The sequence below is a fragment of the Medicago truncatula genome, chromosome 4 (genome assembly GCF_003473485.1).
Source record: "Medicago truncatula cultivar Jemalong A17 chromosome 4, MtrunA17r5.0-ANR, whole genome shotgun sequence".
In the NCBI taxonomy this organism is placed as follows: Eukaryota; Viridiplantae; Streptophyta; class Magnoliopsida; order Fabales; family Fabaceae; genus Medicago; species Medicago truncatula.
This window is the reverse complement of record NC_053045.1, coordinates 9,478,890-9,550,978: the sequence shown is the minus strand read 5'-3', so window position 1 is coordinate 9,550,978 and position 72,089 is coordinate 9,478,890. Positions and strand designations below refer to the sequence as shown.

The following is a 72,089-nucleotide window of genomic DNA, read 5'->3' as shown; positions in this document are numbered from 1 at the left end:
AAAGATGTACGTGTTAAAAAAATATTCAAATAGCTCATTGTATCATTTGACCTTAATTGGTTCATGCTTTATTTTTGGAGTTTCACATTTATTTTTATTGTTATAATTGATATCTCATTTTTGGAGTTTCACATTTTTTTTTATTTTTATAATTGATATCTCATTTTATCGTTGTTGTTTTATATTTCATTAGTGAACCTTATTGTCAATTGGTCAAAATTTCTTTAAAATTACTGGAAATAATTGTTACTTTTGTTTCTAATAAAAAAGATTGAAGGGAATCATAACAAAAAAAGGGATGTCTAGTGCACAAAGCTCCTGCATACGCAGTGTTCGGAAAAGGGGTCCTACCATTCGGTGTATTGTATGCAGTCTTACCCTATTTTATGCACAAGAGATTATTTCTATGACTTGAACATGTGACCTTTCTAACACATAGAAACAACTTTACCGAATCAGAGGGTATCGTGATATTTCTTCGTATTTCATCTTTAGTCTGATGATGTTCAATCAGTGCTAACGAAGTTAACGTGTCGTGCCAACACAATTAGCAGTGTTAGATAACAAATACTAACATTTTTTAATATCTATCCATTTTCAATGTTTCTAAATATCATTAGAAATTGTTGGTACCGCATGCGACACGTCGCACATGGTAAAGATCTAGTTACAACTCGAGGAACTTATTGTTCACTACATCATTTTTCGATTAAAAGCGTGGCTGAAATCCCACGAACCGTTGCCTAAACGTTTACGCGTCGGTTTAGCAGACGTGGTTTATACGGCCGTTGCCTATTCCATTAACCACGGTTTTTGTGCTTTTGGCCACCAAAATGGAAACCGTCGCTTCTAATGTGTGCACATGCCACGGTTTCAACAAACCCTCCATCTTTTAATTTCTTCTATATAATTAAAAGTAAAGATTAAATTTGGTCTTTCATCATTTTCTCGTGACCCAATTTAGTGTTTAAAATCCAACTTAATATTTGACATTTCTATATGGAGACCAATTAATCTATATGTTTATTTTGACTCATGGTAACATAGATACTTATTTGTTTCCATATAATTAAAGACCAATTAATCATATAACTAATTTTAGTGTTTTTTCATATTTAATTATATGATATAAAAAGAGTTTTGTCTCTAAATATGCTCTACAATCTTGAACATTTATTATTCTTCTTTCAAATATGTTATTTATTAATACTATCAATTTGTCTTGGAATACAAATAGTTAACATTATATATACCTATAGAAAAAATATAATTTAGTAATAGTAACAAACATTTATAAAAATTAGTCAAATAAATTTTCTTAATACCCATAACTTTTTCTTAAAAGTTCATACTCGCTTCGTCCCAAGTTATATGACATTTTGAGCATTTCACACGTATTAAGAAATGTAATTAATATTGTGTAAGAAAGAGATATTAGGGGTGAACACGGGTACAGGTAGACTCGCGAAATCAGTCACCCACACCAAAACTTACCCGAACCCAAACAATCACGGGTCCAACCCAACCCAACCGGTGAAACCCATGAGATTTGGGTTGGACATAGGATTTAAGTTTATGTACCCATGTACCCGTGAGATTATTTCATACCATAGCTGTTTGACTATTACTTTTTCCACCCGACTGCCTCCTCGCGCGCCCTGCAAAATTTACTAAAATACCCCTGGTCCGGATTACATAATCCGGATCAGATTGTTCGTGATTTCCGGAACAGAAATCTGGACCAGATGTTATGTAATTTTCTGTGTCTTTCTTTGATGTTAAGGGCCTCTGTTGACCGTTATATGAACCCCACACAAGCTGCAATGCGTTGCAATTTTAGGATTCCTATGAACGGTCAACAATGACCATGACACCATTGACACCCCTAAAAAACTAAAAAACATTTGAATAAAATGTAAGAAAAGAGGTGAAATGAAGAATGAATGTATTTGTTGAAGATGAAAGCCTATTTATAGCCTAAAAAAGTCCTAAGTCATTAATACAGTCAATGAAAACGTGTTAGTGGTTGTTGTAACCGTCCAAACCCACATTAATGCCTCTGAATCTTTTCCGATTTTACATTCCAAAACGCCCTTAGCCCTACAAAAAGTGTCAACTTTTCTCTCGTTCACCATTATCGCATTAATCCGGAAAATATATTCCGGAAAACAGATGTGCATTCCGGATTTTATATTCCAGAATGCATCAGTCATGGCCGGTGGTCTGCACCACATGTTTTTGTCGATGGTCAAGTCAAAAAAACGTGGTAAAACGCGTTTTTTGACTGCATTTATGGCCTCCCAACCGTTTTTGACCCACCCCTCCCTATAATTAGCCTTCCAAACCCCACCATTTCTCACACCATCCTCTTCCACCCTCTCCTCCTCTTCGTCCTTCTACAACCATGGTTTTCGATCATTGGCCTTTCATAGATAAGGGCCTTGTTGAAAACTTTCAGGGTTTGTATGAACGATCAATGAGGATGGAACCGCGCTGCAACGAAGCGCGGTTCATTTGAGGGTCATGCGGATTGGTGTGGTTCTTAGCTTGGCCTACCTGGGCGTAAGTTTGAGCACCCCCCACCTCCCTTAGGGGCATTGTTCTCTTCTTCCCGCCCTCCTCTTCCCTCCTCCTCCGGTTTTCCTCCAATAGGCAAACTACTGGTATGTTCCATCACATACCAGTTGTTAGGCTCTTAGGAGATTAGAATTAGGCTCATAGGAGATTAGAAATAGATTTAGGATCTTATGTAATAAGCTTAAAAAGCTTGAAAATTATTGTAATGTATTTTTCATATATTAATAAAATGAGTTGTTTTTATGTTTGTGTCTTTTTATTTCTGTTTTTTATTTTATTTTACGAATTTTGAAGATTAAAATTGCAAAAGTTCTGGTAAAACATTATTCCGGATTTGAAAATCCGGAAACATATGCAAAATTCTAACGATGCAATCCGGAAAATGAAATCCGGACCAAGGGTAAAATTGAAAAAAATAGGGCGCGCAAGGAAAGGCATAGAGTGGGAAAAGTAATAGTCTAGCTATTTTTAATATCAGCCCAACTCAATTTCTCAATCTAAACCTAACCCAATATATGATGCTGGTAAATGATTTTTTTTTTATTTTTTTTTACGAGAAGAAACTTATTGCATTTCATTCATAATAATAGTAGAGATACAAGATGGAATCCTAATATGAATATGGAAACTAGCATGACGCAAAGCCACTGACCGACTTCGTTGGCTTGTCTCCGAATAAACCTAACATCAGAGGTTACTAAATCAGAAGCTAACAGACGTCTACAGTCATTGATTACTGCGCTAAAATTAGAAACGCCAATTTTACTGCCATAAAGACTATCTACCACAATTTTGGAATCAAGCTCAAAGTCCACAATACCTAGTTGCAGATTGCGAACCCAATACATGGCTGATAATAAACCTAAAGCCTCACCTAAATCCACATCAAAGAGCGGAGACATCCATTCAGTCTTGGCCAAAACATAACGACCTTCCTCATCTCGAATGCACACACCAATGTCAACCCGATTCTGAGCTTGAGAAAAGGACGCATCAACGTTACATTTAAATCTACCGGGACTTGGTTTAATCCACTTTAATTCGTTCGGGGTAGCGGGATGCTGAAGGATAGGATGACAAATAGATTGAGCATTCCTCCAACTAATAAGAAGAGATCATGCACGAGCACAGATAGCTTGAAATCTTGTTCTATTGTATTGTGAATTTGAATAAATTTGGTATTATTTTGAATGAAATATTTAATGTATGAAGCAAGAAAATGAAATTTGGTACTGTATTTTATATATTGATGTAAGCGATGGCTATATGTTTTAAATTTTTTCTTAACTTTTTTTTTCATAACTAAAATTGACTACCCATGGATCCAACTCAAACCAATCCATTCAAAACGGATTGGTTCAATTTGGTTTTTGTCTACGTAAATACGGGTTCCATGTTGAACCCAACCCATAGGGGGCGTTTGTTTTTGGGAAACACAAATTATTCCCAGGAATAACATACCCCGGGAATGAAAATATTAAAATTTGATTCTTGGGTATTTGTTAAAAAAAGTGTTTGACAAATAACTTGACATTCCTGGAAAAATTGGAAGTTACAATTTTTTTTTTTAAATCTATGCATAATATCATGGGAATGCACATTCCCATCTCTTTACATGAGAATATATTCATGGGAATAATGGAAGTTATGGAAAGTTACTCCATTCCCAGGAACCTTTATACCCAGGAATATTTTTTTCTCAACCTCATAACAAACATGAGTATAATCATTCCCTAACCATGTATTCCTGGGAATGTCATTCTTAACCTTGAAACAAACACCCCCATAGTATGTTCAACGGGTTGGATAAAGGGTTAGGTTAAAGTAGGTCCAACCCAACCCATGTTCATCCGTAAGAGATATTATGAGTTGTTTTACAAAATTATCCTTAATAAATTATATGAAAAAGATAAATGAAAGAATTGTAAAAAGGGAAAGTAATAAATATTTATGACTATAATAGAAAAAGTAACATTAATGTTCCATTGAATTTTTTTTTTTTGAAGGATGTTCCATTGATTTTGTAAAATAACATATAATGAAGGACAATTTTTTTTCCAATGCGACAAACTGAAGTAGGAGGGAATATAAAAAGACAGAAAAACAATAAATGTTTAATTATCGGTTTTAAAAATAAAAACGATGTGGGGTCAAAAACTCCATTTGCAATAGTGTGAACCCATGCTTGATAGGAGTCAATGGCAGGCCAACCAAGGAGGCAAATTCTTATACACATGTCTTATAGCATGTGATCATTGTCTCATTTAAGATTGGACAATGAAATTGTTTGTTATTTTCTGGTGGGGTAATTTTTTTTCTCACTTTGCTTCCTCAGATCAATGGTATCCAAATTTAAACCTGCACAATGTGCAACAAAACATTCTTCTTTTTTTTATTAACACTTATGTCAATAATACTTATTTTAATTGAAAACTAATTGTAAATTGGAATTTTTATTATTTCAATATTTTGGAAATTTTTCGGTTCGTCCTCTAAAATGCAGTTATTTATCGGAAGCACATTTATAATAGTGTATTTTAGTTGAAAACACACTTCTCGTAGTGAACTTTGGGAATTTTGAGCATAGAGGGATGTTATGGTCGTACATATTTTCATCGAGCAATGATATTTGTACATCCATTTCATTACAACTTTAGTGACAACCTTGTTTTTCTCTTTTTTTATTGGTCAAAAACAATGGAGAGAGAAAAATGAAGTTAGAAGATAAGACCATCATGTAAGTATGAGAGAGAAAGTTGTACAAAAGTTGTCACAAATTGATTGTACAAATATCATTTCTCATTTTCCTCTAGTGAATATGCAATTCTATCTTTGAAATTGTAGTTTTTGATCAACTTTGTCTTTGACTTTGTAAATCAAATTTTGTCATTTTTTTAAGGTGTCAATGTAGGGCAATAAATTAAATTTTGTTCTTGAAATTATAAGATGTCAATTAAAATGGTACTTAGGTTAAATTTTGTCTTTACACAATATCACGTGGCACATGAAATCAATTGTTGTGATTCACATATACTCCACATCACTGTCATGTTTTCAGAAATGAAAATTGAGTGTTATAATTTTGCTCGATTGTTATGATAAAATGATTACATACGAGTCCTATTTATAGAGCTGAATGGACTAACCAATTGGTAAAATCATACACATAGTTTTGCATAGCGGTATCCAAAAATACAAATTGGTAAAAGCAACAAAAGCAACTAGTTTTAAGAAAAGAAAAAAACATAGAGTAACCAGGGGAGAATTTAGCTCATCGTCATGTGTGGCTATAACAACACATGAATTTTTTTCTCTGCAATAGAATTTTCAGTTGCTAAGATATGAAAATCAGTCACTAATATATTTAGCAACATAAATAGTGATTGAAAATTCAGTCGTTAAAGTAAAAATCAGTCTTTAATATATTTAACGACGGAACAAATAACCAAAAATTCAGTCGCTAAAGTATAAAATATTAAGCTCTGTTTGGTAACACTTTTTCACCATGAGCTTATAGCTTATTTCACGAGCTTATAAGCTATTTTTCAGAAGCTATTCCAAGTAGTGTTTGAGCTTATAGCTTATAGCTTCTCACTTTTTATTTCAATTTTACCCTTATTATTTAATTTAAATTGTATTTTTATCCATTATAATTTTTATAATAAGCTACGTAATAAAGACTATTATCCCTTTATTCCAATTTTTGTATATATATCAGCTAGCCTTTTTTTTTTTTCTTTTTGAAAAAATATATACCTTCGTTTTTTTTTTTTTACGAAACAAAATACTATTATTCTATTAGTGTTACTTTTTTTTTTTTTGAGGTAAGTGTTATTTTCTTTATTATCTGTTATTAGTATTACTCTATTAGTGCTACTTTTTTTTTTTTGAGGTAAATATTATTTTCTTTATAAAGTGGAAACACTTAAATGATAATAAATATAAGATAAAATTTTAGTGAATAAAATTTAATTTAATTTATAATACATATGATATATTAAATTAATAAATTTAAAGTATTTTTAAAAAAAAAAATTAGTTTACAAAATTACAAATACTTAAATTAATGATATAATTTTTATTATGAATTAAGAATACCCTTTATGTCATTTTACATTTATCAGTTAGTTGAACCGTTATTCTTACCAAACACTTCAGTTAGCTTATCAGCTATAAGCTATCAGCTAGCTTATCAGCCAAAAATCAACTATCCGCTATTTTTACCAAACAGAACCTAAATTTCGATTATTATTTCAGTTGCTACTTATTTAGCCACACATAAAATATATTCCTAAACCCATCCTGAGAGTAACTCTACATATATAAAAAGCTTGATAAACATATAATAAACAAGAAACCAACATAGTATACTATAAAGGGATGCATCTACATAGGGATCTTAGCAACAAGGCAAAGAGGATTCTTCTTGTGTTGAGTGATCCCTGGCAGCATTGATGTATCAATATCTTCCTTTACCAACCCATCTGGTAATTTCCAATCAAATGAATAAAGAAGATTGGCAAGGATAAGTTTCAATGAGGCAACTGCCATGGGTAAGCCGGGGCAAATTCTACGGCCAGCTCCAAAGGGTATTAGTTCAAAATCTTGTCCAGTAAAATTTATAGAACTTTCTAAGAATCTTTCAGGATAAAATTCTTCTGCGTTTTCCCAAACATTATGGTCTCTCTGAATAGCCCAAGCATTCACATACAATATTGTCCTGGCTGGAATATTGTATCCATTTATAGTGCAATTTTCACGTGATTCTCTAGACAGGAGCAATGGGGCTGGTAGATGCAATCTTAACGTCTCTTTAATCACTGCATTCAAATAAGGTAAATTTTGAAGATCACCTTCATCTAAATAATCTTTTGCACCTCCCAAGTTTCTGATTTCTTCTTGTACTTTATCCAATACTCTTGGGTTTTTCATTAGGGCGGTCATAGCCCAAACTGATGCGGCTGATGTGGTATCTGTTGCGGCTACAATCGTATCCTACAAAGAGGTGCTTTACAAGTTAATACATTTAAAATATTGGATCAAATTTTATTTTTCATCTATGATATCAAAACTTGAACAATCAAAACATATAAATTACATTTTCAATTCGTTGAGATGACATGTAAGTTCTATCCTAACGATTGTTGTAATATTTGGGTAGCAGGTGACATTATGGTCGGTGACATTACAGACATTATAAAATGATTTTTAGAAAATTTAATTAATAAAATGATAAATGATTATATAATACTTTAAAAACACTTAATTTATTGTTTAAAAAACATTTTACGTTGTTCGTAATTTAAAAATTTAAAATGCCCCCCCACCCCAAACCCTCAATCCCAACATACCCGTATTATATACTACATTGGTCTCTAATTATAGGGCTCTTTTTAAAAAAGTAACGGGAGTTAAGAAAATTGATAGTGATAATTACTATTGTTTTTACAATTTCAACATTTTAAAGAGAGTTATTTTATGTTTTCAATATAGTTTTAATGTTGATTAAAGAAAAAGATATAAAAAAAAAGTGGTGTGTTGGTAAAAATTATTTATATATTTAGAAATATCAAATGGCCTTATAGATAAAGACATATTTTTTTGAAAAGAATCTTATATTTAAGAACAAAGGTAATAAATAACCTAAAAATAACATCCACTCCATTCAATCATTATTATAATAAAAAAAAAATATTGCTTAACTTAATTAAATCATTAACATATATGGTCTATGTTATAGACTACACACATCATCTTTAAAAATAAAAAGACTACACACATCAGTTTTTCAATAAATTAATTTTTATTTTATTTTATTTACAATAATAATTGAAGAACGTAAAAAGGAACTGATGTAGTAGGTAACTACTCCATCCGTTTTAAAATACATGTCCAATTAATTTTGCAATCTGTACTATTTACTTAACTTACTTTGACCATACTTTTTAACTAATGTATAAATACAAATATTAGCACGTAAGATATTGTTTGATTTGTCTCGACAAATATTTTTAAAATATTAAATTTTTATAATTTTTTACTTTAGATAATTAAAGATATTAACGATCAAAATTGTGCATTGGCATATGTGAAGTGATTGACTTAAACATGTATTTTAAAACGGAGGGAGTATGTTATTGTTCTCGTGAGTTTAATTCAATAATTAAAAATAATACGTAGTATATAAGATCTGAATTTCGAATCCCGGCAAAAAAAAACGGTAACTATGCTATTAAAGGAAAGTTTTTGCCTTGCATGTAATAATGCATCGAAAAAGAATTCGCTTGAAAATTTTATCCATTCAAATTTTCTTTGTCAGGACATATCCACACGTTTTGATCCCTACAAAATCTGTATAAAATCTCTTGATTTAATCATGTACCACTCATCACTCTGGTCTATTGTTAGGACATATCCACGTGATGGTGACACTTGGCTAGCCTATGGTCATGTAACACTCAAATAGTTTGGTCTTCTAATTTTATTTTAAGAAGACAACTATTATTTGAGAAAATTTTAAGATAATTTTGGAAATCAATAAAATGGAGTGCTTATTTTATGTGAGGTTTTTTTTTTATAAATAATTAAGTTTAAAATTAGATTTTGTTAATTTTCTATTTGGATTTATAAAATTCTCTATTTCGTCTGAAAAAATATAGAGCATTTCAATTTATGCTAACGTGCAAGAGATTGATAAATTATTTATTTTTATCAAAATGATTTAGAATTCAAGTCTATTTTTACTTTTTATTTTTGAATAATTAAAGAGACAAAAAAAATGGCCATTGATAAAAAAAAAATTGGTATTTTAGTTTATATTTTGAGCTAAATACATTAATTTTTTTGACGTCTTTTGAGTTTTACACGGTTATTAAGAAAATGATTAGTAATTTAATTTTTATTGTAAAATGTGTTTCATTTACCAAAAAATCCTTATTAATTATCATTAATAAAATAGTTCGGTGATTAAAATGCAATTAAAAAAATATGAGTGGAATAATAAATGTTATATTTGTATTATAAAACGTACAAATAATTTGAAACAACACTTCAAAAAAAAAAATCCAAACAGAAAAATGTTATTAAGAACACCTAATATGAGATGAAGAAAGTACTTTATAACTATAATTAAGATTTAAGATGAAGAAAGTATTTTGTGATTATAATTAAGAGTAGAAAAACACAAGATGTGCCAAGCAAACAAAATTCAATCACAAATCACAATGCAAATACCTAATACCAAAGGCCAAACTAAAATCAAACTAACACCAAGCTTTATTTACTTGTTCTATATTTTTAGTATTTTTCACTCTGAATGGTCTGTTTAGATGCTTATTTAATCTTATGCACTAACATCAAGCACTTGTGAACTATTTTGAAGAATTTAGAAAAGCAGCTTATGATATATTCATAAGCCGTTTTCAACTTATTATCATAAGTTGTCCTCCTGAGCTTAGCTTAATTGGTAGGGACAATGCATAAAATATGTAAGGTCTGGGGTTCGAATCCCAACCACCACCAAAAAAACTTATTATCATAAGCTATCCACTCTAAAACTAATGAAAACAACGGATGTTTGTGCGCGTGTGCATCTTATAAACAATGTGTGTGCATGCGTACATCTTATACTTAAACAATTTATGATATTTTATATAAATAACATACCACGAGAACAGCTTTGATGTGATTGAAAGTGAGATCAATTGAAGACAAATGATGTTTCTTGAGATGGAGTAAGACATCAACAATATCTTCTTCATCTGTAATTTGTTCTCTATTTGGATCCAAATGTACATCAATAATCTCTTGATAAAATTCATCAAACTCCTTGAAATTTCTATCAAGACGACCATGCAATCCCCTAAGTTTATCAATCCAACTCATGAAGGGAATATAATCAGAAACAAATATTTCTGCAAGTAAAGCTTGAAACTCATGCAACATTCCATGAAACCTACTTCTTTCAGTTCCTTCATCCTCATAGCTTCTCCCAAAAGCAATCCTACAAATTATAGTACTTGATAGCGAAATCAATAACTCACTCAAATTTGTAACACTTGAAGAACTAGCATGCCCTGAAATTTTTTTGATCATTTTCTTCACCTCAAACTTTCTTATAGATGAATAATGTGATACACGTTTGGAACTAAGAATATGAACAACACAAATTTTTCTTATTTCTCTCCAAAAATCAGTGTATTGTGAAAATATAATTTCCGACCCGTTATAAGTCAATTTTTGTTGAGCATATAATCTAGGTCTATCAGAAAACAAATGGTCATTGGTTTTCAATACTTCTTTTGCAATTTCAGCTGAAGAAACAACAATAGCTTTTCTTAATCCAAGTTGAATTGAAAATAGAGGACCATATATCTTTGAGAATTGAGAAAGTTGAATAGGAAGATTAGAAATGTCTAGTTGATGAAGATTTCCTATTATGGGAAGTCCTTTAGGACCAAGTGGATAATGTTTAATGGTTCTATGGTTTTGGAAGAATATTAGCAAAGGAAGAATTAGGCATAGAGCAAGTAGAATTAGTATTGACAACATTGTTACATTCAATGTTTGAAATGATAGACTATTGAGAAAGAAGAAGAGGATGCTTTAGATGTACTTACAACTTTAGAATAATAACTTGGTTCTGGTTAAAAGTTATTATATATAACAAGAGAGAACAACCATTTTAATTTTTGACTAAAACTACAAGACTCAGTTTAGCTCGATTCTTAATTAAAAATCATTTTGACAAAAATAAAAATTAAAAGCAATTTTTAGTTTGAGGAAAAGAAATTGGGATCACTTGGTACGTACCTTTTTTGTGTTAACCCTCCGATTTTCAGAGGAAAAGGCTATGATAATTCAGAGTTCGGACGGGAGGTAAGTAAAGTCTGACGATTGTTTCACCCAAAAATGGTTCTCCTAAATAATTTGTTTTTGGTGGCCCTAATTAATAAAAAAAAAAACTCTTTAATTGAAAAACTTCATTTGTACATACGAAAATAAAAAGCAACATTAAGCTCCATGTACAAGTGAGTCAGGGCAGCCGCTCCTCATGCAAAGTCGTTAACCAGCTTCATACCACAAAAATACCACATATATGTCACGTCAACGTAGTTTTTGACACTCTTGTCACGAAAAATGTAATGTCCACCAATTACTATAAATAAATTCGGATAGCCTAATCATGGATCAACTTCATCTTCTCTTCATCATCTTCCATCTCAGTTACAACAGTTGCATCCATACAGCTCCCAAATTCTGTAATCAGGTAGCTGAAATGTGCATGTGCCCCATTCATGCACTCCACCTCAATGTCAGTCTCCTCTAGATCAGCAACTATCAATTAGACCATGCATTTGGTCTACCACGCCACTTTTGGCCTCAAGACCATCATGGTCTAGGAAACGACTCGCAATGGACAAATGCAGCAGACATGACACATCATCAAGTGTCACTCTCATCTCCTCAATCAAATGATTAAAGTTCAATGTCTAATCGTGCCACTTCTCAATAAATGCTGATAGCAGCCCCAGTCAACTATTGCATATCCGACACACATAATCAAGTAAAGACCATTGTCTTTGATGGCCTTTCTGAACGAATCACTCAACCCTACTCATCATTCTTATACAATTTCTTCAACTTCTTCTCGTTATTAACACATTATTATAATTTGAGATAGATATGTAACAAAAAATGATACCAATTTAAATAAATAATAAAACATTACCCAAAAAAAACACAAAAAGAAACAACAATTGAAGAAATACGACCTAACATTTTGTTTGGTGGTTAAAAAAGGTTGAAATGTAATGAATTCAAACAACAATTAAACCTTAAATACACAATGTTGGCCGGTTTGGATTTAGAGTGTTTTGAATATTTTAAAGTTAGAAAATCGCAACTGTTTGAATAAATAAATGTTTATGAGAATTGCTTATATATAAACATGTTTTAGATTATATAATCCAAACTATTTTTTGAGTTTGGATTATATTATACAAACAGAAGTAAAAATAAAAATTTAGAAACTAGGTGACAAGTTAGTAGAGTGAAAAAAGAAATTCACTTATAAATTTATCTTATAAAACATCTGTCTAAATTTGGACGAATCTTTCTATAAATATCTTCTATAGATCGAAACTGTAACAACCCAAAGATAACATCTATGAAGACACTGAGTCAGCACATTCCTGTCCCACTGCTATCATTAATCGAAACACTCCAATAGCCAAAAAGATAAGATGAAAACATGTCACTACTATTTCTGTATGCCTCAGCTGAAAAGGCAAAAATGTAATCCGAAGACCGAATCCATACTTGTGGTTGGTTAGGTTGGCTTATCTCGTCTAATATTTTAAAAAAGTTTAATAATTTCGAAAAACATCTCAAACTAATTCTTTTCGAGTAAATAGGCAATTACTCCTCCGAAATTACACAACATTAATCAATTTATCTCCTCCGTCAAATTTTTTTGTTAGTGAACATGACGTTTTGCAAATACCTCCAGAAGTTTTGCACTTATATGCAAAATACCCCCCAAACTTGAAAATTTATATATTTTTTTTGTGTAATGAGAACTATTGTTGTTCTTTTTTATTTATTTATTTGGGGGGAAATATGATAGAAAGGTAACATAGTGATTTCCTTGATGAAAGAACTATGTGAAAAGCAAACAGGTACACGCCTATTTTGATGTATATATGTATGTAGTTTTCCAAACTCCAAAATTAATAGTTAGCTTTAATATTTAACTGTTAATTGTTTCCCTTTAAGAAAAAAATAATATAAATTTTTAAGTTTGGGGGGCATTATGCACATAAGTGCATAACTTCAAGAGGGTATTTGCAAAACATCATGTTCACTAACAGAAAAAATTAACGGATGGAGTAAATTGATTAACGTTGTGAAATTTCAGGGGGGTAATTGAAGTTTTGTTAATTTCAGAGGAGTAATTGACGAAACTATAATTTTAGAGGGTAATTGTCTATTTACTCAATTCTTTTCTTAAAAAATTTAATACCTTGTTATTTTGAATGACAAATCTACAATGGTGGAACCAAAAAAATAGCTTGGGTGGGCCACTAAGTTATGAAACTTGTTTTACAGTACAAATGTTAATTAAAACAATTTTTATTTGATATACAACATAAATGAGGTTTTAAACCCCCACAAATTAGATGGTTTGTAATACTCTATTAACCAGTCCAGCATAGGCATGATAAAAATCACATATGACACTTATGGAATCGTCGAAATCTAAAACCGTTGAAAAATTATTAAAAATCTCACAAAATGAACCTATAATTTTTTATTTTTTTATTTTTGGGTGGGCCACTATACCACTTTACAAAGATTCTGATGTGCCGAAAACAAAAAACATCACAAAATTTTTTAAAATCCCGCAAAGTAGATCTATAATCATTAATTTTTTAATTTTTTCGGGTGGGCCGTGGCCCACCCATCCCATAAAGGGCTCCGCCTTTGTCTATCTATCTATATAGGAGTCTATATATTTGAGAAATGCTAGCAATACACACTTTTCAACACATTCTCTTTGATTTGTTAAAATTTACATGGGACCCACTCAATTTATATGGGACTCACATGATTTGTTGGGACTCATGTGAATTTTACCCAATCAAAAAACGTGTGTTAAAAAGTGTATGTTAAAATGTGTATTGTTAACATTTCTTTATTAATTTTTTTTTGGAGAGCAGAGAAAAATGGTTTGTATTTTGTTAAAAGTGTGTACATGCTATGTGCTATACCATAATTGGTTAAACAAACAAAGTCCTTAAGTACTGATGATAAGAAAGAAATGTACAAAGTATGATTAAAAACAAGGCTTAATTGCACTTTTCCCCCCTATAGTTTGTCAATTGTGCGATTTTGCACCCCATAGTTTTAAATGAGCGATTTTGCCCCCTATAGTTTTCCCCCTTTCTGATTTTATGGTCCCCATCAGATTTAGTGTTGGTTTTTTTATCAATTAATATGTGCCACGTGTGTAATTCCATTTTTTAAAAAATAAAAAATGGTATTTTTCAGATTTTGAGAGAAGGGGGCACGTGATTTTTCAAATTTTAAGAAGAAATATCACGTGCCTCCTTCTCTCAAAATCTGAAAAATACCATTTTTTTTATTTTTTAAAAAATGAAATTACACACGTGGCACACATTAATTGATAAAAAACAGACATATCAGCATTAAATGTCATGGGGACCATAAAATCATAAAGGGGGAAAACTATAGGGGGCAAAATCACTCGTTTAAAACTATGGGGTGCAAAATCGCACAATTGGCAAACTATAGGGGAGAAAAGTGCAATTAAGCCTAAAAACAATTAGGATTATCTAAGTGTGTGTTTAAGTGCGCAGGAAATTCTTAGTACAGATGAAATACTACCTCTGAAATAAGTCAAAACCCTAGACCAAGTCAAAGTTTGGGGTATAAAGTCAAAACTCTGCATTATCGATTAAAGCTTTGAGCTTGTGCTACATTGTACGATAAGTATATGAAAGCTCTAGACCATGATGAGCAATGTATTATAAGAAAAGGCAAATCTCTACACCAAGATTAAGGCCAATTGTGGTAGTCAATGTTGTTGTATAATCCTCTGTAGTAAGATCCTTTGTACCAAGCAATTGACTCAAGTAATCATCATTGATGTATGCAATGACTATTTTCTCCACGAATTAAGGAAAGTTTATTTTGACTTACGAAAGGGAATAAAACTCCTTAATTATCGTCATTGATGGCAGGGCCGGCCCAACGCATTTGTAAGCCTAAAGCGAATTTTACATTGAAGCCTCTTGTGAATTCGTTAAAAATCACACCAATAAATTACTTCATGTGTGGAGACAAATAATCAAGCAACCAATATCCACATGGGTAACAATTATAAACACAAGCAAAAGTAGGAAAACAGTGAGAGAAAGAAAGAAAGAACACACAAAATTTGTTTACCTAATATGGGGGAGAGAGCAGCCCTTTGTTCCACTATAATGATGAGTAACTTTACAAAGAGATATCAATAGAGGTTACAAGAATTAGTCTTCAAACCTAATTCAACCCAAAGTCTCAATCTCTTCCCGTGACCAAGAAATTCTATCCTAATACTGTTTCTCCAAGGTGAATCAATCCCAACCATAGTGTTTGTTGCCAAGAGAATTCTCTACAAACCCTAGTTTTGATGTTGACTTCTAAACCCTTGTTTTCTGACTCTCTACACTCTCATCTTCATCTGATACAAGGTTTATATTTATAGAGAAATATAACACATAAATTTGGAATGGATATCACGTTGAAGATACATTTTTTTTTATTCCTTTAGTGAAAGAATATTTGCATCAAATATTCCCTTTTAAAATATATTTGCATCAAATCTTTCTTCATACGGTAGAAAAATATATTTATTGTCATAAATATATTTTCAGCAAAAAATATATTTGAAACAAATCATTTATATTTTCAACAACAATATTTCTCATCCATAAAATTTTGAATCATACTACAACAAAGCCTTTTAAGTGTGTTGACAGAAAAATATGAAAATCAAGTATACTAAATATGTAACTTTATTTGAGGCATATCAGACAATGATTCGAGTTGTGAGATTTTAACTCCTTTCATTATATTCAACATCGTTAGTACAAGAACCTTTTTAAACAAAAATATAGTTTAATTAATAATACATTATTTACCAATTTGTTAAGCCTTGAAATAAGAAAGCAATATTGAATTCTAACACAAATATAAATTACTTTTTTTACTTTTGCATATTTTGGTTGGACACAATATGTGTTAATATATTTCCAACTACTAACATCATATTAATAGAAATATGAAGAAAAAAAAGAATTTAAGATACATAAAACTAATAAAATAGCTATCTTTGGGATCAAACTTGCAACATGAACTATAAATCTACAACTCTCTATTTAATGAACAATCGAGCCAGACATAAAACTGTTTAAAGAATTTGACTTACAAAATTATATTTAAAGCCAAAAAATATATGGGGGCCTAAAAAATTTGGGGGCCTAAAGCCACTGCTTTAGTGGCAGCCCCCTTGGACCATCCTTGATTGATGACATTGAATGACTGAAGTGCTGACCTCAAATCTCCAAGATATCTTAGCATTCATTCAAACATCCAAAGATAATGATTTCTTCAACAATGATCATCTACATCATCTATATACAAAGGTCAAAGTTTGAATGAAGAAGGTTGCGACAAAAGAAAAACCACTCTAGCATACTCGCATATATACAAAGTCTAACCTGTCCATATATACTATTATAATTATACACATACTTGTTTATAGTTTATACATTGTTTAGAAAAGGTCAAAAGAAACATATGTAAGGGATACACTCTAAGACTTTGGTTGGAAGTTTGGAGCGGAGAGGAAGGGAAGACTTTGAAGGGTTGGAAATATAGGGGAAAATGGTAAAATCTTTCACATTTTTTAAAAGATTAATTTTTTAGAGTATGATAAATTAATGCTTATGGTTAATATATTTTTTATTCTAAGAATATTATAACTACCTAGATTAAATTTGAAGAATTCATGCAAACCTTCCAAAACCCTCATCCAATACAATTTTTGAGTTCCCCAAAACCATATGAAGAAAAATGAAGATATTTCTTGATTAATATTCAACAAAAAGGACGCTCTTCTCTTTTCTCTTGATCGCCTCTCTCTCATACCTCTAAACCCACAACCTTCACCTTCGCTGTCAATCCAAACCAAAATTTCTTGAAAAAGTTTTCTAAAAATGGTCTATTAAGGTGTTTTTCGAAAATTTTATAGGGGCAAAAATTAGAAGTAATATATATAAAAAACACTATTAACCCTAAAAATGAAAACGCAGTGCAACTTCAAACATTACCGCCTAAACCACCATATACCAATTTGAAACGCTTTTTTAATTTCCAAATCTCAAACCAAAACCGTTCCCATTTCACAACACAAAGAAATGAATTCGAATTCGAAGAACGCAGGCTCTTCCTTAGATTCCTTAATCTCTTCTTTCAACGCTCGCATTTTACAGCTTCAAGAACTCACCATTGCAAGAAACAGTTAGTTTTTCAACAAACCCTTCAAATATTAAGATTTAAATTTGTCTCTCACAATTTTCTCGCAGTTACTTCGAGTCAAAACAATACCTAAATTAGTTTCTGACATTTCATCAGACAGATTAGTCTCTGTACACGCACGGAGACTAATTTGTCTGTTATTGAAATGTCAGAGACTAATTTGGGTAGTATTTTTTATGAGACTGAATTGAGTTGAGAGAAAATTGTGAGGATCAAATTGGGTCTTTATTCTTTACTTGATTTGTTAATTTAGATGAATTTGCATATGTGTTGTTGTAGTGTACCCAGCGAGTAGTATTGCAGATCTTTCGGCTGTTGATGCTGCTGTGAGTGCTATGGAGCTTCAAGTGCAATCGATTAAGGATCGGTTTCGCGATGAGATTGAAGCTATTCCCAAAACCAAGGTTATTTCTCTGTTTTTTGCTTTTAAATTGTTTTGATTTTGTGAATTCACTGTTTGTGGAATTAGGTTAAGAAATTGATTTTTTTTTTTTTTGAAATAATTCATGGAATTGAGATTACTCTATCAATTAGGTCATTTTTCATGGAGTAGGGGAATTTGTAATAGCTGGGATCAAACCTTAGACCTCTTAAACCATATACTATGTCATTTTATTGATTTTGGTACAATTTTTTTTATTAATTAACGTGACTCTAATGATGATTTTACAACCGTTCCTGAGTGGATTTGAACTCAGTACCTTGAAATTACAATGTTAAATTGATGATTTCTGAAAAGTAAAGTTTGATCAATGATTGTTTCAGCTAGAGACTGAATTCTGGTACTTCTAATGGATTCGATCTTAACTGAAGCTCATTAGTTATCAACCATTCAAGTTTGATCACTTGGTTGGGAATTTTTTATTTTAAGAATTATATGAAATTTCATTGATTTTATGGTCCAACTTCAACAATTATAAGACTGAAATAGTGATTCACCGATTTTTTATTTTTATCTTAACTCCCAAACAAAGCCTTAGTAGATTACGTTAACTTTACACCACCAAAAAAGATTACGTTTCCTTTTACCGTTTGCAACATGTGGGGGAATTTTTTTGGATGATTCTTTTAGTAAATTGTTAATTTTCAATTTATGACATAATTTAGTTTTCTGGCCTTGTTGCAGAAACTACTCGATGCATCCCTGCAGCAGCAAAAGAAACTGCAGAATATGTTTCATCACATTCCCTCCCAAATGCCTGATAGAACGACACTGTCAAATTCCGAAATTAGTAGATCGTAACTACATTTTGTTTAATCCTGTTTTGTGTTTTGGTTTAAGGAGATTTGATTGATATCGTATTGCTTATTTGCTGTTGTTCCTCCTCAGTTTGTTTGCCGAATTTTCTAGGCAAGACTCTGAATCGTATGAGGCTTTGAAACACGTGGAGCCTGTTGCTTTACCTAAGGTAATCAAAATTTGTTATTGTGCAATTGTTGTTTTGTTTCACACCTAACATGTTCTCTGAACTTCTAGTTGCAATACTTAAAGCTTGGATACCTAATGAAGAACTGACACTGACATTAGAAAAGACACCGACATGTAGACACCAGTAGTAATTTGAGAAAATGAAAGTAATTGAATGTAACCACATGCATCGATATCATGTGGGTGTCCATCACCAGATACACATTCAATCTAAAGTTGGTGCTGCATATTAATAGAATGTGTGGTCACTAAATTTTCTCGAACTACAATGATACTTGTTTGCTTTAGATACATGGATTAGGTTCAGCTATACTTTCCCTTATTGTAATCCTCCCAATCCTTTGCAAACATAAATATTTAAATCATCATACGTGGTGATAGTTTAGAACTATTCTATTGCCTTGAATTGCATGTTTCTATCTTTTCTTTCTCTTCAATCTGTAACCCTCTTGAGAGTCTGTCTCCCTGCCTTCAATGAAGCTAAGCAATTTTCGTACATTTAGTAGATGCATTGTCAAAATGTGATCCATAAATATTCATCTGTTTTCATTTTTAGGAGAAAAAAGGCCGTGGTTATGCACCAACTTGGTATGTCACTGGAAGTGAAATGGATTCCTTGTCATCGTAAGTAACTATGAATACATACACTTTTAATTTATTAGATATTCTCTGCAAAATTTCACTCCGAGTTCAGCTGGATTATATTCAAACGCATTATAAAACACACATGTCAGCAAAACATCAAGAGATTGTTTTTAAAAAATGTGGTTTCATTGTAATCCCCTTTAGCTCAAATTAGGAAATGTTAGAGAAATCTATAAAATTTGCAGGCAATTGTATCATTTGAAATGTCAAGAAATGTTTAATTGATCATTAAGACAGTGACATGAGAGTTAATAACTTCCATTTTTTCACATTTTTGTGTGTTTCTTTTCAATTTACATTATTAGGCTTCTTTGGTTTTGAATTCATCTCCACCCATGCAGTATATACTTCACTGCCTAACACTAGGTTTGATATTATAGATATATGAGGGGTAGGCTTACTCTAGAGAAGGTGAATGCTGCAATCACAGATATGGCCTCTTATGCCGAAGCAAATGCTCAACTTATCGTAGCCCCCAAAAAGAAGGTAAGTGAACAATTTTCTTCTTAATTTGCGCATTACATTGGTTACTGTTTCCCATTTTCTCAGACATTTTTTTTGTTTGTTCATGAAGTTGGCAGAAAATCTTTGGGAAAAAGCTCTGGTGAGTGAAACCACTATTTACACTTTGACAACTATTTTCTAAAGGAATTGATTTGTTGTTCATGCTATTTTGTACTTATCCATTGGTTTTTCCCAAGAGAAAGGGTTGTCAGTTGATTTCATAATGTAGGAAATAAGAGATATTGGAGGAACGGAAGGGATTAAAGGAAAACACTTTTTTCTAGAAACTGATATTAAAGGCCCATCACTTAAACTTGACAACACTGGAAAGGCAATATTGACAGTAAGTATTCCTGTCTTTCTAAATATGTTATTTTCGCAAAACCAAACTTGCTCTTGAATTAGTTGTCATGAATATCTAAATTGATGTAGTTATACTGGATGACAAAGAACATTACAATTTCCATGTGTCCTTTTCCCGTTAACATACTGTGGGATGGTTGAAGGAAAATCATATGAGGCGTCAAGAGTCCTCACTTATAAGTCGGTTTTGTAAGGGTTTAGTTAAGCTCAACCCTATGATAGTTCCATAGCCTATCCCAAGATTCACTTGGCCACCTACTATCGGGTCACTCGAGTCACGCTCCTCGATATGTCCAGTTCTAGGCTTGATGGGTGTGAGTTAAGATCTCAGATTGGATGTGATAAGGTCTGAAAATGTGTTTAAAAACGAGGGCAGTCCATACTATGTAACCCAGAAGGTATTTCATTCTGCCATTATCTGCATTATTACATTAAAAACACTCTTGCCCAAAAAGCTCACAGTTTATGCTTACTTTTCCACATTCGTTATACCTGCTTCGTAATACTTCCTAATCTCATTTAGAAATGATTAATTGTTACTGAGATCCCTAAAGATTTGGAGCTTGTACTTGAATTAGATGTTGCATTTATAATCAATGATCTTTGTTTTGTTGATTCTTATTAGTTACATTTTGTAGTAATATAGCTTTTTTCTCTTAATAATCTGTAAAACGGAACATATTTTATTTTACAAAAACGTGAATAGTGATTTGGTCTATCTTCTTAGGAATAACTCAAGTTATACATTGGCTCAAATATCTCTTAAGTAAGAGCTTATAAAGTTTGTTCAATTCTTACAGTACACGCTGATTTTCTGGAGTTAAGTTAGACTCAGTAACTACGTTGGTGTAATAGTCTATTCTAGATCCGTTGTTGGGCCATCTAGCCCAAATTGTACCCCATTATCTTTCCTATATATATTTTGTTTAAACAATTCATTTCTTGTAGTGGCGGAATGTATGAGTTTTTCCTTTTGGATTTTATTGTCAAGGTTCTGAAGAGGAATCAAGTTCTTCTCTAAGTATATGTAAATTTTGATCTCATATTGTGGGAATACATGAATGGTTAATATGGTTATAATATGCAGTGTTTTAAAATCATAATGTAGTTATGCCAATATCCCTATGGGGAATACAAAATATCTACATGAAATTCTTGTCATCCAATGTACACCATATGAAAGATAAACTAATGGGATGTCCTTCCCAATAAATCAAACATTTGACAGTCAGGCTGTCTAGACTATATCAGATGACCCACATTCTAACTTTGGTAAGCTGAATACAAAATACTAATTCAGAATGTGAATTGTGTGATCTTGATCCGACAACTTAGATCGAGTGTGAATTTAGGGAATCATCGATTGTGTTTTTTATCTTCTTTTTGATAAGATGTATTCATAACATTGGTTACATCTATTTGAAGAAATTTCACGAGCATGTCCTCTTTGCCGTTCTGCAGGTTCTTCGACACCTTGGCCGCATTAACGAGACTCGCGTTGGACATCATCGGGTTTTCATTCTACAGAAGCCTCACTAGAAAGAATGTTAATATTGATCTTATTGCAATGCATAAATGGTCGAGATTATTATATACTTTAATTTTGACCATTCATTTGTATTGTATGTTCAAGATTTATTATTATTATTATTATTTTTTTGTGGAAGTTTGCTATCACTTGATATCTTCAAAACGTGAAAATGTGTGTATTCATGTATATACATATGAATGCAAAGAAGAAATTTAAGAGTAGATTTTAGGTTTTTCTAATAATTTAGATGATCAACTCATTACAACTTTTATGTTTCGGGCTGTTATCTTTTGTGCGTACATTGTTGGCAGTGACTGCAGGGAAGTAGTATATATGGTTTGTTAACTTGTCTAAACCTATTATTGTTGAAATAATGGCACTAGTATTTATTAGATACTTTCCTGCTACAGTGACTACAGTGAAGATTTACATGGCTTTGAACTCCTCTTCACCTCTATCCACCTATGACCCACCTTCAAATCTACCCCCTAACCAACAATCAGAACATCTTTCAACGACGGTGTAACGGTGCGTATTGGGTACGATTCAGTGGCCATTTAGGCATATTGCTGCTTCATAGTAGGAAAGTGATGACATGTCTCTTATATTATTTTTCACATAATTTTTAGTCATTTTAGTTATGCTTTGATCCAAATTAGAGAAGTTTTAGGACAATTGCCTATTAGTCATTTTAGCCTATGATTTTTGAACCAAAATCCACTTTGGTTCAACATCGACTCTAATATTCTGTACGTTGGCCTACTGGACCTTGTAGAGTCGAAGATTCTGCATCCATTAGTGTTGTGTATATCCTTAGAGTGATCATCAGGTGAAACTTGATAGCTAGATGAACATGTTTTTCCACGAATTCATCACTTAAATAAAACCCTTGTCTTATAACTAAATGTTGACTTGTCTTTAATCCAACACGTAAATAGAGGGGATTCGTTGTACCAGAAAAAATACAGAGGATTTGAAGAATCGTAGCTACTACTAAATTTCTACAATCAAACCAGATTACTCACTCACTACTGATTTGCTTAATCAAATAAATCTTGCAAACTCCGCCTAATTTATTTGCTTTATTCACTTTATTGTTTTTATTTTCTGCTTTAAATAAGTAATGCTAGTTGCCAAGTGGAAATGACAATCCGTCTGAAGACGGTCACTTTATTACTTGTGAATGATCTGGTGCACTTGCCAAAATTGTCCATCAGAAAGCGTCGATCATCTTTTTATGAGTTTTTCGATTTTCGGTGGACTCTGAACATTTTATTCATCAATGGTTAGGAATCAAATACGTTTGTCCTTTGCATAAGTTATTCAATTTGACATTTTAGGTGGGGTCTCGAAAAAACTTCAATACACTTTACATCTTATTTGGTTAGCTACTGTGTGGATTATTTGGAAGGAAAAAAATTCTCAAATTTTTCAGAATAAATAGGTTGCTACTCATCATCTGTTCGAGAAAGTAAAACTTTTAACCTTCTCATGATCGAAAGCAAAAAAGTATATATTAGAAAAATTAAAGACTTCTTAACATCTACATATTAAAATTGTTCTTTACGTGTCTTTATATTTAAAAAGTATGATAGAAATTATTCAAAATTTCAATTTTATAAAATTCATGAACGAAACTCTTTTTTATGATATAAATTTTCATTTAATAGGGGCAATCTATTATTTTAAGAGAGAGACAAACATTAAAATATTAAAAATTTAACAAATATAACCGTAACAGTAGTGGGGATAGTTGCCCCCAATCTACTATACATGGATCCGTGACTGAGTAAAACACATAAAAAAGCCTAATAAACATAACATATTAAACATGAAACCAACATAGTCACGATAAAGGTCATGCGTCTACATAGGGATCTTGGCAACAAGGCAAAGAGGATTCTTCTTGTGTTGAGTGATCCCTGGCAACATTTCAGTATCAATATCTTTCTTTAGTGTTCCATGTGGCAATTTCCAATTAAATGAATAAAGAAGAGAGAATTGCTGTTGACACATTTGGTTAGGCTGAGACACACGAGTAATTTACCTAAATTCCCTTCGGCAGTTAACTGCCGAATTTTGTGGCAACCGGCTGCAGTTAACTATCGAGGTTTTCCTCGGCAGTTAACTGCCGATGCGTGCTGAAAAACTCCTTCGGCACTTTACTACCGAGGAATTGTTTCATACTTTTTCTATAATATATAATACATGGGTGATCGGCACATGATTGGAGTTTCCTGGGGATGTCTAATGACTCCTTGATGTCTTCATCACTCTTAATTCAGTAGTAAAAAAGTGATGACTGATTAATCAGATAAATCGAGAGTTATTAAGTGTACAAAAATATAAAAATAGATTGATTTTTTTGAAAGAAAAAAGGTGGAAGTTGGAGGAGAAAATGACTTTCTTCGAATATTTTTCCTTTATCGTTTGGCTTTCATGATTGGTGGAGATACCCACTTCTTTGTATGGGTGTCATATAACTATTTTTTATTTTGTTGTTGGCATCTTCTTTAGGTGCTTGTCTTGTATTTGATATTGGATGATTCATCATTTTTAGTATACTTTGTGCGGGGTGAAAGAGAGGATCGGTTCCCAAAGATAGAGAAAGAGAGTTAAGATGTAGTTCATGGATTATATTTAGATTTTGTGTGTATTAATAATAATAATATTTTTTGAAATAATAATATTGAAAAAAAAATTGGTTTAAGTTGAATCACATACAAACTATAACAATCCTAAAAATAATATTTATGACGACAATGAATCGCTTGTGCGTTTACATATGGAAAATGTGTCAGCATAGTTTTTACCATACATTCAATCTAAAAGCAACTCTTCTATAAACACAGTACTAAGTTGTAGCCACAAGATCAATTTTGACTAAGCCAAGTTGAATAGACTACACAATTGTACTAAAAAAGGAAAAATGTAATATCCATATATTTCCTATTTTGGTTGGTTGGCTATATTTTTGAGAAGGACATTTGATTCTTTGGCTTATCTAGTCCAATTTTCAGAAAAGTTTAAAACTTTAAAAAAAAATATCAAATTAATTTTTCTATAAAAATTAAAAGTTTAGCTAATAGTTTTTTTTAAAGGAAGCTAATTAATACTTTATTTAAAGACAAATATATATGGCCAAATACCTTATTTTCTTATAAAGAAAAAATTATTTTGAGATGTTTTAAAGTTTTTAAACTTTTTTGAAAATTAGCCGAGATAAGCCAATTAACCAAATATCCTTCTCAAACATATAGCCAACCATGGAATTATTTTTAACATGCAACGTCTATTTGGATAACCAACCAAAATAAGAATTATAGATTCGGATTACGTTTTTCCTTTTTTGGTACTGCATCCGTAATTTATTATAAGTCGTTTTGACATTTTCACAAATATTTTGTATTGAAAAAAGAAATTATGAACGATTTTATAAAATTATCCTTATTAATAAAATTAGAAAAAGAGATGAAAAAATATAAAGAAGATAGAATAATAAATAGTAAAGAGAATGATATGAAAAAATTATTAATAATGCACGGGTATTACAATGTAACTTATTTTTGGGTATAAATCGGGTATCCTCCGCGCGCAACTGCGGAGACTAATCCCTCGAGCATTGTGGGACCCAAGTGGGCGGCAAGCTCTCCCTAAGAGTTTGAACACTGCTGCATGCCCAAGGCTAGATTCGAACCCAGGACATAAAACACAAATATTTTTTCAAAAGTGACTTATAATAAAACACGAATGGAGTATAAAATATAAAGTGAGTCAATCAAGACATATATAACTGATATATTATTTTAAGGGTCATGTTAACCGGTGTTTCCGAGACACTGATTAAGCACACCATAAAAGGAAAGCATTGCTAAAAAAGGAAACTTTTTTTTAACTTTTTATGAACTAATTACACAATTTTCATTACATTAATTACTATAAAATTTTCTTTTTTAGTACCCTTAACTCCAGAATACCGGTTAGCATTTCCATTATTTTAATCGTAACCTTTTTGGCTATTGAAATTTGGAGTGTTTAGATTGAATGTGTTGTAGTGCCGACATAATTTCCTCATGTGAATGCACACATTCATTGTCGTCATAAATATTATTCTTACTCCCTCCGTTTTAAAATATAAGCAAAATTCACTTTTTAGATTCATTCATTTAATGATGTATGTGGTCTATATTATGAACCACATACATCATTAAATGAATGAACATAAAAAGTGAATTTTGCTTATATTTTGATACGAGGGAGTATAATGTTTTACGAGAAACAATTATTTTGAGATTATTTGAAGGTTTTTAAATTTTTTGGAAAACTAGACAAGATAAGCCAACCAACCAAATGTCCTTCTAAAAAATACAGCCAACCAATCAAAATAAGAAGTATATATTCAGATTACATTTTCCCTATTTTAGCACTTCATCCGTATTTTATTACAAGTTGTTTTGACATTTTCACGCATATTTTGCATTGGAAAAAACAATTATGAATGATTTTAGAAAATTATTCTTATTAATGATATGGGAGAAAGAGAATAAAACACCAGAAATAAAAAAGAGTAGTAAATAGTAAATGGTGCGATAGGAAAAAAAAAATCATTAATGATGCATTAATATTTTTTTCTTTTTTTGAAAGGATTGATGCATTGGTATTGTAAACTGATTTATTATGAAACACAAACAATATTTATTTTTTTTAAAATGACTTATAATAAAATACAGAGCAATAAAGTGAGTCAATTCAGACACACACATATATAACTGGCATATATTATTTTATCTTCTTGTAACCTTTTTGGGCATTGGAATTTGGAGTGTTTAGATTGAATGTGTGGGCAAAGGCGGTGCTAACACATATTTCACATGTGAATGCACAAGCGATTCATTGTCATCATAGATATTATTCTTGGGGTCGTTATAGGTTGTACATGGTTCAATTTAGACCATTTTTTAAATGTCTTTTTTGAATTGACCAAGAGTGAGTTTAAACAACAAGGAGACTGAGAAATTTGTTGGTGTTGAAATATGCCTGGAATTAGTGTTAGGAATATGTCCCACATCGGATGATATGAAGAAATATGCTATGACTTGGCCATATAAATAAGGCTAAATTATATTTTTGGTCCCTTAACTATTTAGGTAGTATCTCTTTGGTCCCTTAATTAAAATTCGATTTATTTTGGTCCCTTAACTTCTCTCCGTTACATATTTTGGTTACTTCCGTTAGTTTTAATTCAAAAACATAAGGTTTTCTTCATTTTCTATTGGAATTTTTCTGGGATTCTTGTTGTTGAAGGTTGATGAAAATGATATAAAGATGAAAAATAGGAGAAGAAGATGAAGCAAACCTAATGTTTTTGAATTAAAACTAACGGAAAGGACCAAAATGTGTAACAAAGAGAAGTTAAAGGACCAAAATAAATCGAATTTTAATTAAGGGACCAAAGTGATACTACCTAAATAATTAAGGGACCAAAAATGCAATTTAGCCTATAAATAAAGACCTTGTGTGTTAGTAATTTCGTGCACCAATAGTTAGTGGATTTTGATATAGTTGGTATTACCTCTAGAATTCAGTATTTGTAATATATAATAATCGATTATAGTGGAATTCTTTTCAGTGGCTCTGCCCGTGGATTATGCAGCACATTGTTGGATACCACATTAAATCTTGTGTTGTTTTTCATTCTTGCTTTTATTATTAATGTCGTTATTCTCGCATCCCGTTATAACAAACAGGTATCAAGAGTTTCGTTCAGACCTGTTCAGGCTGGGACAATGGATGGAGGTAAAAGTTTGAAAGTACTATGAGGAATAATTTTAGTTTGTGGCAGATCAAGATCCGGGCGTTGCTTAAACAACAAGATCTATGGATGCCTTTTTTAAAGCTTGCGCCAAACCCTTTACCTACTGATATCGCCACCATGGAGGAGAAGGCACATTCTACGTTGCTCCTTGTTTTGGAAGATCATATCATCACTGAGGTTGTTGAAGAGGATATCGCTACCAGTCTGTGGTGTAAGCTAGAGAGTTTGTACATGAAAAAGAGCTTAACCAATAAGTTGCTCTTGAAGCAACGTATGTTCAATCTGCGTATGCAGGAATGTATGTCCTTGAGTGTACATCCAGATCAAGAGATTTCACTATGATTAGATCTGCGTAATATTGATATTAAAATTGATGACGATGATAGTACCTTGATTATGTTAGTTTTTTTTACTATTGTCTTATGAGAACTTTAGGGAGTCTTTCATTAGCGTTAAAAGTTTCATTGTCTCTGGAAGAAGTTAGGTCTGCCCTTCACAATAGAGAATTGTGACATATCTGTCGTGGCACTGTTTCGGATGGTTAGGCTATTGGCCTAGTAGCAAACAACAATCAGAGATATGGCAAATTAGAAAAAAAAGTTCTCTAAGAATCCAATTAGTAGAGGTCTGAAACCGACTGATATTTGCAATTACTGTAAGGAGAATGACCATTGGAAGAATGATTGTCCCAAGAAGAGGAAAATGCAACAATAGAAGGCATCATGTAATGTCTCTGTTGCCGAGGATGATACACATTCCGAAAAGGTTATCGCCTTAGTTGTTGAAGGTCACACACATTACACCGATGTGTGGGTTTTGGATTCTGGAGAATCTTATCATATTCGTCCTAGGAGAGAATGATTTTCATCATATGAGTAGTTGGATGGTGGCAATATTGCTATGACCAACAGTTCTGTTTGCAAGATGGTTGGGATGGGCTCTATCAAGATTAGGACTCATGATGGTAAATTATGTACACTGAACGAAGTTAGACATGCATGTTTCACACATGTCCAAGAATCTGATATCTCCGAGTCTTTTGGACAAGACAGGGTTCAGTTTGAAAGGTGAAGATGGAGTTATACATGTTTGCAAGGGTTCAAGTGTGATTCTAAAAGGTGAGAAGCGAGGTACTCTTTAATTTCTACAAGGTATTACACTATCTGATTATGTTGCTGTTTCTTCCTTCGATATTGACTAAGAAGATATGACGAAGTTGTGGCATATGAGGCTTGGGCATATGATGCAATGGCTTGTGTCGTTTTTCATTCTGTCTTTTACTATTATTGTCGTTATCCTCGCATCCCACAGCTGGCATCCTCAAGAAACCCCTACGCTACCTTGCTGATTTTCTTTTTTGACTTTTTGCAAGGTATGGCATGAATGGAACTTCGCTATTTTTCCCTTGAACCAAATACTGTTGAACAAAATCGATTTCCTTTTGAAGGGCTGCACACTTATGAGGGTGCGCCATATTGGAGCCCTTGTTGTACCTTGTCAGTCGCTCCTTGAGTTGCATTATACGTGTTCGCGTTTTGCTAGCAAAGGTTTTGTTGAGTATGTCCCATGCTTGTTTGGAGTTTTTTGCACTACCAAGCATTGTGACAACATTCTGATCCATGGAGGAGAGAATGGCATGAAGTATGAGTTGATCTTGCCTTGTCCAATACTCATAATCACCATGTGTTTTGGCTGGGTAGAGTTTGGTGCCATCAACAAAACTGAGCAGATCATAACCAATGAGAAGGGCATTGAATTGCACCTTCCAAACTGGAAAATTCGGACCTGTCAGTTTGATGGAGGACTGGGTGTGTAGGACAATGACATTAGTGGTTTCATTGATTGCAATGGTGTGGCAAGACATGTTGAAATGTTTGGATCTGTGCTGTTAAGCTAACAAGCGATTGATACCATATAAGAGAGTGTGATATTGTAATTCAAAAGCATGTATTATTTGACAGAGATGCCTTTACATATATAGAATGATGTATGTGCTAATTGATGCAAATAAATACAATAATAATTACAATAAATAAAATGCTGTAAGTTGGTAACCGAATGGTACAGCTGAAGATATGCATATAATTATACATAATGTAATTGCAACAAATTAGGAATTCTTGTTTCTTTGGTCAACATAACCGTTGCAATGTACAAAGGCTCCAAATCTGTCACAGAATACCTACACGGTATTAAGGCACTTTCAGATGAACTTGCTGTCATCAATTCACCACTAGATGATATTGATCTAGTTATCCACTCACTCAACGGCCTTGGTCCGGAGTACAAAGAAATATCCGCTGCTCTTCGTGCTCGTGAGAATCCTATTGGATTTGAAGAACTTCATGATCTACTACAAGATTATGAAACCCACCTCACTCGCGATGATGTCACTCCTCCAGTTACCTCAGCTCATGCAGCATACAAAGGCAAACCAAACTTTTCCAAACGTGGCTATCCGCCAAACAAATCCAACTATTCCTCAAACAATAACCAATCTCCACAATCCTCAAAGGCTGTCACTTGTCAATACTGTGACAAGCCAAATCACACAGCCAAGGTGTGTTATAAGCTTCATGGTTATCCTTCAGGTTACCCCAACCGCCGCCCAGCTGCTCATCATGCTCGTTATGCACCGTCTCACATTGATCCGAATTGGACCCTTGACTCCGGGGCCACTCATCATGTCACCAATGATCTGGATCAACTCCACCTGACCAACCCTTATCGTGGCAATGATCACATCACAGTAGGAGATGATAACTCTCTTCCAATTGCTCACACAGGTAAACTTGTCTTACCCACAAAAAATCAAAATCTGTACTTACCACAAGTGCTTCATGTTCCAAATATTTCAAAAAATTTGTTATCTGTATCAACCTTGTGCCAAACTAACCCTATTTCCATTGAATTTTTTTCTGATTGTTTTTTGGTGAAGGATTTGAAGACAAAGGAGCCTCTCCTCAAAGGACTGCATAGCCACGGACTCTACCATCTACCTCACTCCATCAACCATCCCACAGCCTTAATCACCACCTCTTCGTCCCATCCACCATGGCACCATATCCTTGGTTATCCTAGTGAAAGAATAATGAGACACCTTATTTCCCTTCATCAAATAAAGTCGAGCAATTCATCACCATGCATCTCTTGTGGATGTTCCAAAAGCCATAAGCTTCCTTTTACATCTTCTAATATTATAAGCAATAGGCCACTAGAACTTATTTACAGTGATGTATGGGGCCCTGCTCCTATTAGGTCCTTAGATGGCTACTTATATTACTTAATATTTGTAGATCATTTCTCCAAATATATTGGGTTATATCCAATGAAAAATAAATCTGATGTCTCTGTTATCTTTCCACAATTCAAAGCTATTGTTGAAAAGTTTTTTAATTTACCAATCATTACACTCTATTCAGACAACGGAGGTGAATATGTTAAACTTAAACAATTTCTCTCAACAAATGGCATTTCTCATTACACCACACCACCGCATACACCAGAACTTAATGCGACGGCTGAAAGACGCCATAGGCATATTGTAGAAACTGCACGTGCCTTACTCCATCATGCCAAACTCCCACCCATATTTTGGTCCTTTGCCTTCCAAACAGCCGCATACCTCATCAATAGACTACCAACACCCAATCTCGACATGAAGACACCACACCAAATTATTTATCACAAAAATCATCCAGTACATCATCTACATGCTTTTGGGTGTCTTTGCTTCCCATGGCTAAGACCTTATACAATCAACAAACTTCAACCTAGGTCCAATCCTTGCATCTTCATAGGATATTCACCCTCCCAATATGCCTATCAATGCCTTGATCCTATAACTCATAAAATTTATACATCAGTCATGTCAAATTTTATGACAACATTTATCCTTTTCAATCCATCATCAAACCAATATCAACCATCATTCCAACATTCTCAACCATACCTTTAGAACCACACACTATCCTACCCCTACATTCACAACCTCCACCTAACCCAACTCCACCTCTAAATCCTCAAGACATACCACGTTTGAATCCTTTACCCACCGTGTCTAATAATTCAGTCCATGAGGCTCCTTTGGGTTCACATACTTCATCAGGTAACAATCACTCTTCTTCAACATCTTTATCCATTCCCACTAACCAAAATGTTGCAGCCACTACTAGTCACCGTATGCAAACAAGATCAAAAAATAACATCTTTAAGCCAAAACAAAGTTTCCATGTCTCTCATCATCCTCTACCTGATAATCTTGAACCATCTAACATTAGACAAGCCTTGCAACATCTTCATTGGAGGCAAGCCATTTCAGAAGAATTTGATGCGTTAATACGCAATGGTACCTGGACTCTAGTTCCACCACCTTCTGGCCACAACATTGTTGAATGTAAATGGTTGTTTCGTATAAAAAGAAATCCAGATGGCACTATCTCTAGATACAAAGCTCGTCTAGTTGCAAAAGGATACACACAATGTCCAGGAATAGATTTTAAAGAGACATTTGCACCTGTTATTCGTCCACAAACAATTAAACTCATTCTCACCATTGCACTTGGATATCAATGGAGTATGCATCAACTAGATGTCAACAATGCTTTCCTCCAAGGACTTTTAGAGGAAGATGTTTACATGGCTCAACCCCCCGGTTTGAAAGATGCTCAACAACCCCACCATGTTTGTAAACTCCATAAAGCTATATATGGTTTACGACAAGCACCAAGAGCATGGTATGATGCTCTCAAAACCTTCATCATTGCTAATGGGTTTCAAATGAGTAAGAATGATCCTTCATTGTTCATATATCACAAAGGTACAACCATTGCATATTTTTTGGTATATGTTGATGATCTTTTACTCACTGGTAATGAAACAAAGTTCATCACTCATTTTATCACATCTTTGTCCCAACGGTTCTCTCTAAAACATATGGGTACCCCTCACTATTTTCTAGGAGTTGAGTTAATTCATAGAGGTGCTGAAATGTTCCTTTCACAACACAAGTATATACGTGACATTTTGGAAAAATTTGACATGGCTGATGCTAAACCATCACCCTCACCTCTATCTTCCACTGCAACACTCAAACTGCATGATGGCAGCCCCACCACTGATTTCACTCAATACAGAAAAATCGTTGGAGAATTGCAATACCTAAACCTCACACGGCCCGATGTCTCATTTGCTGTCAACAAACTCTCTCAATTCATGCACAAACCTACCACCCTCCACTTCCAGCACCTTAAAAGGTTACTTAGTTACCTCAAATCGACCATTAACTTTGGTATCATGCTTAGGAAACCAAACTCCTTTCAACTTCTCGCCTACACTGATGCTGATTGGGGTGGCAATCCCGATGATCGCACATCCACTTCAGCGTATCTTATATTTTTTGGTGGTAATCCTATCTCTTGGCTCTCAAAGAAGCAACGAACAGTAGCTCGCTCATCCACAGAAGCAGAGTATCGTGCGGTAGCTACAGCTACCACTGAAATCATGTGGCTCACTAACCTTATTTCAGAACTGCACATTGCAATATCTCAACCTCCTAAGCTTTTATGTGATAATGTCGGAGCTACCTATGTTTGTTCTAATCCAATTCTACATTCAAGAATGAAACATATATCCATGGACTATCATTTTGTTCGAGAGCAGGTTCATGCCGGAAAACTTTCAGTCAGCCACGTGTCAACAAAAGATCAAATTGCAGACCTTCTCACAAAACCATTACCAACATCACGGTTTCAAGAACTTACAAGCAAGATGAAGGTCATTGATGGTACCTTCATCTTGAGGGGGCGTATTGGAGCCCATGTACATTGCAACGGTTATGTTGACCCAAGAAACAAGAATTCCTAATTTGTTGCAATTACATTATGTATAATTATATGCATATCTTCAGCTGTACCATTCGGTTACCAACTTACAGCATTTTATTTATTGTAATTATTATTATATTTATTTGCATCAATTAGCACATACATCATTCTATATATGTAAAGGCATCTCTGTCAAATAATACATGCTTTTGAATTACAATATCACACTCTCTTATACGCCATTGGTGTAGGTTTCGATTGCTTGTTGGCATTGCTTACTGCTGCCAACACTTGCTGAATAACCTCAAGATCTCTCGTTCTTGTCGGATAACAATAATAACAAAATGGTGTTGTTTTGGTTGTTTGTCATTCATCTTTTCATTAATAGCGGATTGTACGTCATCATGGCAATGGGCAGATAATTCAAGCTCCTGTAATGTTACATCATTAGACAAGGGTTCAGAAGCACTATGGTTATGCTCATTATTCAACTTGTGGCTGCAATCCACTAAAACAGTTGTATTAATGCTTGGACAGACAATATCGTCTGTGACATTATGAAAAGCGAAGTGGAAATAGGCAGTGGCGGAGTCAGAAATTTTATAGAGCCTGGACAAAAAAATTATCGCAAAATGTTACTTCCTTCTTGCGAATAATTTCACATTTCCTATGGATAATTTCACATTTCCTGCGGAATCTGCAGGAAATCCTAGGCAAAATCTGCAGGAAATGTGTTTCCTGCGGAATTTACATAAAATCCGCAGGTAAATCCGAAGAAAAAGTTAAAAGTTCTTGTAATGACTGGGCTTGCTACAAAGAAAATTGGAGCTGAGCCTGGACTAGTGCCTAGGCTAGCTGGGGGTGGCTACGCCCCTGGAAATAGGTACTGTTGTGCCTTATATTTAATTTCTTGCACATAAAGATTGGTTTATGGATGTAATTAATTGATTTTATTCAATATTTTAGAGTGATTTATGAATATAAAGATTGGATTATGATTTAGGTGTGTAATTGTATAAAACATGTTCTCTTTAGTTACTAAATTTTCAAGTGTCGAGTGTTGACTTTGGAGCATAGATTCTAAATTAGAACCACTTGATTCACATTTCAAAGATTTATACTCATGTTATTTTTGGACAATATCAAATAAAAATGTATAATAATCTTCCGATTCATTTTTTTCCCTTGTGTATTTTTTTATTAATTTTTTTTATTAGGGCACTTTCTCATGATTCGCCAAAAGTATCCAAATTCAAAAAACCGGCCCTGATAGAAGACTTTTGAAGGAAGGATCGCATCAGAAGCACAACAACACAAAGTCAAGTGAATTACATCAACTATGAGTTAGAAATTGGGAGTGTTTGTAAAGACATATATTTCTCACTACCAAAAAAAAAAAACGATATTCACTACCAAAAAAAGACATATATTTCCTAACAATATATAACTACTCACAAGGACATCTAAAGTTGAAAGTACATCTAAAGAATCCTCTTCTTCTTCTTCTTCCATAGTCTATCCTTTATTAACAATGTTGTCAGTACTATTTCTACTTGCTCTATGCCTAATTATTCCTTTGCTAATATTCTTCCAAAACCATAGAACAATTAAACATTATCCACTTGGTCCTAAAGGCCTTCCCATAATAGGAAATCTTCATCAACTAGACATTTCTAATCTTCCTATTCAACTTTCTCAATTCTCAAAGACATATGGTCCTCTATTTTCAATTCAACTTGGATTAAGAAAAGCTATTGTTGTTTCTTCTGCCGAAATTGCAAAAGAAGTATTGAAAACCAATGACCAATTGTTTTCTAATAGACCTATATTATATGGTCAACAAAAGTTGTCTTATAATGGGTCAGAAATCTTTTTTTCACAATACACTGATTTTTGGAGAGAAATAAGAAAAATTTGTGTTATTCATATATTTAGTTCCATACGTGTGTCATATTATTCTTCTATAAGAAATTTTGAGGTGAAGAAAATGATAAAAAAAATTTCAGGGCATGTTAGTTCTTCAAGTGTTTCAAATATGAGTGAGATATTGATATCTCTTTCAAGTACGATAATTTGCAGGATTGTTTTTGGGAGAAGCTATGAAGATGAAGGAACTGAGAGAAGTAGGTTTCAAGGAATGTTTCATGAGTGTCAAGCTTTGCTGGCAGAAATATTTGTTTCTGATTATATTCCATTCATGAGTTGGATTGATAAACTTAGGGGATTGCATGGTCGTCTTGATAGAAATTTCAAGGAGTTTGATGATTTTTATCAAGAGATTATAGATGAACATTTGGATCCAAATAGAAAACATACAGATGAAGAGGTTATTGTTGATGTCTTGCTTCAACTTAAGAAAAAGCGTTCATTTTCTTTTGATATCACTTTTGATCACATCAAAGGGGTCCTTATGGTATGATATTTTAATTCATTTCCATTTATTATTTTTTTTATAAATTTTTGGTGAATTTCTTCTTCAAACATATATATCGTAAGAGCATCGTAACAATTCATGAGTTTGTTACCTCAAAAAAACAATTCATGAGTTTCTACAATAATAACTCATGATTTTTCTGACTTTACGTCTTACTCGCTTTAGAGGATCCTTGTCTAAAGAATCATTTATAATCAAAGTTTTTAAAAAATATATTCTCAATATAATTAAGAAAAATGATGTATGGTGCGAATGATTTATCGTGCAAAATGATGTATGGTGCGAATCATTTATCATGCAAAATATATTCTCAAACAAAAACGAAAATTTCTTGAAAAAAAAAATTTGGTTTTTGTTTGGCCTATTAGGGGGGGGGGGGGTAAATCAAAACAAAAATATTTTACAGGGGGTGAATCAAAATAAAAATTTTACAGAAGTAAAAACAAAAAATAATCTATATTACAGGGGGTAAAAACCTATTAACCCTAAAAAGTATGCAATACATAGTACAAGAGAATTTTGTTAACTTGCCACATCTTATGTTTTGTCTACTCTTAACAATAAACGTAAAATAGATCAAAGAAAATTAATGTATTTGGTCCACTATTTGAATCAATCAAGTATATCAAATTTTGTTATCCACGACCTTTTTAATAGACTAATGATTTTTTTAAAGTGGACAACTCACTTTATGATTTTTAAAGTAATGAACTCACTTTAAAGTGTAAAATGAACAATATCAACAATTAATTAATTAAAAAACATCACAACAAATCATGAGTTTGTTATAACAACATTTTTTTCACTTTACATTTTATTTACTTAAGACATGACCATAGACCAGCCAAGTGTGTGACCGGCTTGATGTAAACATCCCACAAAAATTTAAGAGATTTAGGGACCACAACGTGCTATAACTTTCCTTTTACAGCCTACTACTTAGATGTTATTTTAAGGCTAAAGAAACTAATAAATTTTCTTACTTTGGGTTAAATTATTTATTTTTCCTTATTAATCTTAGCAAATTATCATCTCATTTTACCTATTATTTTTATTATAAAAACAGTTTCCCTATTTCTTTCACTATAAAAAATAGCATAGGATAACTTTTACAAAGTTTTTTAATTTAATATAAATATAAATTTCTAAACAGACTATTTTTTTTTCATGTCAAATCAACTTTGATTTTCAGTCTACTTTTGTTACAAATTTCAGCACATACAATATTGCAATTAAAGAGTATATCACTCACAAATAAGCACCGTTATTACAAAAGTCGTTATGATACCTTATATGTCATCTTAACAAATTGAAAATGTAATTTAGATTTTTAAATGTTCAAGTTTTTGGAATATTTTTCATTTGTTAACTCATAAAGCACTTCTTTGTAGGATATTATTGTAGCTGGAACAGATACCACAGCAGCCACATCAGTTTGGGCTATGACTGCCTTAATGAAAAACCCAAGAGTAATGAGGAAAGTACAAGATGAAATTAGAAATTTGGGAGGTGAAAAAGATTTTTTAGATGAAGATGATATTCAAAATTTACCTTATTTGAAGGCAGTGATTAAAGAGACGCTAAGATTGCACCTACCAGCCCCTCTACTTATGCAAAGAGAATCACGTGAAAATTGCACTATAAGTGGATACAATATTCCAGCCAAGACAATATTGTATGTGAATGCTTGGGCTATTCAGAGAGACCCTAATGTTTGGAAAAATCCAGAAGAATTTTATCCTGAAAGATTCTTAGAAAGTTCTATAAATTTTAATGGACAAGATTTTGAACTAATACCCTTTGGAGCTGGTCGTAGAATTTGCCCAGGTATGCCTATGGCAGTTGCCTCATTGGAACTTATCCTTGCCAATCTTCTTTATTCATTTGATTGGAAATTGCCACATGGAACAGTAAAGGAAGATATTGATACTGAAATGTTGCCAGGGATCACTCAACACAAGAAGAATCCTCTTTGCCTTGTTGCCAAGATCCCTATGTAGACGCATGACCTTTATCATGTCTATGTTGGTTTCATGTAAAATATGTTATGTTTATTAGCCTTTTTATGTGTTTTACTCAGTCACGGATACATGTATAGTAGATTGGGAGCAACTGTCCCCACTACTGTTATGGTTATATTTGTTAAGTTTTTGATATTTTAATGTTTGTCTCTCTCTCTCTTAAAATAATAGATTCCTCACATTATGCGAAAATTTATACCATAAAAAAGAGTTTCGTTCATGAATTTTATAAAATCAAATGCATACATGCATTTGAGATGAAATTTTGAATAATTTCTACCATACTTTTTAAATATAAAGACACGTAAAGAACAATTTTAATTTGTAGATGTTAAGAAGTCTTTAATTTTTCTAATATATACTTTTTTGCTTTCGATCATGAGAAGGTTAAAAGTTTTACTTTGTCGAACAGATGATGAGTAGCAACCTGTTTATTCAAAATAGAGACACCACCAAAGAACCATTTTGTTGAAGAAAATGTCAATCCAGCGGAGAGAATATTCCATTTTACTAAGGAGAATATCACGAGACTCAAATTAAAAGCGAACATAGAGGCCGGTACTAGTATCAACAAAATATCTTCCCTGCAAGCGCTTACACTCACCTTTGGCGCTCTGTGATCCGTTCAAAACAACTTGACCTACAAGAAGAAGTTAATTTTGTGATATGTATTAGCGTTAGATTAAGGTTGATTCCACCATTGCCAGAGGAATATTTTGGAAATGCTTTGATAGTTTGCAAGGTTACAATGAAAGTTGGAGAATTACTTGGAGAAGGTGGACTGGGTAAAGGTGCTTAAGAGATGTGCAAGATGATAGCTTTGCACTCTGATGCGATGTTGAAGAATCAATACGAGTCTTGGTCGAGAACACCAAGACATTTCGAAGTGGCACTTCAAATAAAAGCAATGGAAAAATTACTGTGTTTCCTGGTACAGAAAAAGGTATTATGGATTTTGAAGTGTGTCTTCCTAAAGAAATTTTGATGATCATGGGAAATGGCTCCAATTGGAATTATAATCTATGCAGCCGATTATAAACCATTAGTTTAAATAAAGGGAATGTTCATCACTCTTAATCACTTTGGTGGTCTAATTAATCGACTTGATTTTCAATTTCAAGGCACTCAAGCAAGCATAAGTATGATTGAATTTTCATTTATGGTTTGGATTTTCGTTTAGTTGCTATTTTAAAGGTTAATAAAATCGTATTCATCTAGTTTAATTGTGTATGTACTCTTCATCAAATCAATCAAATACATATCATATTTTTATATTAATTTATTTTAAATTAAATTCAAATGTTAAACAAAAGGTTTGATGTGTCCCTATGAGCATAACTTTGTTGGGAGAGATATACAATTGTGAATTCTAACTTTGCAACACTATTAAATTCAAATGTTAAACAAAAAGTTTGATGTTTTCTTATGAGCATAACTCTGTTGGCACGGATATACATTGTTATATACAAGTTTTATATAGGGGTCATGGTTCAAACCTCGGACACCCAACTTATTCACCTTAAAAAAATGTGAATTCTAACACTAGGCTACTTCACCAAAAACATAAACAAAAGGTTTGATGTTTGGGGTTAGATCTAGTACGTGTGATGCCATGACTCTGAACCTCAAGACATGTACATACTTAGATGGAAAATACTTTGCGGCACGACAACTTTTGTCGCACTACTTGCACGATTGCTGAATTCTTGTTCACTTTCTCTCTTTCTTAAAGTCAAACTCCAGCCATCTCTCTTTTTCTTATTCTCCATTTAATTTTAGGAAAATACTTAACGGTGCGACAACTTTTGTCACACTACTTGCACGATCGCTGAATTCTTGTTCACTTTCTCTCTTTCTTTAAGTCAAACTCTAACCATCTCTCTTTTCTTATTCTCCATTTAATTTTAATACTAATTTAGTCATTATTACTTCAACATTAAGTTTTGGTTACTCATTTTTTAAGGTGAGAAAAACACAAGATGGGGGGGGGGGGGGGGAGTTGAATTGTGTTTTCTTTTTCTTTAAAAAATTCTTTTTTTGATATCAATTCAGAAGCCAGGTGAGAGTGCTTCTGATATAATCACACAGATTACAATTGCTCAATACTATCTAGTACGAGACTTCTCAAATGCTCAAGCACGCAGGCGAGAGACTTCCAATGCTCAAGAGACTTCTAATCAAACAGAATTACACAGAAAATTGTTTGTCTTGAACACTTGATATACAATCAGTGGTGTTCACAATACAATGCAATAAAAGACTCTAGACTTAAGAATTTCTAAGATATATCAAATCAGTGCAGAAATTCAGAGTGCTTGTGAGAATCAAATTTGGCAGAGTTTTGACGCTTTTAACTTGTGTTGATTGTCTCTACCAATCTTCAAGTCTTCACTTCTTTATATAGATGTGAGTAGAGAGACGTTGAGATTTTTAGCACGTCCAAAGAGTCGTTGAGTTCCTTTGATCATCCACCAGTAATCTTTTGCCTGATTTGGGTGTAGTCCTATAAAGGATCAACTTCAAATTCATTCCTGTCTTGAAGGAACACTTCTGCAGGCAGAACTGTTATCTTGTCTTGTAGCGAGGACATACTCAGGGTCGTGGAGGTAGTGGTTGTACACTTGTACTTTGTCAACTCTTCAATGAGGTAAAGGTACCCAGTGCTTTTCAAATGAACGTTGGCACTTTCCTTTTGATCCTTCGCTTTCTTGGACGAGGTTAACTTCAAGAGACAGCTCTTTGAGATTTCAGATTGGATCTTCTGATCAACTGTAGCTTCTGGTGATGATATAGCTTCTGATGAAATCTTGCTTCTGATGAACTTTGCTTCTGATGAACTTCTGCTTCTGATGACGTCATCACTTCAGAGGCACTTGAAACTTTAGAAGCACTTCATAGCTTCAGACGCAGTTTTCTTCAGATGTTTTTAAATTCCATTGCTCTCTATTGTTCTTCCAAGACCTATTGAAATTGAATAATTTTTCCTATGGTCCTGTACACTTGAACAAATATTAGCAAAAACCAATTGACAATTTTTAATACCTTATTATCATCAAAACTCATTAAGGTTTATTGTAAAACACATTTTGTTCCAACAATTTTCTTTTGATAGCACAAAAATGGAATCACTGTATTTTTTAATGTGATACACGTTCAATGAGCACCCTAATGGTGTGGCTTTTGTTGAATGTTGTATATTTTAGATATTTCAAAAGTTATTTATATTTAATTATTTATTTTATTCTAATTGATTTAATTAATTTTATTTGGAAACTAAATTTATTGACTTCTTCAATGTCATCACGTTTCTCTTTTGTAAAATTTATGTAAACTTCTTTTGAAATAATCTACCTATTTAATAGGTGATATTTATTAGACTTAATATTTTTCAATGTGCTTTAAATGTGCAAAATGAATTTGACTTGGTATTAGCATATGTGTTATTCAGTTTTCCTGAAAAGAGTAACTGAAACGTGCTCCATCCTACAAATATTTTCATGGATTTTTATCATTAATAATTAATATATATTATTGTCTTTTATGGGGAGAACGGTTATCTAATGGGGTTTGTTGTGTTCTTTATAAACGTAGAAAACATACTCTTTTTTCATCCTTCAATTTTATAGAATTCAAAGTGTCTTGAGTCGTCTGAGCCTGTATATTTCTCGTATTCTGATAGTTTTGGTACGATTACCGCCGGGATGAACCTGTTGTATTTTGGGGGAGTTGTGCAATTCTGCGGATAATTCCTTAGTCCAGTGACACGTAATCACACCTTAGATTTTACGTTTTATTTCATTGTTTTGCAGGATGTGATCCTTCAGTCATCCGCATACAACAATCTAAGGAATTATGGCTGAAGAAGATTTTGCAATGGCGACATGTTTTAGTGTTCTTGTTGTTACCAGTCTTGCGACTTAGTCATTTACGACAAACAATTCGGTCTGATGTCAGTGGTGCTGTTCTATTTTTCACTACATGTATTAGTTGGATCCAGGTAAGTGTCCTTATCTAATCTTGATGTTTTAGTGTTGATTTATTTGAGCTAAGGGAAGCAATGTTAACGTGAAGGATATATTATTTAAAAATAAGTTAGTGTGTTGTTCCCATATTCATTTATTTTATTTTATTAGGATAATGACTAAGCTTTTATGGTTTGTGAAGTAAATAGTCAATTTTTCTCATGAAATTGTAAGTTTCATCAATTACCCTTTTGAAATTAACAAAACTTCAATTAATTAACGTTGGGAAATTTCAGGGGGCAATTGAAGTTTTGTTAATTTCAGGAAGGTAATTGATAAAACTTACAATTTCAAGGGAAAATTGACTATTTACTCATGGTTTGTGTAGTACATCCTAAGACTAGCTACAATGGGGTGTTGAATATGGGATTCAACATGTTGAAGCCTTGCAATGGAGGGTGTTGAAAGAAGGAAAAATCTGAGTTGGAGGAGGGAAGTGATGAAAGAGTTCAACAAGTTGAATCCTGCCACGGAGGACAGCTGTCGCGCGCGGATTTGCCATGCCAGGCGCGTGCGCTACACGTGCGGACAGGGAGAGTGGGCGACGCACACGCGGAGAGAGAAGAGAGGAAATGGATAAAGCAAGACACATGGCATTATGTGATTGGCTGCTTGGATTTTTATCTTCTTAATAATTTGGACTCAATTATTTCATTGCAAATAATTTTTTTTTTTATTTTTTTTTTACCAAAATTCGTAATTTTTTTTTCTCTATAAATAGAGACTTGGATCATTTGATTTGGACACAGAAAAAAAATCAAGTTTTTCACTCTCTTAATCTTATCATTAGCTTTGTATTAGCCTTTCTTTTGAAGTTTTAGTGTTTATTTAGTGAAATGGATCCCACTAACAATCAATTCAACACCCAAAATTCTTCTGATTACCATTTTATCTACCAAAATCCAAACAATTATCAACACCCAAATCAATTTCCCAACCAACATCCTCAAAACCCAAATCAATTCCCCAACCAACATCCTCAAAACCCAAATCAATTCCCCAACCAAAATCCTCAAAACATGTCTAATTTTGGTTTTGCCTCAAATTTCAATCACCCATCCTCTGTTCCAAACAACTTTAATCCATATTTTAGATCTATGATGGGATATCCATCTCAAACACCCCCATTCAATGGTTATATGCCAATGGTGAATGAAAATTTTCAGAGTGTTGGGGAATATCCTGAATTTTCATCACAAATAAATCGTGATGGAATGACACGAGATAATGAAGTTGCTCCAACTCCAGAGGATACAACTCCAAAGAGCAAGAGAAACCAACAACCATCATGGAACACTGAACAAAATTTGGTGTTAATTAGTGGATGGATAAAATATGGAACATGCAGTGTTGTCGGAAGAAACCAGACAAGTGAAGCATATTGGGGTAAAATTGCTGAGTATTGTAACGAGCATTGCTCATTCGATTCTCCGCGCGATGTAGTTGCATGCCGAAACCGTTTTAATTATATGAACAAATTAATAAATAAATGGGTTGGTGCTTATGATAGCGCTAAGCGTATGCAAGGAAGCGGTTGGTCGGAAGATGATGTTTTCAAAAAAGCTCAAGAATTATATGGATGTGGGAAGAATGTTCAATTTACTTTAATGGAAGAATGGCGCGCTCTCCGAGATCAACCACGGTATGGTAGTCAAGTGGGAGGAAATGTTGACTCAGGAAGTAGTGGATCTAAGAGATCTTACGAGGACTCTGTAGGATCTAGTGCTCGTCCAATGGGTAGGGATGCAGCTAAAAGAAAAGGTAAGAAGAAAAGCAAGGGCGAGACATTGGAGAAGGTGGAAAAGGAATGGGTTCAATTCAAAGAATTAAAAGAGCAGGAGATTGAACAATTGAAAGAGTTAACTTTGGTGAAACAACAGAAAAACAAGTTGCTGCAAGAAAAGACTCAAGCTAAAAAAATGAAAATGTATCTAAAGTTAAGGGACGAAGAGCATCTCGATGACCGGAAGAATGAGCTGTTGGGGAAGTTGGAGCGTGAGCTGTTTGAAAATTAATTTTAATCAAATATTTGTTTGTATTCAGTCAACATTATCAGTGTTGTCTAGTTCCGACTGTTTGCTTTAATATTTGTCAGTGTTGTCTAGTCCGTAGTGTTTGCTTTAATAATTATCAGAGTCTTGTGTAGTCCTCACTGTTTGCTTTAATAATTACCAGAGTCTTGTGTAGTCCTCACTGTTTGCTTTAATAATTATCAGAGTGTTGTCTAGTCCTCACTGTTTGCTTTAATATTTGTCAGTGTTGTCTAGTCCGTAGTGTTTGCTTTAATAATTATCAGAGTGTTGTCTAGTCGTCACTGTTTGCTTTAATAATTATCAGAGTGTTGTCTAGTCGTCACTGTTTGCTTTAATAATTATCAGTGTTTGCTTTAATACAATACAATAACTTATTTCGAATCCGTCAGTGTCCACCACACAACGTACTTATATATAGGGACTCATGTCTACTTCCAATATCACAAATCTCATTCCTATCTATTTCCAATATCACAAATCTCATTCCTATCTATTTCCAATATCACCAAAGACTATCAATGGATCCTTTTGATATCGAAGCCTACAAACAAAAACGTGATATTGAAGACACTTATATCGTCAACCGATTTATTCAGCGTCGAAAAGAATTAGAGGAAGATAGTGGATCTCGTAGTAGAAAATATTTAAATAGAGATCATGCAGCGGCAAACCAAAGACTCATTGACGACTACTTTGCCAATGAGCCTACATATGACGATGCAATGTTTCGTCGTCGGTACCGGATGCAAAAGCATGTTTTCCTTCGAATCGTTGGAGACCTTTCAATTACTGATAACTACTTCACCCAGCGAGTTGATGCCGCCAACAAAGAAGGTATATCACCGTTAGCAAAATGTACCACAGCAATGCGAATGTTAGCATATGGCGTGGCAGCAGATGCGGTCGATGAATACATCAAAATAGGAGGTACTACAGCATTGGAGTGCTTACGTAGATTCTGTAAAGGAATCATACGATTGTATGAGGAAGTGTACCTGAGAGCACCAAACCAAGATGACCTTCAAAGAATACTACATGTTAGTGAAATGCGGGGGTTCCCAGGGATGATCGGGAGTATTGACTGCATGCACTGGGAGTGGAAAAATTGTCCTAAAGCATGGGAAGGTCAATTCACCAGGGGGGATAAGGGAACCACCACAGTTATTCTTGAAGCAGTTGCATCTCATAATCTATGGATCTGGCATGCCTTTTTTGGATGTCCAGGAACGTTGAACGATATCAATGTTCTAGACCGGTCACCGGTGTTTGATGATGTGGAACAGGGAAAGGCTCCACGGGTGAATTTCTTTGTGAATCAACGTCCCTATAATATGGCATACTATCTAGCTGATGGTATCTACACTTCTTATCCAACTTTCGTCAAATCAATTAGACTTCCTCAAAGTGAACCTGATAAGTTATTCGCAAAGCATCAGGAGAGCTGTCGGAAGGACATCGAACGTGCTTTTGGAGTGCTTCAAGCTCGATTTAAAATCATCCGTGAACCAGCTCGCTTGTGGGACATAGCCGATTTGGGTATCATCATGAGGTCATGCATCATACTGCATAATATGATTGTTGAGGATGAACGAGATACATATGCTCAACGTTGGACCGATTTTGAGCAATCTGAGGGAAGTGGATCTAGTACAGCACAACCATACTCGACCGAGGTGTTACCCACTTTTGCAAATCATGTGCGTGCTAGATCCGAGTTGCGTGATCCAAATGGTCATCACGAATTGCAAGCAGATCTAGTGAAGCACATATGGACAAAGTTTGGAATGTTTCACGATTGAAGATGATTTGTATCGAACTAAGTAAATTACTTGTGTGTTGTGTGCTTGTTTGTTGTCTTGCATTTTAAGCTATTTGTGTGACCCGTACTTAGTTTGTTGTATTGCATTTTATTTATGTTAAGAAAATAAAAATAAATTATTTAAATAAATTTTGTTTTTACAAAAAAAAAAAATTGTTAAGTGTTTCTTCATTTTAATTTAATTATAATCGATAATTGTAATTTTATGTAATTATAAAAACAAAAATATAAAATTAAATAAGAATAAGAAATAAAAGGTGGTGGGGTAGGGTGTTGAATGAAAAAACCATTGGAGAGGTAAAAATTGAATGGGTGTTGAATTAAGAGAGAGAAAATGATGTGGAGTGTTGGGAATTCAAAAAGTGGGTGTTGAAGGTTGTTGAATGTATATTACCATTGTAAATGGTCTAATAAGACCACATGTATGATTCTCTTACTGGTTAAAGACTAATGGAAACAAGCATAATATTTTCAATTCCTTTGTCACGGTTTTTGGTGTTTGTGACCATGTTTGTTTGAATTATGCTTGTAGTTTCCTTGATTTTAAATTCACAATTCTGGTATAGAGAATCTTTTTGTTCACGCTGAAAATTTATAATGTTTAGGAAAAATTTGTCTCTATATTTGGATGTATATCTGGTTGCTTTGTATTTGTCTTTCTTTTGTTTAAAGAAAAATGTAATCATTTGAGTCTTTAAAAGAATTAATAACTTTGTTGAATAGATTATATTAATCAATTTTCAACCAGACAAAATTATTGATAAGGAGAGACTAAAATGTACTTACATGTGAGAATTTTATGATGCATGTTGGTCTAATTTTCTACTAAGTGCCACTGCTTGTTGTTTCAATCTCACATTTCTCTAGCCCATTTTTATGCCACTAAATTAGTTACTCATAATTCAGTTAGATAATATTGGTTCAATGAGATTTTACTAGTTTATGGATTTATCATGTGATTTTTGTTTTAGAGCATGGTAGACGCTGATAGTTCTCATTTGTGTGAATCAAATTAACTTACTCTATTTGAATAGCTATGTGTTGTTTATTAGTGCTTGTTGTGTCCATATAGAAAAACAATAGCATAATTTCATCTCTAGCATGACATGTGTATGTATGAATTTTGTGGAAATTTTGGAGTCAGTGACTTTAATATTAATACTTTTGTATAGAGTTTGGAATAGTGATCAAAATATAGACGGTAGATAAAATTGGTTTGATTTATCAAAATTGAAATATATAGTCAATGTATTTTCAAAGGTTGATAGTTATCGCTTGTGTTTATGGTGTATTCTTGAGCAACTCATTTGTAGTTGAGAAATACATATGCTACCATGTTTTTAGATGTTGTGACAATGATACTCTCTGTTAGTTTTTGTGGTTTAGTGGTAACAATGATGATTTGCTTTAAGAGTATATTTTATGTGTATTCAGTTTGTGGTAACAATGATGATTTGATAAATTTATGTGTATTCAGTTAGTGGTAACAATGATGATTTGATAAATTTATGAAAAATATAGTATGGGTTATCCATTGTATTAGAACAAGACAATGATGTTAAATGAAATTTGTTTATGAGAAAATATATATGAGATTTATTTCATTGTGGAATCGTTATCACTTGAAAATTATTCAAGTAGATCTGTATAATATAAATCCACATAGAGTAATATTTTTTTAAGGTGGGGGTTTGTCGCTTAGTATTTATCTAAGTAGACCTGATGAAGTATATTATGGAAATTAGTTTCATAATATACGATATATTGTTTACAGAATGGATAAACCTTTGTATTAAAACAATACAAAGATGTCAAATAGATATGAATCCAATGAGAATAAATCTATAGCTAAATTTATTTTATTAATGAATATGTTGTCGCTTAGTAGGCATCGACTGCTATTAGTTTATTGTGTAATCCGAGTTTACTTTTATAAACTTGATGAAATACGAGATTAATTGACTTAGAGACGTCTTAGTCAATATTTGTGAATTTAACGAATTCGTAGACAAAAACCACGGGAAGAAAACGAAGGAAAGGGACTATGCCACTCGAAAACGACAAGTGATGGGAACCCAACCTTTATGATTTGAGATCCCATGAAAAAGGTTCAATGGGAAAAACAAATCACTTGTTAGTTATGTTAGCACTAAACTGTTTTGTCCTTTTCCTATAGTGTTATGACAATGAAATGAGAAGTGCTAATTAAATTAAAATTTGAGGGTTAGGCTTTTAATGTCTTTAATGATTACCATAAGCCTTTAGGGTGGTGTGTGATTGTAGCATGCACTAGATGGAATCACCTATATGAGTGTCAAGTGGGGCCGCTTGCATGAGACCGTGGCGGGTCTCTAGAGCACTCATGAAAACCAGACACGCGCATGGCCTAAATGCGCAACACAACGATGACACGAGAATTGTGGGGGTGTAATGTGATTATGAGACCTCTAGCATACATCAAGTGTATACACCGTTCCAATGCATTACATTCAAAGGTGACTCAGGCTAATTATTTTCTTAATTTAAAACTTTTGAAATATGTGGGGGATTGTTGTATATTTTAGATATTTCAAAAGTTATTTATATTTAATTATTTATTTTATTCTAATTGATTTAATTAATTTTATTTGAAAACTAAATTTATTGACTTCTTCAATGTCATCACTTTTCTCTTTTGTAAAATTTATGTAAACTTCTTTTGAAATAATCTACCTATTTAACAGGTGATATTTGTTAGAATTAATATTTTTCAATGTGCTTTAAATGTGCAAAATGAATTTGACTTGGTTGTAGCATATGTGTTATTCAGTTTTCCTGAAAAGAGTAACTGAAACGTGCTCCATCCTACAAATATTTTCATGGATTTTTATCATTAATAATTAATATATATTATTGTCTTTTATGGGGAGAACTAGTTACAAACCCGTGTTTTGCACGGGTTGAATAACATATTTTTTTTAAATTTAGTTTTGAAGGAGAAATCTTATAAATTACAGAAAATTGTTGTCATTTATAAATGTGAAAATCAAAGCTGCGTAAACCAAAAATTTGCAACACAGAGTCTAAAGCACTACATAAAAAATAACATAATAACTATTGCAATCTCTTATTCCTTAAAGTTAACCCGAAAGCAAAATTTTTCCCTAGATTTAACCTAACTTATTTGCTTAATTTTACTGTATTAACCCTATTTAATTTAATCAAAATGTTAACGTTAATTGTTAGGGAAATCAAAATAACAAATCGCTCCTAATTTTTCTCCTTAATTTTACTAAACAAATTATATTAACCCTAGATTTAATTTATGCAAAATGTCAGCTCATTTATAAACGTTAACCCGTGACGCAATATTAACCCTAGATTTATCCTAATTTTTTCGTGTGACTTTACTAAATTAACCCTAGATTTAATTTCTGCAAAATGTCATCTCTTATCTCTTATTTTTAAATGTTAACCCGTGACGCAATATTAACCCTAGATTTAACTTAATTTTTTGTGTGACTTTACTATATTAACCCTAGATTTAATTTATGCAAAATGTCATCTCTTATTTCTAAATGTTAACCCGTGATGCAATATTAACCCTAGATTTAACCTATTTTTTCGGGTGACTTTACTATATTAATCCTAGATTTATTTTATGCAAAATGTCATCTCTAATTTTAACCTAATTTTTTCCTCCACACTTTTGCATTTAATGTTTATCTAAAGTAAAATAAAAGTATGTACCTAATTATATGTTGTTTTTTTGGAAAGGAATAACCGTTAACCCGTCTCGCTATACTTAATTTAATCTCTTACTTATAAATGTTAACCCGTCTTGCCATACTTAACCTATTTTATTTCTTAAAGTTAACCCGAACGCAAAATTTTGCCCTAGATTTAACCTTATTTCTTTGCTTAATTTTACTGTATTAACCCTATTTAATTAACCCTGTTTAATTTAATCAAAATGTTAACGTTAATTGTTAGGGAAATCAAAATAAACAAATCGCTCCTAATTTTTCTCTTTAATTTTATTAAACATATTATATTAACCCTAGATTTAATTTATGCAAAATGGCATATCTTATTTCTAAATGTTAACATGTGACGCAATATTAACCCTAGATTTAACCTAATTTTTTCGTGTGACTTTACTATATTAATCCTTGATTTAATTTATGCAAAATGTCATCTCTTATTTCTAAATTTTAACCCCTGACGCAATATTAACCCTAGATTTAACCTAATTTTATCGTGTGACTTTACTATATTAACCCTAGATTTAATTTATGCAAAATGTCATCTCTTATTTCTAACTGTTAACCCGTGATGCAATATGAACCCTAGATTTAACCTATTTTTCCTGTGACTTTACTATATTAACCCTAGATTTAATTTATGCAAAAAGTCATCTCTAACTTTAACCTAATTTTTCCATCCACACTTTTGCATTTAATGTTTATCTAAAGTAAAATAAAAGTATGTTTCCAATTATATGCTGTTTTTTTGGAAAGGAATAACCGATAATCCGCCTCCCTATGCTTAACTTAATCTCTTATTTATAAATGTTAACCCGTCTTGCTATACTTAGCCTATTTTTTTGCTTAAAGTTAACCCGAACGCAAAATTTTGCCCTAGATTTAACCTAACTTTTTTGCTTAATCTTACTGTATTAACCATATTTAATTAACACTGTTTAATTTAATCAAAATGTTAACGTTAATTGTTAGGGAAATCAAAATAAACAAATCGCTCCTAATTTTTCTCTTTAATTTTACTAAACAAATTATATTAACTCTAGATTTAATTTATGCAAAATGACATCTCTTATTTCTAGATGTTAACCTATGACGCAATATTAACCCTAGATTTAACCTAATTTTCTCGTGTGACTTTACTATACTAACCCTAGATTGAATTTAAGCAAAATGTCATCTCTTATTTCTAAATATTAACCCGTGACGCAATATTAACCCTAGATTTAACCTATTTTTTCGCGTGACTTTACTATAGTAACTCTAGATTTAATTTATGCAAAATGTCAGCTCCAATTTTAACCTAATTTTTTCCTCCACACTTTTACATTTAATGTTTATCTAAGGTAAAATAATAACCTTAGATAATCACTGCATAAAAAAAATTCTTCGAAAGAATGTAGAATCAACTGAATTTGGAAGAAAAAATTGAAAAATAGTTTAAAATATAAAAATTGAAAAATAATTAAAAGTTAATTAGAAAATAATTAAAAAAATTGGTTAGGGGCAAAAATGGAAATTCATAGGCCATGGTTCAAAAAAAAAAAACTTAACCAATAAGTAGATTACCAAATTGCCCCTTATAGGGGCAAAATGGTAAATTCATGGGACATTAACTTTCCTATATAGTATAGTAGACGGTTATCTAATGGGGTTTTTTGTGTTCTTTATAAACGTAGAAAACATACTCTTTTTTTCATCCTTCAATTTTATAGAAATTCAAAGTGTCTTGAGTCGTCTGAGCCTGTGTATTTCTCGTGTTCTAATAGCCTCGGTATGATTACCGCCGGGATGAACCTTTTGTATGCTGGGGGAGTTGCGCAATTCTACGGATAATTCCTTAGTCCAGTGACACGTAGTCACGCCTCAGATTTTACGTTTTATTTCATTGTTTTGCAGGGTGTGATCCTTCGGTCATCCACGTACAACAGAATTCACGCGAAATATTTTCAAAGGATGTTACATATAACCAACCTAGTTTGATACCACTCCTAGTTTTTATTGTTGCAGGAGAGCACCACTGCAAATTATATACAGTATTGGTAGAAGGGAGTTGGTGGAGAATATTTTGTAGTAATCCATAACCCAGACAGTACAAATGATATTGTTTAAAAGAATTAATTGATTTATAGGTTAAAATATGGTTGAAATCCTACAAATATGCCTTATTTTAATTTTAGTTCCTGTAAAAAAAATTGTAGAAAAAGATTCTGCAAAATATTTTGTTTGTCTCCCAACAAACTCGACACTGGAGTTTACATAATACTGGCTAAAGAGAGTTCTACGTTTTTGCATTATACATCCAAGTTCAGTAATGTTAATCTTTATTGAGAAAAAATTATCGACCACTCTCTTTGCATCCGTCCTAAAATCTATGGGTCCCAAATGTAACTCATGGAGCCATTCTAATGCTGAGAGAGACCAAGAGCTTCATCTATATATGAACATCACAAATTGAACTAAACCATTATGTTCTAGCCAAAGCAAAAGTTTATGTATAATCTTGGAATGCACATACCGATCCCAACTTTGTTATCCTCTTTGAAAAAGGATGCATCTACATTACATTTAAATATCATTTGTTGTGGCTTCAACCGTTTTGCCCTTCCAACATGTATTATAGGTGCATTCACTGAATTGTGTACCATTTGAGTTGCCAACCACTGGTCAAGCATATGTTTTGCTCTGTCCACCACATTGGCTTCATTAACTTTATCACTTTCCAAATCATATTATTTCTTTGCTTCCATATACTCTAAAGGATACAGAAAAAAAGGGCATCAAACAAGCCAATCTTTTTTATGTAACCTTTGATCCATCGCCCATCTAAATTACGTAAAAGGCTTCACACGCTGCTATATCGCTATTTCCCCTTGTTCCAACTCAAGAAGCAGATTATTTACATTCTAAGTATTTTAATTTATGAAACAAGTTTAATTTCAAGACATTTTTAAAATCAAACGTGATTTTTGTTGTGTTTGTAATTTGAAAATTACGACAGAGCTTTGAAACTATTACCGGGGTGAGTCACGACCAGGTCGCTTTCTTTAAGACGTTTCGCGGCACTACCTAAGTTGTGCAAGGTAGACTAGCAACCGCGCCGTCTCCAGGATAAAACAGCCCAGATTCTAACTGTACGATTAAAGGCTGCACTGCCAGAAATCGCTCGAGAATAACACCTCAATATGGTTTTCAAAAAGTTTCGAAAAACCACTCTAATATGGTACGTAGACCACTCGATAAACCAAAGAAGGAGGAAAGAAAGAACGGTTCGTCAACACAAACCGCGGGAGGGAGAAGAGAGGAGAGAAAACCAGAGAAGAGTATTCGATTCTCAGTTTTGGAGTGAAGAATACTATTCTCGAGCTCTCAATTTATAAGGAGGATTTCTACTAGAGTGTGTGATCTACCCGATGTGGGACATAAAATTTTCAATTCACACTTTACACTAGTTTCTCCATCCTTGTGTTTACATTCCAAAGGCTCCACAAACTCACTAGTATACTCCAAGTTTTTTTCATTATACACTAGTGTTCCAACAATCCCCCACTTGAATTCAAAATTGGTTTCGTAAGTTACGTTTTAAACGTTTCTTAAAGATTGCTAGTAAACAAAGGTGTCGCCAACAACTCGAACCTTTGCATAGTGAGTAATATTCCGATTAACAAGAGTTGCTTACAGCATTGAACTCTATCTCAGACATAGGACCCACACACAACCTTTTCTTAGGTGTTTTGTAAAAAGCCCGTGCGTTAATGGCCTTGCACATCTATCCCAGTTTTAACGAATGCTCTAGGAATTTTGCCTCGAAATTCCATAAGAACTGGCCTCAGTTCTACATACGTATAGGTGAGTCTATCAGAAGTACTCCTGTAGCTATGTACTTCACTCCATAAGAAGTATAGATCTCATTAAGAGTTTCTATTATCTCAACCTTCGGTCACTGCAGGATCATGCGTTCTCATAGCATGTTCTATCACTTGTGATTTGTTATTATCCATTGAACCTAGTTCTTGGGATCTCCATTCATTTAGGTCGGGTTTCCATCACTTATGATCAATAGGCATTAGTCCCATCCTACTGGATGTATTTGCGACTTTCTCTCTGTTTAGTCCTTTCGTCAAAGGATCAGCTAAGTTTTCATTTGTTCGTACGAAATCTACTCTTACCGTTCCGTTCGAAAGATATTCTCTTATCGTGCTATGTTTTCGTCTTATCTGTCGTCTCTTACCATTGTAATAACGATTCTCAATCTTTGCGATAGCCGCGGTACTATCACAATGAATTAACACAGCTGGTAACGGTCTCTCCCATAAAGGGATTTCAGATAGCAAGCATCTTAGCCAACTTGCTTCTTCACTAGCAGCAACTAGTGCTATCATCTCAGATTCCATTGTGGACTGAGCCAGAATGGTCTGTTTCTTGGATTTCCAAGAAACAACTCCTCCAACAATGCTAAATATATAGCCATTGGTCGCTTTGGAATCATCTGATAAGGTGTTCCAATCTGTGTCACTGTATTCTTCAACCACTGTAGGATATCTCTGATAATGCAGTCCTAGAGTCATGGTCTTCTTCAAGTATCTCATGACTCTTTCGATAGCTTGCCAATGCTCCATGCTTGGCCTGCTCGTAAACTTGCATAATAGTCCCACGACGTAGCCGATGTCGGGTCTAGTACAATCAGTGGCATATCTGAGACTGCCAATGATGCTCGCATATTCAGTTTGTCTAACACTATCTCCAGTGTTCTTAAATAGCTTCACACTTGGGTCACAAGGTGTGCTCGCAGGTTTACAATCGAAGTAATTATATTTCCTTAAGATCTTCTCAACGTAGTGAGATTGATTCAAGGAAATTCCATTATCAGTTCTAGTAATCTTGATTCCAAGAATTACATCTGCTTCTCCTAGGTCTTTCATATCAAAGTTGTGGCACAACAATGATTTCACATCTTTAATGGCATTAAGGTTTGAACCAAATATGAGTAAGTCGTCTACGTATAGACATATGATCGTGCAAGTGTTATTTTCGTACTTGGAATAAATACACTTGTCGCTTTCATTCACCTTAAACTCATTCTCAATCATAAGATTGTCGAATTTCTCATGCCATTGTTTCGGTGCTTGTTTTAGACCATACAAAGATTTGTCTAACTTACAAACTTTGTTCTCTTGTCCATGGATTACGAAACCTTCAGGTTGGTCCATGTAGATTTCTTCTTCTAATTCACCGTTTAAAAAAGCAGTTTTTACATCCATTTTGTGTACTATCAAATTGTGGATGGCCACCAAAGAGATTAGTACCCTAATGGACGTGATTCTAGTTACAGGCGAATATGTGTCAAAGAAATCTACATTTTCTCTTTGTCTAAAACCTTTGGCTACAAGGCGTGCCTTGTATTTGTCGATTGACCCATCAGGTTTTAGTTTCTTTTTCAAGATCCATTTACAACCTATAGTCTTGCATCCAGGAGGCAAGTCAATTAGGTGCCAGGTTTCGTTGGACATTAGAGAATCCATTTCATCATTTATAGCTTCTTGCCATAAATCAGCGTCAATTGAAGATAGAGCTTCCTTGATGCTTCATGGATCTTCCTCTATTGTATATGCCACATATTCGGGGCCATATTCTTTAGCAATTCTTGCTCTCTTACCTCTACGAGGTTCTATAACATCTCTTTCGATGTTTTCATTGCTTGTTATGATTTCAGAAGGTTGATCAAGAGCTGAGTTATCGGTGCCCCCACTATTACCCCCACTGTCTCCTGACTTAAAGGGAAATTTATTTTCATAGAAGTCAACATCATTTGATTCTATGATCGTTTTAGATTTCAGGTCGTAAAACCTATAGGCTTTACTATTTAAGGCATACCCAATGAATACACATTCATAGGCTCTACTTGCTAGTTTGACTCTTTTGGGGTCTGGTTTTCTTACATAGGCTAGGCAGCCCCATGTTCTAAAAGAAGACAAGTTTGGTTGTCTTTTCTTCAAAATTTCATATGGAGAAATTTTGTTCTTTGTTTTGGGTACTCTGTTTAGAACATAGCAAACAGTCAATAAAATTTCTCCCCACCAATGAGGCGCTGCTTCGGAATTAAGCATTGTTGCAACTACTAATTCGGTAAACGTTCTATTTTTTCTTTCCGCTTTACCGTTCATTTCAGGAGAATAAGGAGCAGTTGTTTCATGAATAATTCCGAGTTCTTTATAATACTCATTGAATGTATGTGATCCATATTCAGTACCTCTGTCACTTCTAAAACGCTTGATTCTAATATTGAATTAATTTTCAATTTCTTTTACATACTGTTTAAACATTTCAAGCGCTTCATTTTTATTTTTCATTAAATACACATGTGTGTAATCTGAGCAGTCATCTATAAAAGTGATGAAATATCTTTTTCCATTTCTAGTCAAGTTTCCATCTAATTCGCATAAATCAGAATGAATTAATTCAAAAGGTTAAGTTATTCTGGTTACTGATTTATGTGATTCTTTATTTATTTTTGCTTGACTACAAAATTGACATTTTTCAAAATCGTTTAAAGATATTTTAGGAATTAATCCTAAACCGCTCATATTTGAAATAATTCTTTTGTTAACGTGACTAAGTCTAGAATGCCAAATATTAAAATCACACAACTTATAAGCAGAAGAAGAAATTTTATTCATATCAATGTTCAACTTAAACATGCCATCAGTGGCGTACCCTTTCCCAACAAAAATACCATTCTTAGTGATGGTGTACAAATCAGCCCCTATGCTTTGAGTAAACCCAGCCTTATTCAAAAGAAAACCTGAAACTAAATTCTTCCTAATCTTAGGAGTGTGCAGCACATCCTTCAGTATCAGAGTCTTTCCAGAGGTGAACTTCAGCTCTATATCTCCGATTCCAGCAACATTAGTGGAGTGGGAGTCTCCCAACAACACCTTCTGATCATCACAAGCAGTATATGTTTTGAACATATCTCTATCATAGCAGACATGGCGAGAAGCACCAGTGTCTACCCACCAGCCATCAGAACCTGCAATCATATTAATCTCAGTAATCATAGCCACGTAGGGCTCATCAGGTGCAGTAGCAGTAGCCATGTGAGCCTGTGCTGGTCGGTTGGTTCTGTTTCTGCACTTGCGTGCCATATGACCTGCTTGCCCACAATTGTAACAGATGAAAAGTGGAGCAGCATCATTCTTTGGTGGCTGTTGAATCTGGGGTCTTGGATTGTTCCCAGTCTTATTCCTGTTGGAATTCTTATTCATAGGGCGGTTCTGATTCTTAAATGGTTTACCAGCAGGCTTCAGAACAGCACCTACAAATTTCTTTTTAGTGTTGTTGTTAGAAACAGCAAACACCTCTTCATTCTGGTCCTGCTTTCTCGCTTCTTCTTCAATATGAAGGCGAGTGATCAGACTTTCAAGAGAGAACTCCTTAGTTTTGTGTCTAAGAAGACTCTTGAAGTCCTTCCAGGCAGGAGGCAGCTTATCAATAATCACAGCTATTTGGAACTGTTCGGGAAGTGCCATCCCTTCAGCTATGATCTCGTGAGCAATTTGTTGCAGCTCATGTGATTGTGCCTCAACGGACTTATCATCACTCATTTTGAAATTCAGATAGCGGCTTACGGCGTATTTCTTAACACCAGCCTCTTCAGTATCATACTTCTTCTGAAGTGCTTCCCATAATTGTTTAGCAGTATCACAGAGTCTATAATAATCATACAGAGAGTCTGTGAGTCCATTAAGAATATAATTCTTACAGAGGTAGTCATTTTCCTTCCATAGAGCAATATATATGGCTAGCTGTTTATCTGGGTCAGCTTTCTCAGCAGCAGTAGGGTCTGCTGCCTTACCGTTATTATTCGCTCCAGCAGGAGTCGAACTCGTAGGTGCTACAGGCATAGCTTCCTTCAAAACGTAGGCAACCTTTTTAGTGATCAAGAAGAACAACATCTTTTGCTGCCAACGTTTGAAGTGGCTACCCGTAAACAGAAACGGTTTGTTAAAGTCATCAGCTGAAACCGCGGTAATTTTTCAGAACTCATCGTATCGTATTCGAAACGTCTTAAAAATGTTGTTTTTGTAATTTGAAAATTACGACAGAGCTTTGAAATTATTACCGGGGTGAGTCACGACCAGGTCGCTTTCTCTAAGACGTTTCGCGGCACTACCTAAGCAGCGGCGAAGCTCGCAAAAAATTTATGCAGGGGCCAACTATAAAGAAGATTTTTTTAAAAAACAAACACATTAAATTTAAGAATAAAATATATTTTTAGTCCTATAAATTATAATTTAGGGTTAAAAAAATTATTCAATTTTTGTCTTTGTTTTGAAATTTTTTTTTTTAAAAAAAAAGTGTTTTTAGTCTTGAATTTAATCTCTAACAAAAAATTAAGGACTAAAATTAACAAATCTTAGTCTTTTCAAATGTAAATAAATAGGTTATTTGCAAGAAACTCATTGTACATTGAATTTGTCTATGACTATTGTCTTGATCATTTTTATTGTCGAAAAAGGTTTCTTTATTGTTGTTATTGAGACGGGAAGTATCAAACCAATACAAACATGGCTATAAAGTGTGTGGTGCTGGTGGGCTGAGAGCGTGTGGGCCTACAATTGTATTACTTTATTTGTTAAATAAACGAAATATTGTTATTATTTATTATTTATCTCTTTTGGGTGTTAATCTTTCGATTCTTATACAACATTATCAAATAATTTGAAGTTCGACCGGAAGTTAAATAAAGATAGAAAAAATTATTTCATCTAAAATTAAACTTAGGGTAGCTAAATATATATTATTAGGGGTAGCTAAATATAAAAATATACCTACTCGCTAAGAAAAATATTTTTTTTTGGGGTAGTAAGGGCTATCCCTCCCTTGTACTACCATCCGCCCCAGTACCTAAGTTGTGCAAGGTAGACTAGCAACCGCGCCGTCTCCAGGATAAAACAGCCCAGATTCTAACTGTACGATTAAAGGCTGCACTGCCAGAAATCGCTCGAGAATAACACCTCAATATGGTTTTCGAAAAGTTTCGAAAAACCACTCTAATATGGTACGTAGACCACTCGATAAACTAAATAAGGAGGAAAGAAAGAACGGTTCGTCAACACAAACCGCGGGAGGGAGAAGAGAGGAGAGAAAACCAGAGAAGAGTATTCGATTCTCAGTTTTGGAGTGAAGAATACTATTCTCGAGCTCTCAATTTATAAGGAGGATTTCTACTAGAGTGTGTGATCTACCCGATATGGGACATAAAATTTTCAATTCACACTTTACACTAGTTTCTCCATCCTTGTGTTTACATTCCAAAGGCTCCACAAACTCACTAGTATACTCCAAGTTTTTTTCATTATACACTAGTGTTCCAACAATTTTTTATTCAAATCATTTACATTCGACCACTTTACAAATTCAAAGATGATTCTTCTTGTATTACAAATTCAAAGTAACTGATTTTCTCTTTTTTCAAATTCAAATAGTAGAGCAACATAAAAAGCTTAATAAACAGTATATTAAACATGAAACTAACAAAGTTAACATAAAGGGATACATCTAAATAGGGATATTGGGAACAAGGTAAAGAGGATTCTTCTTGTGTTGAGTGATCCCTGGCAACATTTCGGTATCAATATCTTCCTTTTCTAAACCTTGTGGCAATTTCCAATCAAAAGAATAGAGAAGATTAGCAAGGATAAGTTCCAATGATGCAACTGCCATAGACATGCCAGGACAAATTCTACGACCAGCTCCAAAGGGTATTAGTTCGAAATCATGTCCAATAAAATTTATAGAACTTTCTATGAATCTCTCGGGATAAAATTCTTCTGGATTTTTCCAAGTATTAGGATCTCTTTGAATAGCCCAGACGTTTACATACAATATTGTTTGGGCTGGAATATTGTAGCCATTGATAATGCATGTTTCCCTTGATTCTCTTGGTACAAGCAGTGGAGCTGGTAGGTACAATCTTAATGTCTCTTTTATCACTGCCTTCAAATATAGAGAATTTTGAATATCATCTTCATCTAAAAAATCTTTTTTACCTCCCAAGTTCCTAATTTCCTCTTGCACTTTTCTCATTACTCTTGGGTTTTTTATTAGGGCAGTCATAGCCCAAACTGATGTGGCTGATGTAGTATCTGTTGCAGCTACAAGCATATTCTACAAAGAAACTTTGCAGTTAAATATATATACACTATATTTTGTAAAACAAGTTTTATTGTAACAAATCTATTTTTGAAATGTAAAGAATCACGAAGTTTTTATGAAAATGAACTCTGATATTTAACGCGAAAACTCCTCATATATTGAGAGAAAAAAATGACAAACTCCTAGAAAAAGAATATTCTGACAAATAATATTACGATATTCTTTCAATCTTCTTGCTCGCATACACTTTACTGTTTTCCATTAAACCTATTCATATTCAAATACTTTATTTTTTCTTAAAAGGCTTTCACCACTCGCACACACTTCTTGAGCATTTAGTGGTTGCGGGTAAAGATGCATATGCTCCTTTCACACCTTCTAAGGCGGACGGATATCAAACCCGTTCTATATGGGTCCACCTTCTAGCCCTTGCAAACTAAGATTTTCTTAGTATTTAGTTATCCGTTTATTTTCTCTGAGGATTTTGGCCTAGCCCCCCTCTTATACATATTATTTTCTCCTTTTTTAATAATATATATAGAGTAGATGGTAACGGACAGAGGTTACAGCTAGGTGTCAACCTAGTTAGGATGTTTTTGTAGCCTCTTGATGCCCTCCCTACTTCTTTGCTTATAAAAAAAAAAACACTCACACACACTTCTACACATAAGTATTAGTTTTCACTTCTGCTTTCGATGTATTCCTCATTCTTCACTCTACCCGGTTAAATGCAATCTCAACAAAAAATGCATTATTATAGGTATATATTATCCATGTTTCTTTTTAAGTTTGGTTTTCTTTGAAATGTTTTGTTTTTTTATTCATCGTTTTCAAAATTTAATTTGAAGTTGTATTTTCTAACTATTGTTGTATGAAAATAAGTTACTTTTAATGTGATAAAAAAAGTTATTGAGTGTATTATGGTGTAAAAGACAAGTTCTAAATTTAGATCGAAAGCACGAGAAGAACAAATTATATTTGACACTTAATTTTGTATATATTTCTTTCTTTCTATCACATGAGCAACACATATGTTCAATAATGACATGTAAAGTTAAACCATATCCATTTACAACAACTTTTGAAACTACTTTATTTTTCTCTATTCTTATCGATAAAAACGGTAGAGAAAGAAAGAAAATGAAAGAGAATGATCGATATATGAGAGAGTTTTCCACAATTTGTCTCAAAATAGTGATATAAATTTGGCGACTGATCAAATACCTCTTTTAATCCTTTAAGTTTGATAAAAGTACTTAATTAGTCTTTAAGTTTCACATAGATCCTTTAAGTTGATAATTTATTACACAATTACTCGTTTAAGAACCTATTTAAAAATTAAAAATTAAAAAAGCTTCAAATCGATGCATCAAATTAACAAAAATAATCTATTTAAAACTTAAAATACTTAAAGATTAATCAAATATTCTTGTCAAACTTAAAAGACAAATGATATTTAAACTACAAATATCATTTCTCTACCACAATTTACCCCATCACTTTCTCTTTCACTTTATCTTTATCTTTATGTTTCTCTTTCTCTTTCAATTTGTTTCTTGGAAACTTCTTTAGCCTGACACAAACATGTACATATCCCACACGTAAATTTGCTTAATATTTTGTGGTGATTTTTACATCAAGCTAGTCACACTTAGCTTGCCTTTGGGCACGTGTACTTCTTCAATAATCTAGGGTGTTCTTCTCTTATATCAAGAAAACTCTAATTTTCGAAAAAAAATAAAGTGTTTTTTTATGTGAAAGATAGAATACAAATAAAATACAATGAAAACTATTTTTTAAAGAAGTTTAAAAATATAGATGTTTAATTTGTTAACATCTCTCACAATTTTCTCCTTTAGGATGTTATGTTCAATTCTCTCTAGTGTTAATTTACATACGTTAATTTAACTTCTTAAAAATAATTAAAGTTAAAAATAGTTCAAATTGATCGACAAAGAAGTATAATCTAACCCGCATCTGCATAGATTATTCAGACAGTATCTTAAAATACACAAGGATATGATTTTTTCAGAAGTCTGTTTTAGTAAAGAAAATTATAAATTATATTATGACCACAAAAAAAGTCTTCATAAGGAAATATAATTAATATTTTAATTAATTTTAAAATCACAAGAAAATATTTAGAAAAACGTATGAAATCATAAAGAAAGAAATATAAATAGAACATTATTATTAGTGTGATAAGACTTATTGTTATATTATAATCATATTATATTTTTTACTTTGTGTTAAGTTATAATAGGTTCTCTACCCATTTTAATAACTTAAATATATTATCCTACGTTAATATTTAGAATATTTAAATGCATTATTATAAAATATAGTTGATATGTATATGATATATATATATATATATATATATGAATTTATTCCATAAAATGTTATATTAAATCTTAAAAAAGAATTAATATCATTAAGTTAAATTTTTGAATAGGTTATCATATCAAATCAAATGATAACAAACTTTAAAAATTGTGAGAATTAGGCCTTTCAATAAGCCAATGACAAATAACAAGTCGTATTTAGACCTTAATGTTTTGAACAAATCTTTGTAAAATCTAACTCAGTGCAATCTATTTTCATTCCTAATCATAATTACAAATAGGGTTTTCCATTTCTGTCAAAATGAAGAGTATCTATCCGAACCTTTTTTTTAGGAAATCTATCCGAACTTATATGGTAGTGATTTATGAACCATAATATTTTTGTACCAAAGTTATTGAGATTATATTTAAGGGTTATTGCTATATTTCTAGTATTTTACAACTCTAGTTTGGTACAAGAGTTGACACGTTTGATTGAAGTGGATTCATTTGTCCTATATATCACATAATAATTGAGAGTGTATAAGGGAATTCACCCAAAAAAAAAGATGAAAAAATGAGTTAAAATATCATACCATGAGGACCCCTTTGATGTGATCAAAAGTGATATCAAAAGAAAACGATCGTTTTTTCTTCAATTGGAGTAAGATATCAACAATAACTTCTTCATCTGTAATTTGTTCTCTATTTGGATCCAAATGTTCATCAATAATCTCTTGATAAAATTCATCAAACTCCTTGAAATTTCTATCAAGACGACCATGCAATCCCCTAAGTTTATCAATCCAACTCATGAATGGAATATAATCAGAAACAAATATTTCTGCAAGTAAAGCTTGAAACTCATGCAACATTCCATGAAACCTACTTCTTTCAGTTCCTTCATCCTCATAGCTTCTCCCAAAAGCAATCCTACAAATTATAGTACTTGATAGCGAAATCAATAACTCACTCAAATTTGTAACACTTGAAGAATCAACATGCCCTGAAATTCTTTTGATCATTTTCTTCACCTCAAACTTTCTTATAGAGGAATAATATGATACACGTTTGGAACTAAATAAATGCACAACAGAAATTTTTCTTATTTCTCTCCAAATATCACTGTATGGAGAAAATACAATTTCTGACCCATTATAAGATAATTTTTGTTGACCATATAATTTAGGTCTATTAGAAAACACATGATCATTGTTTTTCAACACTTCTTTGGCAATTTCAGCTGAACAAACAACAATAGCTGGTCTTAAACCAAGTTGAAGTGAAAATAGAGGACCATATATTTTTGAGAATTGAGAAAATTGAAGATAAAGATTAGAAATGTCTAGTTGATGAAGATTCCCTATTATTGGAAGGCCTTTAGGACCTGGGGGGTAGTGTTTAATGGTTCTATGTTTGTGGAAGAACATTAACAATGGAATAATTAGGCATAGAACAAATAGAAATAGCAGTGGCAACATTGTTACACTTACAAAATTAATGTGACCTATGTTTTCTACGAGGAAGAATTGTAACACCTTAACTATTTATATTTATATATGGGAGAATGTTAACCGGTATCCTTAAAACATTTTTTAACAAACTAAAATTAGTTACTTTTTAATAAAAGTTGTGTAATATTTGTTCTCTAAAATAAAAGTAAAAATTTACATTTCTAAGAAAACATTTCTATTAACAAATTTTTAAATCATTTTTCCTCATGAATTTAACTTAATTATTATAGATAATGCATAATATATATAAGGTTTAGGGTTCAAACCCAGTCACCACCAAAATAAAATTTCTAAAACATTGCTTTTAGAATTTTGGTTAGCAAGACCCGTATTTCTATATATAGTGGATCCACTTGTGAAGAACGAGGTGGCACCGCCTTTGACACTTGTATATATTTTTCATAGAGAATTTCTATGACACGTGTATAGTTTGTGTCATGCTAACATACGTGCCCTGAAAGTAATGTTACATTCTACAATGTATTATTAAGAATAAATGGATACAACTTCTAATAGGTCATTTCTATTTTTTTTTTATATAAAACACGTTATTTTTAATTATAAAAAAAGTAATTAATATTATATTGAAAACTGAAATAAGTCAATTTTTTTGGGACAATATTTTTTACAAATGACTCACTTATTATAGGACAAAAGGAATATCAATTACTGCGTCCCTATGATAAAGTAGCACAACTTGTTATGGGCCGGCTAAAGCACTTAGGCCCAATTACTTAGACCCAATACAAATACAGCCCAAATTATGAATTTGACAATATTACTCGCAACACACCCCTTCTCCACGGGGGATGGGCTCGGAGCAACTGAGACCAGTTCAAACGAACTGTAATGTCTCTTTCCACGTTCCCGTAGGAGGTATTCAAAAAAAAAAAATTTACAGGGGTAAATAAAAAAAAAATTACAGGAGGGAAAACAAAAAATGACCTATATTACAGGGGATAAAGCACCATTAACCTCAATTATAAATGTTCAGATCCCTATTGCATTGTAGAAATCTAGTTGGACGAAGACAATAAAGCAAGTGAGGGAGAAGGATGGTTGGAGGAAGATGAAATGAAACAACTATAATATTGTTGAGAAACAGAAAATAAAGGAGAGAGAACGTGAAGAGAGTAACAATAAAAATTAAAATTACAATCATATATCCTTTGTTTTGACTTTTTTCATGAAGAAAAATTAGGGTATTTTTTTTAGGGTGGTGATAGGTGAACCACCCCATGTGGCAAACCATCATCTACACCCCTTATGTGGCACCTATGTGACAATAATAAATAATAAATGTTTCAGCTCAAAATAAAATAAAAATAAAAAATTGTGTCCTCACTCTCTCCTCCTTCTTGGTTTCCTACTCTCTTCGTTCACCATCTCTCAACTCACTCACGTGTTTCTTTTCCAACCATTTTCCCTCTCTCTTCTCTCCCTTTCCACACCAACGATTATAACTCCGACCACCCACTTCGCCGCTGCATAAGATACAACACTACTACTGATACCCCTCATTTTGTTCATTCACCAATGATTTTTTCTTCCTCATTCGAAGGAAATATTCAGTTTTGTTTGGATTGGATGCTGAATTGATGAATGGAAGAATAAGAAAAGGAGAATTTTTATTTCCTTTTCAGGTTAGTATTGTTGAGTGAAAAAAAAATGGACCATAGAAGACATCTCTGTTTCCTCACTCTTTCTCCTCCTTTTTGGTTTTCTCCGCCCCACCACACTTTCTCCTCCACCTTCTTCATTTTCTCCTCCTCACTTTCCTCCATTTTTCTGACGTCGTCCTCACCATCTCCGTCCACAGTCTCGCCGTCTACGCACATGGATCGTCGGTTTTCAAATCTCACTGTTGCCGTCGCAAACCACGACGCTGTCGAATTGCAGTACTCAACCATGTTCTCAGAGAGAGAGAGAGATTGGGAAGGAGAGACAAAAGCGATGGTGAGACAGCCGCGAGGTACGATGGTAAACAAGGAAAGAGGTGGCGGCGGCAAGGAGATGGACGGCGGGGCAAGAGGCGGCTTAAATGGGAAAGAGAGTTTTTTTTTTTGTTTGAGGAAAGATGGGAAGAGAGTTAGAGAAGAACACAAAGAAAAGATCATAGAGTGAGAATACAAATGTGAAATTTCTGTTTTGCCCCTTGCTTTTTAACAAAATTACAAAGTTGCCATCCACGTTGGCAGGTGTACAAGGAAGGTATTGAAAAAGGATGTCCACTGATAATTATCCTTTTTTTATGGATGTTTATTAGCATTACCCCTCTCTCTATTTCTATATTCGGCGCCGGCTAGCTTTTCACACGTGGGCAAAATATTTTAATAGCGATATAATTCTTCTCGGTGACAAAGTTATATATATATATATTGGTAGATGAGGTTTATAGCTAAGCATTCTCTAACCCTACAAAGAAAAAGATAGTTGACATTAATTGTAACAATGTTTTCACTACTATTTCTCTTTGTTGTGTGCTTCATTCTTCCTTTGCTTATGTTCTTCCACAAATATAGAACCAATAAAAATTATCCACCTGGTCCTAAAGGCCTTCCCATAATAGGAAATCTTCATCAACTAGATATTTCTAAGCTTTATCTTCAATTATCTCAATTCTCAAAATTATATGGTCCTCTATTTTCACTTTCACTTGGTTTAAGACAAGCTATTGTTGTTTCTTCAGCTGAAATTGCAAAAGAAGTATTGAAAGACAATGGTAATGTTTTTTCTAATAGACCTATATTATATGGTCAACAAAAATTATCTTATAATGGGTCAGAAATGGTATTTTCTCAATATAGTGATTTTTGGAGAGAAATAAGAAAAATTTGTGTTGTTCATATTTTTAGTGCCAAACGTGTATCACATTATTCCTCCATAAGAAAGTTTGAGGTGAAGAAAATGATCAAAAAAATTTCAGGGCATGTTGATTCTTCAAGTGTTACAAATTTGAGTGAGGTGTTGATTTCTCTATCAAGTACTATAATTTGTAGGATTGCTTTTGGGAGAAGCTATGAGAATGATGGAACTGAGAAAAGTAGATTTCATGAAATGTTGCATGAGTTTCAAGCTTTGCTTGCAGAATTTTTTGTTTGTGATTATATTCCATATATGGGTTGGCTTGATAAGCTTAGAGGATTGCATGGTCGTGTTGATAAAAATTTCAAGGAGTTTGATGAATTTTATCAAGAGATTATTGATGAGCATTTGGATCCAAATAGAGAACAAATTAAAGATGAAGAAGATATTGTTGATGTTTTACTCCAACTCAAGAAACATCATTTATCTTCAATTGATCTCACTTTCGATCACATCAAGGCTGTCCTTGCGGTATGTTATTTTGACTTTGATTATTTTTTTTGATGAATTACTTTTTCAATTTTTTTAGTATATACATATTCTACCAAATAATTATGTTTTTGTCCTTTGCCTACACATGTTTTCTGTCGCTATAGGATTTTTTTTTGTATTGAGATCCCTTATTATAAAACCTCCTTCGGAACATTTATTTGTTCTAAAATACAATGTAATAGATGATTAGATATTATAAAAGTCTTAGTTATAAAAAATATTAATATGATAATAGAAAGTTTCTAGAGGTGTAGAAAGATTCTAGGGGTAGAAACTTTCTATGATAATAAAATAAAAGTTAAGAAAATTTTCTAGTTTCTTAGAAATAAAAATATTAATATGTTAGTCTTAATATCTTATGATGTGGTTGGAGATAAACACCAAATTTTTCTCTCTTTTTCATTTGACTTATTACACGAGAGCTTATTCTCTTGGAAACTTGTAGAACACTATTTATTGGGACCATTCTTTGTCAAAATTAAAAAAGTATTCCGCCCCCTATTATAGGAGTCTACTCATTTTACTCTAGAGCCATCCCTTGTTAGTTCAAACAAGAGATTTAAGAAACATTATTATATTCTACTCCCTCCCTTTTAAAATGAATGTCGTTTTAAACAATTGCAAACAGATTAAGAATACATTAATTAAAAAAAAAAAAGAGATTTTATTTTACCAAATTATCTTAATAAACTATTGGTTTGTTTTTCATTAAAGAAAAAAATAATACTTTGGAAGTAGTGTATATATTATTAATTGAAGAGTACAATTGAAAAGAAAAAATTATTATTTCATTGAAAACTGAAAGTGACGGTCATTTTAAAACAATTTTTTTTTTGTTAAAACAACACTCATTTTAAAATGGAGGGAGTAATGCATTCCCTGTATAGTAAGTTTTAGTTTAGGTTAATAACTCATATAGAGATTTAGAAAACACCTACTCATTTTTTAAAAAGATCATGCTAGTAAGTACCAGTAATTATTGAAACTTTCGAAACTTAAAAATCTAATTTGAGAATTCTGTCAAATTAAAATAATTAAAAGTGGTATTTTGCCTGATTACTACAAACTTTGTTGAATATACACTCAAGATTGGTGTTGCTTAAATGGTCTTTTATAAAAATTAAAGGATATACATTAGAATTTTCATTTTAAAACACCAATAATCTATCTAACCAATTCTTTCAATAAATATGTATTTGATAAAAAAAAAATTAATTACATTTTTGGTGTTCATATTTTATCAAACACACAGAAATAATTCTACTATTTTTAAATTGCAACAAATATAAAAAAGAGAATAAAATAATTCAATTAAAAGTTTATAAATTTAATAAAATAGGGCATAAAGAATGCAATTACAAGGGGAAAAAAATCTTTATAGATCTCATGCACTCTTGAATGGGAAGTCAAATAGCCACATGATCTAAAACTCCGTACAGACAAATTAAGAGATAATGTGTCGGTATATATATCAAGGCTAGCCAATAAAACTTTTTGAATGAGTTGGAGTGATCCATTTGCCAGGTCCCATTTTTCAGCTGTACAGTTTTCTAAGTTTTTTTCAGATCTGATCAAAGTATTACGAGAGGTATGAATAACATTAAGATGAGACGACAATTATTATATGATAATAGATCGAAAGCTAAATATTGATTGATCGTAAAAAGACAACCAAACAGAAAAATTTCTTAAAAAAAAGACAAAGAAAACCTAGTTGGTTGTCATCTAAAAAAATCTAGTTGCACAGTACCTTCAATTCAATGTGAAAATGGATTTTAGCTATAGCAGAAAACTAAAAGCTATAGGGAAAAAATAGATTCTAACAACTTTTAGCCTCGGAATAACATTCAAAATAGTAGCATCCTATTGATGCTAAAATAGCGTTTTTAAAAATGGACGTTAAAACGAAAGCTAAATGTCTATTTAAAGTGCATCTAAAAGTAAACGACTGACTTTGTGGAGAGAATATTTCTGAGGATTCTATTCGTTAGACTATTCCAAGTCTCTAGCAAACACGACGCGTTGGGGGTGATCGTCGAATTAGACAAGTGTACCAAATTATTTACAAAGTAATAAAGTGTAAGTAGAGCAACGTATCTACTGAGATTGTCGTTTCGTCCAAACAATTCGTGTTACTTATTTTGTTTTGACGATATAATAAATTAAGGGTTAGAGATTGCAATTTATATCTATATGCAACAGAGCAAGTTACATTTTTTGTTGCAAATTAGTAAGCAATGGTTAGGACTCTTCGAATCCCCCTATTTATTTTGTTTGAACTAAATAACATAAATCTCGCGTTTAGTTATCTGAAGTAGACTATACACGTGATGAGGCCGTCGGGACGTTCTAACCTAGTCGGTTCGTCAAGTTGCACCTGTTGATCACACAATGATCCTTACGTGCGGGGCTTTACTCTCTCAGATGATTTAGGTATATCCCTCCAATGGCTAGTTGCACCTGTTGATCGTACGGTGATCCTTACGTGTGGGGTCTTACTAATTCAAAGGTAATTCAAACATAGACTTCAATTGGCGTTCCTAGATTTCTAAAGGCAATGAAGACCAATTTTCTTGAAGATCTTCCCATCTGTGAATCTTAGGACACTCATAGCACATTCTCCCACTCGGTAGTTCTACAAACGAATAGTTCTATTAACATCTACCTTACCAAGGGTCGAGCAGAATGGTTCTACTAGGTTTGTTCACTCCCTATGTTTTCTCAATTAATACTAGATAAATCCTAGGTTTAGCAGATTTTACTCAAAATTAGTAATTTCACTTCCTAAGTACTTACTACTAGGGTCAACTCATTTTTGGTATCTTTCGCCAGTTATAACTAATTACTTCCTAAACATATAAATATTACTATCAAGATAGAAGCATCAAGATAGTAATATCAATATTAGACCCTGTCACAACCTAAGTACCTAATCTAGGGATGCTCTACTATAGAAATAAACTAAATTTCTAATAAAACTTAATAGCGAACAACAGATAAATAAAATAAAAATGACATTAAATTAAATAAATATCCAACAAAAATAAACAGAGGTTCATCTTAGAACTCTTATCGAAAAAGAATTAGTTACACATGGTAACTAAAAACAAATTACTAAAGAAAAAAACATACCCTAGAAAATCATGGAGAAGATAGAAACTCCTCCGAAGCTCTAGAATTGCCTTCCTTTTGAACTGCCACGCTTCTAAACGAGAAATTCTGAATGAGGAAGGCTGGTATTTATAGTGAGAGAGTTTATAACTGAGTTTGGGCTAAAAACGCAGGCTTTACCCACAAAAAGCAGGAAAAGACGCTTGCGCCTCGCACATTTTGGATGCTCGGGGAACATGAGCCATGGTCTAGGCGAATGTGAGTGTGGAAAAAGCCATGCTCTAGGCGCATGGTGATGCCTCCCAGGCCTAGTTTCTCCATTTTTCCGTCATTTTAGGTCTTCATATTTAAATAACTTTCCTCGGAACTTGGGAACATAATTCCTCCCACTGTAAAGTCTTCTGAGGTCTCTTGAATCTTCATTCTTGGTCTTCCCAAAGTCTTCACAAATCTGTGGTTGTTATGGATTTGTCCATTTGCATGATTTCTTCGTGAATTACTTCAAAAAATCCCTAAAATTGCTATATTTCGGGAAAACTAGAATTACAAACTCAAATATAGAAAATATTACAAAAGTACCAAAATCATAGGGAATCGTTCTAAATCTCTATCTTTTTGCTGCTAAAACCTACTTAAAATGACTGAAAAACATGCTAAGAATAACGTAAGATGACATGTCATCCGTTATGTATTCATTAGTGTTTCTTGGTTATTAGAGGGAATATAATAGTTTGCTTCATTGGGGTTTGACTAGTTGGTCTTTGTTTCTTAGTTTAAATACGATTCAAAAATGGCCTATTGAAATCCTTTACATTGCAACATGCTGCGAAGTGTTTTCTTCTTTAACCCATAACCTCAGATCGGGTTTCCTTGCAGATATTAAGAACCCACAGTCACGCAGTTGGATACCGATAACCATCTAATCTTGATCTGACGGTCCGGACTCTATCTCGATATTTCAAATTATAAAATAAAAATTAAATTTACCTGTTTTTTGATTAAACAAAAGTCTCATATGCGTTGAATTAGAGAAGATGATGCCAACAAAAAATATATTGCTCTAAGTGTGGAGGATACATGGATTTATAGTGTGCATGAAGTTAAGAAAATTGGATTCAATGCAGTCAATAAAAGAAAGTAGTTACGAATTCATAACAATCTGAATCTTCAAATCTTAATCGAACGGTCCCGATTCTATCTAAGTATTTGAAATTATAAAATTAAAAAATGAATATACCATTTTTTTAACTGTTTGATAAAGATTGGATGGTCGAGATTGTTGTGATTGTGTGTCTGCATGCTTTTATCGATTGCAGTGAGTCCAGTTTACTCTCTTTTGCTCTATTTTTCTTCCTAATCTTCCCACTTAAAACTTTTCTCCTTACCAAATCAATGAAACCACCCTTAACAGCTACCACATCAAGTTTAACAATTTTGTTTACTAATTTCTCAACATCCATATCTACAAACCAAAAACTTCTATATTCCAGACTTTTTGATTTCCTTTCAATTGCTTCTATAAAAATTGTCATGGTATGTCCAACAATTGTTGAAAAGAAAGGGTTTAGGTTCCCATTAATGAGTAAACAATGAAACTAAATTGGACAATGATCAGAGACATCTCAATCCCTCAATCCCTGTGCTTTCCAAAATTTCCCATCAGAGTCCAAATTTGAGACTTGTAATAGCTGCTTGATCATCCTCTCCATCGGAAACCCGAAAATTATTCGCAAATATCCAAACTTTCCTGGCCATGATCAAT

The 72,089-nt window shown here is 32.9% G+C and overlaps 7 protein-coding genes across 9 annotated transcripts in view; 5 read left to right on the top strand and 2 right to left on the bottom strand.

Annotated features, from left to right (window-relative positions):
• Nucleotides 1-6,794: 6,794 nt before the first annotated feature.
• Nucleotides 6,795-11,204, bottom strand: LOC25491657 (cytochrome P450 71A1). Its single transcript, XM_013599646.3, has 2 exons — nucleotides 10,243-11,204; nucleotides 6,795-7,572 (listed from the first exon to the last, which is right to left on the bottom strand). The coding sequence occupies exons 1-2, from the start codon at nucleotides 11,125-11,127 to the stop codon at nucleotides 6,964-6,966; spliced, it is 1,494 nt and encodes a 497-aa protein (XP_013455100.1). The 5' UTR covers nucleotides 11,128-11,204; the 3' UTR covers nucleotides 6,795-6,963.
• A 6,206-nt stretch (nucleotides 11,205-17,410) lies between these two features.
• On the top strand, nucleotides 17,411-22,499 carry LOC25491656 (spindle and kinetochore-associated protein 1 homolog). Of its 3 annotated transcripts, XR_003011100.2 has the most exons (10): nucleotides 17,411-17,664; nucleotides 17,962-18,086; nucleotides 18,809-18,921; nucleotides 19,013-19,091; nucleotides 19,668-19,735; nucleotides 20,137-20,242; nucleotides 20,331-20,360; nucleotides 20,490-20,603; nucleotides 20,693-21,021; nucleotides 22,085-22,499. XR_003011100.2 is itself a non-coding variant. In XM_039832859.1 (9 exons), exons 1-9 carry the CDS (start codon nucleotides 17,562-17,564, stop codon nucleotides 22,160-22,162), a joined length of 795 nt encoding a protein of 264 aa, XP_039688793.1. In that variant the 5' UTR covers nucleotides 17,416-17,561; the 3' UTR covers nucleotides 22,163-22,375. The 3 variants fall into 3 exon arrangements, 2 of the variants coding, with proteins under 2 accessions (XP_039688793.1, XP_013455099.1); XM_039832859.1 differs by lacking the exon at nucleotides 20,693-21,021 and having other exon boundaries at nucleotides 17,416-17,664; nucleotides 19,034-19,091; nucleotides 22,085-22,375; XM_013599645.3 differs by lacking the exon at nucleotides 20,693-21,021 and having other exon boundaries at nucleotides 17,424-17,664; nucleotides 22,085-22,375.
• A 12,755-nt stretch (nucleotides 22,500-35,254) lies between these two features.
• On the top strand, nucleotides 35,255-38,313 carry LOC112421221 (cytochrome P450 83B1). Its single transcript, XM_024781877.2, has 2 exons — nucleotides 35,255-36,207; nucleotides 37,620-38,313. Exons 1-2 carry the CDS (start codon nucleotides 35,326-35,328, stop codon nucleotides 38,226-38,228), a joined length of 1,491 nt encoding a protein of 496 aa, XP_024637645.1. The 5' UTR covers nucleotides 35,255-35,325; the 3' UTR covers nucleotides 38,229-38,313.
• A 5,058-nt stretch (nucleotides 38,314-43,371) lies between these two features.
• On the top strand, nucleotides 43,372-44,286 carry LOC120579868 (glutathione S-transferase T3). Its single transcript, XM_039832599.1, has one exon. The coding sequence runs from the start codon at nucleotides 43,372-43,374 to the stop codon at nucleotides 44,284-44,286; it is 915 nt and encodes a 304-aa protein (XP_039688533.1).
• Nucleotides 44,287-44,822: 536 nt separating this feature from the next.
• LOC112421040 (uncharacterized) lies at nucleotides 44,823-46,664 on the top strand. Its single transcript, XM_039832598.1, has 2 exons — nucleotides 44,823-45,776; nucleotides 46,656-46,664. Exons 1-2 carry the CDS (start codon nucleotides 44,823-44,825, stop codon nucleotides 46,662-46,664), a joined length of 963 nt encoding a protein of 320 aa, XP_039688532.1.
• A 12,647-nt stretch (nucleotides 46,665-59,311) lies between these two features.
• On the bottom strand, nucleotides 59,312-63,889 carry LOC25491654 (cytochrome P450 83B1). The gene is made up of 2 exons (XM_013599641.3): nucleotides 62,942-63,889; nucleotides 59,312-60,033 (listed from the first exon to the last, which is right to left on the bottom strand). The coding sequence occupies exons 1-2, from the start codon at nucleotides 63,824-63,826 to the stop codon at nucleotides 59,425-59,427; spliced, it is 1,494 nt and encodes a 497-aa protein (XP_013455095.2). The 5' UTR covers nucleotides 63,827-63,889; the 3' UTR covers nucleotides 59,312-59,424.
• A 2,341-nt stretch (nucleotides 63,890-66,230) lies between these two features.
• The window catches only part of LOC25491651 (cytochrome P450 83B1), a 7,045-nt gene continuing 1,186 nt past the window's right edge, over nucleotides 66,231-72,089 (top strand). The window contains exon 1 of the mRNA XM_013599638.3: nucleotides 66,231-67,195. Within this exon, the coding sequence (XP_013455092.1) occupies nucleotides 66,311-67,195 (885 nt within the window). The 5' untranslated portion in view covers nucleotides 66,231-66,310. The remainder of the gene's footprint in view (nucleotides 67,196-72,089) is intronic.

Bases quoted from the DNA above. Each gene is read 5' to 3' on its own strand.
- LOC25491654 (XM_013599641.3), bottom strand. From the start codon at position 63,826: ATGTTGCCACTGCTATTTCTATTTGTTCTATGCCTAATTATTCCATTG. The intron at 60,034-62,941 runs GTATGATATTTT...GTTTCTTTGTAG, and splicing joins ACATCAAAGGGGTCCTCATG to AATATGCTTGTAGCTGCAAC.
- LOC25491656 (XM_013599645.3), top strand. From the start codon at position 17,562: ATGAATTCGAATTCGAAGAACGCAGGCTCTTCCTTAGATTCCTTAATC. The intron at 18,922-19,012 runs GTAACTACATTT...GTTCCTCCTCAG, and splicing joins AATTCCGAAATTAGTAGATC to TTTGTTTGCCGAATTTTCTA. The intron at 20,361-20,489 runs GTGAGTGAAACC...TTCATAATGTAG, and splicing joins ATCTTTGGGAAAAAGCTCTG to GAAATAAGAGATATTGGAGG.
- LOC112421040 (XM_039832598.1), top strand. From the start codon at position 44,823: ATGGATCCTTTTGATATCGAAGCCTACAAACAAAAACGTGATATTGAA.
- LOC120579868 (XM_039832599.1), top strand. From the start codon at position 43,372: ATGGGATATCCATCTCAAACACCCCCATTCAATGGTTATATGCCAATG.
- LOC25491657 (XM_013599646.3), bottom strand. From the start codon at position 11,127: ATGTTGTCAATACTAATTCTACTTGCTCTATGCCTAATTCTTCCTTTG. The intron at 7,573-10,242 runs GTATGTTATTTA...ACCTCTTTGTAG, and splicing joins ACATCAAAGCTGTTCTCGTG to GATACGATTGTAGCCGCAAC.
- LOC112421221 (XM_024781877.2), top strand. From the start codon at position 35,326: ATGTTGTCAGTACTATTTCTACTTGCTCTATGCCTAATTATTCCTTTG. The intron at 36,208-37,619 runs GTATGATATTTT...ACTTCTTTGTAG, and splicing joins ACATCAAAGGGGTCCTTATG to GATATTATTGTAGCTGGAAC.